Source organism: Quercus suber, unplaced genomic scaffold (genome assembly GCF_002906115.3).
Source record: "Quercus suber isolate HL8 unplaced genomic scaffold, Cork oak 2.0 scaffold_695, whole genome shotgun sequence".
Classification (NCBI taxonomy): domain Eukaryota; kingdom Viridiplantae; phylum Streptophyta; class Magnoliopsida; order Fagales; family Fagaceae; genus Quercus; species Quercus suber.
The window spans coordinates 137850-198797 of NW_027070136.1; the positions used below are offsets into that span (position 1 = coordinate 137850).

The 60948-nt window shown below is 35.1% G+C and overlaps 1 pseudogene; it reads left to right on the forward strand.

Moving 5' to 3' along the window:
• The first annotated feature begins 32705 nt into the window (after positions 1 to 32705).
• LOC112008937 (pleiotropic drug resistance protein 1-like) lies at positions 32706 to 48798 on the forward strand (annotated as a pseudogene).
• The last annotated feature ends 12150 nt before the right edge of the window (positions 48799 to 60948 follow it).

Consider the following 60948-nt stretch of genomic DNA (forward strand, 5'->3'; position numbering starts at 1 on the left):
TAGAAACGTCAAAAAGCACTAGTTAAATTACAAAGCTCTTGACCATATTAAACTCTTTTAATATAAATAACTTATATTTTACTGCAGAAAATGAAGCCGCTTCATCTAGCCTGCACCAAATACTACAAACCCCCAAAAGTTATCTAAATTTATATTTTCACTAGTTGCAAGCCAGCGCATTGCGCGTGATAATTTTTTAGATAAAATACTATTTTAGTTCCTAAATTTTAAAAAGAGGTTTTTCAAAAAAAAAAAATAATAATAATTTTACCATATTTTTCATAATTTTGTCTATAACATCTTTTACCATTATCATATATTAGATGATGTCCCGCGCGATGCNAATTTTTTTTATGTAAACTATCAGAAAATTTTGATTAACACCTTTAAATGTATTCTACAGTGTGAAACTCAAAGAATAGGACGTGTCCTCCAACCAAATATGGTCTACTAAATGAATTACATGCAAAACTTGCCAACTTAATAGCAACCCCACTCATTGTTTTGATAATTCACACACCAGCAACAGTAAAGCTACAACAACAAAGTACACTGTTTGCAATTGTCTACCATTAAAACAAAAGTTTAAAGTACCTAACCTAATAAAATAAAACAAAAAATACCATACAATAACTTGCAGATCACTTATAACAAAACTTAACTACATTGACTTGCTAAACAAAATTACAAAAACCCATACAACTCTAATTTTCTTTTGGTCTTCATATAATAACTTTGGAATATTGTTTGTCATACATTACAACAGAAAAAGGCATTGAATGAGGTAAGTAACATAATGAAATAGATATATAGTATCTAAAAGATGCACTAAAGAAGAATAAATTACTTTATAATTGTGCGCTATGTGATCTCTTCAACAGTTCCATCTCCTCATTGGAAACTTCAGGATCAATATAGCACAGCTGGAAGTATGAAACAAAAACAAAATATCATGCCCACCATCAAATTGTAGTAAGACCAAGTACCAAAGTTACTATAGACCGCTCTATTTATGATAATTTTCAATACATAAGAACGAGCAAGTAGCAACAAAGTAAAAAATATCCTTTCCCCCTAACCTGATTCTTGATATTAGCTTTCAATTTATTACATTGTATTGTGAATGAGAAATCACTGAATATTTAAGAAAGATTTTGGTTACATATCATTTAAATAAAAAATAAATAAAAAAGGAAAAGAAAAAACCGTGTTGCAAGCACAGTATTGACATCAAATGCTAAACGACAAAGTCTTATGATAAGTAATTAATCCAACAATTGACTTGGAGAAGGATTAATTCCAAAAATACAAATAAGGGAGTGTTGTAAAATGGTAACAGACCTCAAACATATATGAGTGAAAGTTAAAGCCACCTTCAATAATTTGTAATGTATTGTATTATAATCTTTGATCATTTAAGCATTAACAAAATTAATGAATGCAGCAGCAAACTATAATGGCCATTTATAACTGGCATATATTATAATCTTTAGGTAATTTAACAATTTCAGCCAAAGAAAATTTGGTTTAACTTAACAATGTAATAGCTGTAGTAATTTGCAGCTAATAAGGTAGTCATCGGAAAGAACATTACCTCATGCAATATAGACTTCCTTACTGTGGTTATTCATACAATTTAACATTTATTTTGTACTGGATCAAATATCATTAGCTAATTCTAGAAAGTATGACATGAAGGAATCTAGAAATAAAGGAATTAACTGCATGCTATAGAGAACAAATTAAAGAACAATACCAATTTGTAGCGGGTCCTAATCAAGTGAATGTTAAGATGCATGAACTTCTACCAATAAGCTAATATCTATATTTGCATGATCAATATTCACCACCAACACCACTGCATCACTGTATTGTAATAAATCTGACAAAAGAGATGCTCTAAACTCTATATACACATGCCACAAAGTTAACATGCTCTACTATGTATTCTACAAAGTTATCATTACTTTCCTATGGCCAAACCATAGAGCTACATGGTTTCATGCTGGATTTTTCTAAAAAATTATAATGATTCCTAAATGCCACCAAAAAAAGTAAATATTAGTCCGTGAGGTCATATTGGATATGACCAACAGGTCCTACCAAACCCTCTTAAATCAACAAAATGTGACAGTAACATATTAGTCTCTGAAGTCATATTGAAATGACTAACAGGTAGCAGTGTTTCTATCACACACAATTCAATTTCTCCTTATCTTACAGCTCTAGCCAAACTCTCTTAAACCAGCAAATTGTGTCTACTAAAAATTTCAGCACTATTTAGACCCATACAGTTTTGTAGTCTAGGCCTTGATCCTCCTCCGAAGAGTAATCATCAAAACTTATATCAAAAAACTTAACCGTACCATAGTGAATGAACCAATATGTTACATACACACTGAAACGAAATGCATCATTTCAAAATTAATGCTTATTAAAGAAAAGTGTTAAAATAATAATTATATGATCAACTTCTTCATTTTATAATACCTTGAACTTTTAGAATACACATAGTTTAACTTCTTCATTTTCTAATAATAATTCAATTTCTTACCTTGAAAATTCTACTCCTTTAATTTTTTTTAAAAAGATTCTGTTTCAATACTGAATGAAAAAATCCACCACTGTCAGTATAGCATGCCAACCAAAAAGTGTAAAGTTTTATCATCTAGGAGAAACTGGTGATATTATGAAACTAATCTTGCTTGATATTTTACTGTTTCTACACATGTTCACAAACACTTTTACCCTAGGTCTTAAACTTCCATTTGAAGTTTTATCCTGAGAATCAATATAGGCAGCATTAAAGCTTCTAATATAAGAGTGGTGAACACTTAGAACATAACAGTCTATGCAAAGTGATTCATTGACTTGATATGGGTAATTAGCAAGAGGGAGGGAAAAAGAGAGCTATAAATTTAAGTCTTCTACAATATAGAATTTTCCTCATAAAACACATGTAACTCTAAATTTTGTTTCCAATATATTAAATTATAAGTTATAACACTATTTTCTCAGACAAAATAAAGCAGTACAAATTCTGTTTGGTTCAAAGTTTTGGTCAAAATCAAATATTTTTTTTAAAATGGAAAACTCATTACTTGTATTCAAAACTTAATCTTTCAAAACTAATAAATCGCATAAAGAAGTTTTAAAGAAAAAAAAAGGAACTGAAATTTCCCAAGAAAGAAAGACTTACACAGTACATAACCCACATAGAAATCCCATCCACATAATCATATGTAGAACAATCTCTCAAAAATAATTAAAAAATACCCAAAAAAATCAAAGAAAAATTTACCTCCTTACATAGATAAGCAGAATGTTCATGACATTGTCTCTGTAATTGCGTCATAACTAATAAATTCAAAAAGAATTTCATATAGTCAAGAGAAGTAGCGTTAGTGACAAAATTTGGTAGTAATTTTTTCAAACATATTCAAAGAACGTCATATTCTAAGTTGCAATTTCTAATTTGAACTGATTCAAAGTCTAGAACTAAAATAATAATAATAAAAATTAAAGAATCAGTAGTTGCACTAATTTTTTAGGTTGCTTGACTAAACTTAAGAGGATAAAAAAACACGAACGTAGTAACCTTCAGTGGATAGGCATGCCAACCCTCCCATCTTGAGCAACAATTGATGCACAATTGAGATAGGTGCAACTACAAATAATGCAATTATTGGAAATTTGTTAAGTCTTTGGGGACCATGATCCAACCAAAATTTATTATGAAAAAAAAGTTCAAAGATTGGAAGGATAAGACCTAATATTAACAATTTTCAAGTTTATAGAATCTTTATGGAGCGCAAGTATTAACAACCAAATTGATAATGTGCATTTGGCAAGCTGTAATATACCTAGAACAGATCCATCAAATATATATATATATATACCTAGAACAGAAAATTACTAAAATTTCTAAGACAACCATAAAACACATGAAAATTTTGAGTGGGAAGACAGGGAGTGGAGTATATACATCATGAATAACAAAGTTAATTTTGGACTTTGCAAATGTTAAGCCCTGGATGGGAATGTTACTTGTATCTATTATCTACACATAAAATCTTGTGGCTTCTTCAACATCCAGAAAAAGTCGTGAACACATATACCTCTGCACATGTTGTATTGCACACACAACCTTAAGAGTCTTAAATTTCTAGTTATGTCCCTACACTTATTTTACGTGACTAATGTTACCTGGACGCAAGATCACTGGCAATTACTTGGAGCCTTGGACAACTACCCGCACCAAAAGAAACTCAACTCAAGCCTTTACATTCTGCTTGATACTTTCAAGTATTTGTTCCTCAGTTTTTATATTTCATGAGCAAATTATGTTTTTGGCTTCAATCCTAAATATATGGGATCCATTTCTATTTACATAAATTTGGATATTGATGGATATGGATTAACAAATTAACAGAATTTTTTTTAAAGAAGTTAACTACACCATGCAAAAAGAAAAATTATAAAATAAAAAACTCAAAAGTAGTTTTTTTTTTTTTTTACCTTGACGGGTAGACTGTTTGGCTTGAGGTTGATCTTTTGGGTCGGTCCTCAATTCTTGGAATCATCATTTAGAATGTTAAAAGACTACATAGAAACTCAAAGTTCAAATTCCATTTAGTCTTGGCGAAAAAATTTTCTGAAAAATTTTTTGAAGTGCTACTTTCTATGGAAACAAAAGGGACATTTTATTTTTAAGAGAAACAGAGTTAGAGAGATTTGCGGACCTGGCGAAATCGATGCTAAAAATAGAGAACATCTCGGTCATGTATTTGAGGCCCTTTGAAGTCATTGCTTTAAAATTGAGATTGAAAAGGAAAAGTGAAAGGTCAAACTCAGAATAGGTAGAGGTAGAAAGTGATGAGTTGGTGCAATTAAGGAGAACGTTTGGGATTTTGTAAGGAGCATGAAGAGGAGAGGGTTGTGTTATAAGAGAGAACTTCAAAGCTACTATGTTAATTGTACCTGGCGTTAATTGTAGTTATTATTACTTATTAGAGTTTGGCTGGGGTTGAAAATGGGCTTGGGCTTGCTATGAACTCTAATTTTGGACAAAACCTACTGTTAATTTTAAATGCCAGCCCATGTTTTTACAAAACTCTTCTATTAGAGCGCCACATGGCAGAACCTCATGCATTCTCGTATGTGGTCTCTGCTTTTATATATATATTGATTTATTGGTTGATGATTTGCATAACATAGATATTAAATAAGAGGTAGAACTATTCATTAAAAAATTTTAAGTCATAATGTATGAAGATTATGATTTTATATATACCAAATACTACAAACCCCCAAAAGTTATCTAAATTTATATTTTTCACTAATCGCAGGCCAGTGCATTGCGCATGATAATGTTTTAGATAAAATACTATTTTAGTCCCTAAATTTTAAAAAGAGTTTTTTTTTTTTTTTTAATTTATCATATTTTTAATAATTTTGTCTATAACATCTTTTACCATTATCATATATTTATTGGTTGATGATTTGCATAACATAGACATTAAATAGGAGGTAGAACTATTCATTAAAAAATTTTAAGTCATAATTTATGAAGATTATGATTATATGTATATATATATATAATTTCCCTAGTTAGAGTTTGATTAGTTTTAAGATTAAATTTTGTATTATTATATTTAGTTGTTGATTTTATTGCATTATAAAGTTTTCAATGCCCTCTATATAGCCATCTCTATTTTATTTCTTACTCCTCTTAACCACCTTTTTATTTTCCAAATAACAGTTATTAATTGATGTTTGATTTCATTTATTTTTTTCTTCCTTCATTTATTCTTTATTACTTTGTATTTTCCCTTGCTAGTTGTAAATTTTATGGTTATCAATAAGAAATAGATATCATGGATGATTTAAATAGTTATTGTATGTTTTTAAACCCCTTAAAACACAAGTTGTTTAACCTAGTTATTTAGCCAAGTGATTACTTAAGTAAATTATTCAAATCTAGGTTATAACAAAACAATCATATCATGTAAACAATGTGAAAAATAAAGAACACAATGATATGATAATCCAGGAAAACTAAACCGGTAAAAAACCTGAGGAGGATTTAATCTAACTATCTTCAAGGTAAAACAGATTCACTATGAAAGAATTGAAGTTTTACAATAGTGACTTAGACCACTAACATCCTATTGCTACCTCATTTAAAAAATTTACTACCACGACTACGTGACAACTTCGAGTCCACGGACTATTTCTTTCCTTGATCCAAAGCAATCACAAGTACTCCTACTTGTGTTTTCTTTAAGCTATTGAAACAACAACCGAAGTGATCATCAAGTTCTTGACATCAATCTTGATCTTGATAACCCTAAGTATGTATGATGGTAAATACCTCTAAATCTCACAAGAGATTCACACACACAGCATATCAACAACCTTTAAAACGTGGCTAGGATTTTTCCTTTTATACTTGAAGCAAAACATAAAACCCTACACGTCATATGGGCTTAGGCTGAGTTGGAAAATTCTGCAAAAAAACAATCTGCATGAGCTTCAATCGATCGAGTCTAATTTTCGATCGATCGAGCCTTGCAAAAATTGAATAGTAATTTCCTACAATTACTCAATTCCAACTTTACACATAACCACACTTTGAGCAACCTTAAACTAGACTAAAATGTTTTGATCATGATTTGCCAATATTATACATTGAAGTTCTAATATATTGAGATCCTAAAGTCGTAGAACCTAACAATTATAGATATAGTTACGTTTGTGGTATGTCAAAGGGATTTTGTTTTTCTTCTTCTTCTTCTTCTTCTTTTTTTTTTTTTTTTTTTCCTTCTGAATTTTCAAGGAAATATGAAAGTCATTTCTCTATTTTTGTCTCAATCAATTAAGTTATCCATAATTTATTAATTGAAGTAATAATGAGCCTTAATTTTTTTTAATGTATGAAGTGGTTAGGTTAGTGGTATGTCAAAGGTTTTATAAAAAAAAATTTAAAAATAATTCCAAGGAAATGTAAAAGGCCTTTTTTTGAGAAAGGAAATTGTGACTTTTTGAATTGTAGAAATATGATTGTTTTAATTACCTTGCTTATAGATTTCATTATTAAGTTATAAAGATCTATATTAAAGTAGATGAATATATAAATGCAAAATTATATGTAAAGTTACAACCACACAAGATAAATATGTATATATATATTTATTTATTTATTATTCATGAATCATTATTTCGTTGTTTACTTATAAATATCTAAATTAATTTTTTTTTTGATAAAAAAAATCTAAATTAAAATAGATGAATATGTAAAGGTAAAATTATATGAAAAGTTAAAATTACCCAAGATGAACGTTTAACCACTTGTAGATATGTGTTTTTCGAAGACTAAAAGTATACACAATTGCTTTAACTGGAACTATATAACTATACAAATGTTGTTCTGAGTGGTTCCATCATTTGTAAATTATCAAGTTTGGTGGCTTTACAAAAAAAATATTTTATTTTGCAAAAAACTTTACATGAACTCCTCTTTTGTGATAACCTTTTTTTTTTTTTTTTTTTTTACCAAAACAACTTAAGAATATTTAGACTTAAGTTAACACATGTGGTAGTTGTTAAACACGTCAATAATATAAAAAAATAGAAAGGTTTAAATATTTAAAAACATTTTTAGTAGATTGTAATATAAAACTTTTTTTTTTTCTCAATATTTTATGTAACTTTTCCCATAAGATCAATATTGTTGGCATCCTTTAAAGAATATACATAATATTTTTGAGAAGAAGAAGAAGAAGAGGCAGAGATGATACTAACACATAATATAAAATTATTAAGTTTCCATGATTTAAATTTGTGGCAAAAAAATATTAATGCATCTATGATAAAAGTTTTTATCTAAATGATATATAGTAGTTTATTTTTTTTTAGACTTGATTCAAAAATTTTATTCTCAGTAGCCTTTTAAGTCTACAAATTGCTCAATCTATCTAAATTATAAATTATATGAGCCTTTATCACACAAATATATTGATTCCCCCAATGTATGATAAAGGAAGGCAAGTTTGTGCCTAGCCATTTTTTGTTATTTGTGCTGCATAATTTAATAGTATAGAGAATGTGACTGGATTTAAATATTGAATAAAATAAGATGAGAGGAAAAAAGAGTAAAAATAAAATATATGGCAATAAACATCAAATTATCCAATTCATTCTATGTAATATAATAACATTATATTATTATATACTATATGTATAATGCAGTAGGATAATATTTAATCAAAGAGAATATAACACAAAAAATCATCAACCTAAAGAATTGATGCAATAAAAAAAATCAAACAAAAAATGGAAAACAAATTGAGAGAGAGAGAGAGAGAAGTAACCTTTTTTGTGTGAGAAAACTATGCATAGAATGAAAAAGAAAATGTCAAATTTATAGTAAAATGTTGAGAATAAGACGAGTCAAAATAAATGAAGATAAAAAGGTAGAGAAAGAATGATATTTAATCAAAGACAATATAAAAGATAACAACTAAAAACACAAAACTAAATTGCATCAACCCAATGTAGAATTCTAGTTAACAAAAAAAAAAAGAGAGAGAGAGAGAGAGAGAGAGAGAGAGAGAGAGAAGTAACCTTTTTTTGTGTGAAAAAACTATGCATAGAATGAAAAAGAAAATGTCAAATTTATAGTAAGATGTTGAGAATAAGGAGAGTCAAAATAAATGAAGATAAAAAGGAAGAGAAAGAATGATATTAAGGTAGAAAGTAGTGGGGAGATGAAGAGGTAAAAGGGAGGGAGAGTTTTGGAAAATTAATAATAAAAATAATGGTTAAAAGATATTCTAATTTTTAAATAACGGAGTTTTTAAGTCACCTTAAATGAAAAAATGTTTTAAAAATATATATAAGAAAAATTGGAAACAAAAAATGATGACGTGACTGCTAATGTGGCTCAACGTGAGTGTAACAATATTAAATGTTATGCTTCAGTTTTTAGTAATATATAGATATAGATGACTGACAAGTAGCATCTTTTTCTTTTTTTTTTTGACTAGTGATATATAACGATTAATCCATTGGAGCTATTTATCCATGTTTTGTGAAGCCATTTGATAGACAAGCTACAAAGGTGCTTGCAAGCTGTAAATGACTAAATGGTAGGATTTTTTTTTTAATTATTTATTAAGAAAGAGAATTTCAACTTATGAAATCCAATAAATGTTATTCGATACAACTAATAATGGGCATCGCACGAATAATCTTGTAAGCTTCTTGTGCGAAAGTTATATAGAATATTCAAAATATTTTAAAGTAACAATATCAAGTAATGTTACGATAACATGAAAGATATTTTTGTTAAATTAATGATGTAATACAAAATTAAGGGGGTCAGGAATTTAGACTATAGAGTAAATTGGAAATTAGTTATTATGTGGTGTAATAAGTTGATTGTTCGTTTAATCATAATTTTTGTTACTTTTTTCTAGAGAGTTTCAACTTATGATGTCCACTCCTAATGATAGCTATTTATCATCAGACCAAAAAACCGATAAGTTTTTTTGTGTAGACAAGGATTGAACCCCGGATCTCTTATTCAACCATCATAAACTTTACCAGTTGAGCTTAATATCATATTAATTTATTTTATATCATATTAATGTTTAGTTGTGTTAGGACATATGTGGTTTCACTTGTTAAAGAATATATGTCATTCTTTTATGTAATTAGCTAATCCTTTGACAAAATGCAGTTAACTTGTAATTGGGTAGTTCTAGATGTTTTTAATACTTCAAGAAAACAATGTTTCAAGATCAAGTGTTGAAGTCATCAAGTCTGTCCAAAAAACAAGCTGAAGAAGTGCTGAATCATTAAAGCTCGACACCTGCTCGATAGCTGCTCGATAGCTTTTATATGTCGAGATTTATAAAATTAGATTTTCTGATTTGATTTCTTGGAATCCATGGATGTGTCTTTGGGCCTTCTTTTCTTCTAACCCTAGGCATATAAAAGGATTGTTTTAAGGGCCGTCAAAGTGTTCACAGGTTGTACAAGCATTGAGCAAACTTTGTTCAAGCAAATTGTGACCGGAGACAAAGTTTTACCTTAGTTCATCTCTTCTAAAGAAGTTGCTGTGTATGTGCACCTTTGGGTTTTGTAACCATGCATCTTCTTGATCTTCATCGTGGATGAACTGAAGAATTTTGCAGCCAACAACTCTTTCTAGTTGGTGATTAAAGTCGCATACTAGGATCCGCGCAATTGGTTAGTCACGTACTTAGAAGCCGTGCATTGAAAAGGGGAACTGTCACTACAGAACAAGTCCAATTGGGTATTGGGGTAAGGGTTTAACTGTAGGTTGGTAAGGTACTTGAGATTCATTTACTTGTAACCGCTTGTTGTGATAATAATGGAGTTTCGGAAGTGGTGACCTGAAAATCATTTGATGGGGTTTTTGCTGTCAAGTTTTTCCCCATTTGTAAACAAAACACCGTGTTATTTATTTTCCGTTGCATAATTAGTTTATTGGTGATTTGTTTGTGATATCACGCGTTTGCATGTTAAATTGATTAATTAATAACTTGGCTAATTAATTAATTGGTTTAATCACAAGGGGTCAACACACTTGTGGCCTATCAAGTGGTATCAGAGCAGGCACACTCTAATTAGGTTTAATCTTTGCTATGTTGATCCATTGACCCCTATTGTCATGGCTGTAACCAGCTTGAAGAGATCTTTGTTGTCAAATACATCTTGTTTTTCTAATCACTATTTGTTTGAGTGTCTCAAAAAATACAATTCTATAAGTTATTTGAATTTCTTATGATAACAATTGGAAAAGATCTCAGCTTGGCTAAGAAAAAACTAGACTGTCTCAGAATGAAAATGTGCAAAGGAGTTCGTCTGAGGAGAGTGAAAGTTCAAGGCTTAGCTCATAGAAGGCAGTTCAGAGAATGTACCATTCCCACTGATTTGTCATCTAAGCACAAAGTGTGTTTCATGATGAATTCTACATTCAAAGTGATGGATACATGTTTGTGGTATCTTGACAGTGGTTGCTCAAGACACATGACTAAAGACCGATCTCTCTTCAAGGTTTTTGAGTCTAAGAAAGGTGACAATGTCACTTTTGGTGATAAGAGCAAGTCATAGATTAAAGGGAAAAGAATCATATCTCTACCTAGACTGCCGGACATTGCAAATGTTCTTTATGTAGAAGGTCTAAGGGTGAACCTGTTAAGCATAAGTCAGATATATGATCAAGACTTCATAGTTCTATTCTCAAAAGGAAAGTGTCTTGTCATGGATGAGTCTGAAAAGAAGCTCATTAGTGGTGTTCGCACTTTGGACAACTGTTATGGGGATACCAAAGCTTGTCATGTCTTGTCATGCTTTCTATTGTATCTAAGCATGAATTAGTCTTGAGGATACCAAAGCTGTTAGGACATATATGTTTTAACTTGATTAAGAACATATGTCACTTATTTATGTAAATTGGCTAATCCTTTGACAAAACGCACTCTACTTGTAATTGGGTAGTTCTAGGTGTTTTTAATACTTCAAGAAACAATGTTTCAAGGTCAAGTGTTGAAGTCATCAAGTCTGTCCAAGAAAAAGCAAGCTGAAGTGCAAAGTTTTTAAAGCTCAACACCTTCTCGATAGCTACCTCGACACCTGGCTATCTGTCGAGCTCTTCAGCTGATTCTTATCACAATCTCGATAGCTTCTCGATAGCTGGTCGATCGATCGAGAAAGTTTCTGTCCCCTCGACACCTTCTCGACACCTCCTCGATAGCTGCTATCTGTCGAGATTCATTAAACCTCGACACCTCCTCAACACCTCTCGATCGATCGAGGTTACGAGAAATCAAAATTTTCAGCTTTTTGATTTTTTGGGCCAGGCTTATTATTTGAGTAGGGTTTCTTTTCTCATAACCCTAGACTTATATAAGACTTATTTTAAAGGCCGTTACAAAGAGAATACAAGGAGAACATATGCAAAAAGGTGATTGATGCCTTATTCTCTCTGAAAGAAGCTACTGCGTTTTTGCGCCTTAGGGTTTTGTAACCAAGTGCTTCTTGATCTTCATTGTTGATGAAGTGAAGAACTTTGCAGCCAACATTCTTCTTTCTCAAGTTGGTGAGTGAGTCACGTATTGGACTGTGAGTTCATCTACGGGGATTGTAGAGTCTAGGGACAAAGGTTTTGTACTAGATCTGAAACTTCTCTTTTCTATAGTGGATTGCTTTTCGAGAAGGTTTCCCCCCAGGTTTTTTACTGTGAAACTGGTTGGTTTCATTGGTTTTCCTGGGTCATCATATCTTGTCTTATTTATTTTTTTTCCGCTGCATGATTTTGACATGATATTGATGTTTTTTTGTTTTAACAGGTTTGATTCATAATAAATCTAATTAACAACTTGGGTTTAAAACTTGTTAATTCTATCAACCGGGGTCTATATTTCCCAACAAAAGCTTAGTGGAATGAGCAATGTAGTGTGTGGACCATGTCAGCTTGGAAAATCGAAGAAAGCTAAACATCCAAGTACTCAGACATCAGCTACGTCTACGCCATTGGAGCTTCTACATTTAGATCTTATGGGTCCAACCAGAATCGAGTCTCTTGGTGGTAAGAGATACATCATGGTTGTAGACTTCACTAAATACACTTGGGTCATTCTCTTACGATCCAAGTCTGATGCTCCTGAGCACATTGAGGCGTTGTGAACAAGACTGCAAAATGAAAAGAGCCTAAAGATTGACCGAATTCAAAGCAACCATGGTAAAGAATTTGAGAACTCATGTATGGACTCCTTTTGCACAAGATCAGGTATATCTTAAGAATTCTCTGCTCCTATTACGCCTCTGCAGAATGGTGTGGTAGAAAGGAAGAATATGGTTATTCAAGAGATGGCCAAAGCCATGTTGCATAACAAAGATGTGGCTAGAAACTTGTGGGGAGAAACCGTAAACACTGCATGTCATATGGTTAATAGGGTGTACTTTAGACCCAGTACCAAAAAGACTCGTTATGAGTTATGGAAAGGAAGGAAGCCAAATGTGAAGTATTTCAGAATCTTTGGAAGTACTTATTTAATTCTTAAGGATAGAGAAAATGTGGGAAAGTTTGACTTTCAGAGCGATGAAGGTATATTTCTAGGTTACTCTTCTACAAGCAAGGCTTATCGGGTACACAACAAAAGAACTATGAAGGTAATAGAGACAGTAAATGTTTTCATTGATGAGTCTCCAGATTCTAGTCTTGAGAAAAGCATTGAGGAACTCCCCAAAGAAATTCTTCCTCATGAGCCTAAGGAAGTTCAAGACATCGTTAAACAAGAATTTGCATCTCCAAGTACTCCCGATACTCCTAGTGTTGTGGAAGACTCCGCAGACATACCCACTTCACCAAATTCTGAATCTCATGAAGAGAAAGGACCTTCCTCTAGGATTAAATTGAATCATCCTCCAGAAGTTATTATGGGAAACATGAATGAACTCATATTAAGGAAACGTACAGTTGATAAATGTGTTGCTAACTTTGTATCTTATTCCTGTTATTTGTCACAGGTTGAACCCATAAAAATTGAGTAAGCTCTTCAGGCTAAAAGTTAGGTAAAAGCAATGCATGATGAACTGTTTCAGTTTCAGAGGAATGAGGTTTGGACTTTAGTACCTAGACTTGAGTGAGCACATCATCGGTACAAAGTGGATATTCTACAATAAAACTGATGAAGAAGGCAATGTGATCCGCAACAAGGCTTGGCTTGTAGCTCAAGGATACTCACAAATGGAAGGAATAGACTATGATGAAACATTTGCCCCAGTTGCCCGAATGGAGTCAATCAAAATTCTCCTTGCCCTAGCATGTCAGCTGAAGTTCAAACTTTATCAGATGGATGTGAAGATTTCTTTCTTGAATAGGTTACTTAAAGAGGATGTCTATATGGCTCAACCAAAAGGATTCATTGATCCACACTTTTCGGATCATGTGCTGTACCTCAAAAATGCACTTTATGAGTTGAAGCAAGCCCCTAAAGCTTGGTATGATAGACTCATACAATATCTGGTGTCATATGGGTTCACAAGAGGAAAGACGAATCAAACTTTCTTCATCAAAAGGGAAGATGGTGAGTTGATAGTTGCTCAAGTCTATGTTGATGATATCATCTTTGGGTTGACTAAGGATGAACTTGCTCAAGGCTTCTCAAAACTCAAGAAAGTTGAGTTCGAGATGAGCATAATTGGAGAGCTGACTCACTTTCTTGGATTCCAGATTCGCCAACAAGATTCAGGTATATTCCTATCTTAATCTAAATATGCTAAGAATCTTGTAAAAAAGTTTGGTTTGAAATCTGCTAGTTCTATTAGAACCCCTATGAGCCCAAATGTTAAACTTACTGTAGACTTGTTAGGCAAGAGTGTTGACCCTTCTCTCTATAGAAGCATGATAGGTAGTCTTCTTTACCTTATTGCTAGTAGACCTAACATTAGTTACAATGTTGGTATGTGTGCCAGATATCAGGCTAACCCCTAAGAATCTCATATGATTGCTTTAAAAAGAATTATAAAGTATGTCAAAACCACTGCTGAGTTCAGTGTGTGGTATAGCAAGGACACAAATGGTGTCTTAACTGGGTACTTTAATGCTGATTGGGCTGGCGATGCTAATGATAAAAAGAGTACTTCGGGGGGTTATTTTTATGTGGGTAACAATCTTGTCTCCTAGATGAGCAAAAAGAAAAACTCTATCTCTTTATCCACTGTAGAAGATGAGTATATCGCTGCCAATAACTGTTACACCCAACTCCTCTAGATGCAAAAACTCCTTCATGATTATGGTATTTGTCAAAAGCATCTCAGTATTTACTGTGACAATACCAGTGCCATCAATATCTTTAAGAACCCGGTTCAACATTCTCGAACCAAACACATAGAGATTCGACATCACTTCATTAGGAAGCTTGTCGAAGATGGTATTCTCACTCTTGAGTTTATCCACACTGATGATCAAAAGGCTAACTTATTCACCAAACCTCTTGACAGCAAACATTTTAAGTTCTTTCGTCAAAACATTGGTGTCATCTCCATGGATTGATATCCTTCTCTTGTCCTTCTTCCTCATGTATTTGCATCTAGTTTTATACTTTCCTTTGTTTAACATGTTTTTGTTTGTTTGTTTTCAGTTTTGACTATTTTTTTTAAATTAAAAAAAAATTGAAAAATCAAAAAAATACATAAACAGTGTGTGTTTTGTGTACTTTGGTACTTGTGTACCTTGGATGGCCATTGAAACAAAGTTTCTAAACTTTGTATCTCTTGTAACTTAGATGAGCATTCCTATATACAACTAAGCAAGTGAGCTTTGTGGCTCTTATTTATGATGAGTAAGATTAAGTCATCTCTTGAACTTAACACTCGTATCACTCTTTTTGACGGGAAGGACTAGAAAATCCTAAAAGAAAAGCATAAATAACCATCTTACCATATGTTGTCTATCAATCATAATATGACACATGTATGCTTCGGTATAGCAAAAGTGTAGTGTTAAAGACACCCGTATGCTTCGACATAGCAAAAGTGCAATGTCAAGTGCTTAACATCTTGAGTATTTCTTTTCTCTCTTTCATATGCCTATGCATGATATGCTAAAATAAAAGAAAATATGCAAGGAAAATAAAAAGCAAAAAGATCAAAAATGCTTTAAATATGGTTGCAAGCATGTATTCTAGGAGATGTGGGAGTTATAGGATGTATCTTGAAGGTGATAGTCCCCATCAAACAGTTATGATTGTGTGTGAGTTAAAGTTATTTGCTCATATCTCAGATCATCATAACTTGTATACACTTATGCAATCTTGTGATATTTTTCACACACAACACGCAATATTCTTTGCTACTCTTGATACATGTGCAAGTACAATGTGATTTGGCCATCACAAAGGTTTTACATGTGTTAATGTATACTCACTAAACTGTCTTGACTTGTTTTTGAAATATAAAATTGGTCAGACTTGTTTAGTGTGTGTGTGTGTGTGTGTGTTTTTGAGGATCCATGTGCTTAAATTTTTTGTTGAGAGATAATTTTAAGAGCTTAACATGTTGATTAGATCATTGGTTGAGTTGTATGTTGGATTGCATTCATGTCTGTGTTTTTCTCCTCTCAAAAAACTGTTTTGAAAAGCTGGCTCGACACCTCCTCGACACCTTCTCGATACCTAGCTATCTGTCGAGCTTTCAAGCTTTTCTTATCACAATTTCGACACCTCCTCGACACCTAGTGGATCGATCGAGCTTCTGTTCCTTGAAGGTGATTCTTGTTCCTCGATACCTCTTAACACCTGCAGCTGTCGAAGGCCATTTTTCTTGACACCTACCTCGGTAGATGTCTCAACGCCTCTCGACACATTATCTGTCGAGATTTACTGAGGTTTCTATTTAAACCCCTTGCGCGATTCGGTTCTCATTTCTATCAATCTCTTTCCCGATAGCTCTTTGTTCTCTCTCCCAAACTCTCTCATCTCACTCCAAACTTGCTCCTCAAGGTTTCTTCAAGCTTTTTCAAGTTTTTCTACACTTGGTAAGCTTCTAATCTCTCATTCTTCATGCATTTCATGATTTGAAACCTAGGTTTTGTGGATTTTGAAAATTTTGGGGTTTTTCAAAATTGATGAGTGTTTCTCAAAATTTTGGGTTGGGTTTTCATTTAAATGTGGTTAAAACCTCATACATTGCAACACATGTGCATTATAATTGTATTTTCATGCATTTAGATGTATGCAATATGCTTATGTGCTGGTAGGATTGGATTGGACTAAGCCCATGATAAATTTTCTTTTGCATGTCACATGTTTATGCATTCCCCATGCATACGTACTATCTTTTCAATATATTTGATATATTTGAATTGCTTGGGACTTTTCTGAGTGTTTCTCTCTCTCTCTCTCTCTCTCTCTTTGTTTACATTAGTCGCGTCTATGGCACTTAAACGTAAGTCTGCTTTGTCCCAGAACCATCTGCGTTCTAGGACATCTTCATCTTTGAATCCTACTCCTTCTAACATTCAGTTTCGTGATGAGGATGCTCGTAAGGCTTTCTCGGAGAACTTCTCTAGAGGAGATGTTCATTCGGAATGCCAAGTCATTTTGGCGGGCTTCGCCAACACTAACCTTCCCCTCTGTCATTCACAGTCGAGGATGGGAGTCACTGTGTGACGTCTCGGTCACTTATCCTCTCGTGCTTATTTAGGAGTTTTACTCCAACATGCACGGTATTGATCATTTAATACCTCTCTTTTTCACTCGCGTTCGAGGTACGCGCATTCTTGTCACACTGCAGCTTGTTGCGGATGTGCTTCGGGTTCTTAGGATAGAGCATCATGGTTATCCTAGTTGTAAGCGTCTGCACACTGTGTCCAAAGATAAGCTCATGGCTGCTTTTTGTGATCACCCTATTGATTGGGGTGAGCGTCAGTATACACCATGTAAGCCTTTTGCTAAAGGCCCTCGCTTCATGAACATGGTGATGACTTTTGTACTCCATCTACTCTTTCACTACAACTCCATCACAGAGCCTCGTGCTCGATTTTTTTTTTTTTTTATCTCTTCTTGAGCATCTTACCATAGATTTTCCTTCTCATTTCATTCTTTCTATCATAGATGTTCATTTAGATTCAGTGTCCTGTGATAAGCTCATCTTTCCTTCTGCTATCACAAGGATCTTAAGCCATTTTTCTATCCCTTTTCCTGTGTCCGACCACTTCACACACATCTGTGCTATAGACGCCACTACTGTAAAATGTAGTGTAGCGCAATTTAGATCGCGACAACTGGATTCTACTCCTCCCTCTCGTCCAGCTCCAACTCGTTTAGCTCCATCCACATCCACTCCCTCCACTTACGTGGGTGATGTATCACTTGGAGACATCATGGCGCAGCTGCAGCGCATGGATGCTCGCCTTGATACACTCTCTACTAAGTTGTATTAGGTGAACGTTCGTGTCGATCGTATTGCACGATGGCAGGCGACTATAGGTAGTTTTACTCCCGAGGCTACTCCTTCATCACCTCTTCCAATGGCTTCTGATTCTAAAGCTTCGGATGATGATGGAGATGCTAGCTCTACCGATGAGATGTCTACTTGACACTCTTACCCTTTGTCACTAGTGACAAAAAGGTGGAGTAGTTTTAGATATTGAGAGTAGTCATTCTTAGAGGGAAAGTTAGAGTAGGACATTTTTGTTAGAGGGAGAGTGCTGATATAAGGAATGTAGTGAGGATATGATGTATCTTTTTCTTTTCTACCTTATTTGATACATTGTTCTTGTACATTGGGTCTTGTGACCAGTTTTTACATGTATTGTACTTATTTTTCTCTATCTATATGTGGATGTATGTTTCTTTCACCTTCCTCTACATGTGTTGTTTCTTTTCTATCTTTATACACATGCTTTTTATTATTGTATGCAATCTATTATTTCTGTTTTACACAAAGATACCTTGATGAGTTTTGTTTAAAGTGTTTCAGAGATACAAGTTGTCAAAGTCTACTTGCCATAAACTCTCTTCTTGCAAAGTTTTTCAAGAGTTTGTGTTAGGATAGATTTTATTGTATTCAACAAGTAAATATGAGTTGAGTGATTTATGACTTCTCTCATATGTTCATTTGTTTGTTGTGGTTTTGTCATGGATTGCCAAAGGGGGGAGATTGTTAGGACATATGTGGTTTCACTTGTTAAAAAACATATGTCATTCTTTTATGTAATTGGCTAATCCTTTGACAAAATGCACTCAACTTGTAATTGGGTAATTCTAGATGTTCTTAATACTTCAAGAAAACAAGGTTTCAAGATCAAGTGTTAAAGTCATTAAGTCTGTCTAAGAAACAAGCTGAAGAAGTGCTGAATCATTAAAGCTCGACACCTGCTCGATAGCTGCTCGACAGCTTCTATTTGTCGAGATTTATAAAATCAGATTTTCTAATCTGATTTCTTGGGATCCGTGGATGTGTCTTTGGGCCTACTTTTCTTCTAACCCTAGGCATATAAAAGGATTGTTTTATGTGTACCTTTGGGTTTTGTGACCAAGCATCTTCTTGATCTTCATTGTGGATGAACTGAAGAACTTTGCAGCTAACAACTCTTTCTAGTTGGTGATTGAAGTCGCGTATTGGGATCTGCGCAATTGGTTAGTCACGTACTTGAGAGCTGTGCAATGAAAAGGGGAACTGTCACTACAGAACAAGTCCAATTGGGTATTGGGGTAAGGGTTCAACTATAGGTTGGTAAGATACTTGGGATTCCATTACTTGTAATTGCTTGTTGTGATAATGATGGAGTTTAAGGAGTGGTGACCTGAAAATCACCCTGTGGGATTTTTGCCGTTAGGTTTTTCCCTATTTGTAAACAAATCACCGTTTTATTTATTTTCCGCTGCATAATTAGTTTATTGGTGATTTTTGTGATATCACGCGTTTGCACGTTAAATTGATTAATTAATAACTTGGCTAATTAATTAATTGGTTTAATCACAAGGGGTTAATACGCTTGTGGCCTATCAAGTTGTATTATGGAAATATCATAGAATTTTATAATAAAATTCTATTAGTATGATATAACTATTTTCACGAAGTGTTTAACCTACAATAATCATACTTCAATAACATAAATATGACAGATTCTACCGCCCTAAACTATATTTTCAATTACACTTTGCACCCTAAACTTTGGATTTCCATTGAAGTTAATAGCAAACTTAACATCGGTGTGCAAAATGTAACAAGGGTCATTGTTTAGGGTGCAAAATGTGCATTCAAAAAGTTTAGAGTACAACGTATAATTTGGAGTATAGTTTAGGGTGATAAAGTGTAATATCCCCTATAAAAGAGAAATATTTTTAATTATAAAGTGGTATATGTATTAACTTTATGTATAACTAGTATTATTTTCGTGCGATGTATGGCTTGATGAAGATTCATATATAAGCTAAATTTATTTTAAAATAATTAAAACAAATTATTAAATAAATAGTAATAAAAAAATTATATATAAAAAAAGTAAATAGTTTTAAGGTTTGATTGTTTAAAGTTTGGATGAAAAAAATAAGTAAGATGAATTTATTAGATGAAAACATAAGCGTAAGTTGCATCTTGAGGAAAAAAAAAAAAAGTGAAAAAAAAAAATTCAACAACATGGGGGTGTATTGTTGTTGACATCCCATTTTGCAACTTGCATATAACCTCACATGGAAGGTAAAAGAGTAATTTCACCTTGGAAATAGGCATTTTAATTGTGGCCACTAGATCCTCAATTTCATTTCATCAAAATGATATTGATGTTGTAACGGTCAAACTGACTGGCCAGAAGCCTTAAACGGACCATTAGATTAAAAGTTATCATCAAATCAAGTTTTAAAAACCGAGATGCACTATCACAAATTAAGTCCGGCTATATGTAATTATGAAAAATTGATTCCAATTAGTTATAATTATAATCAACTTGAAATTAATGATGTGTCATAAATTGATTGGTTAGTACTACATGTTAGGTTCTAAAGACTTAGGATTTCATGTATTTAGAACTCTAATGTGTATTGTTAGCAAACCATGATCAAAACAAGTTGGTTAGTCTTGTATAAACTTGCTCAAAGTTGGTTCTTTTATGTAAAGTTGGAATCAAGCTGATGCAGTAGTTATTGTGTATCTCGGCCTGACTCGATTGATTAAAGCTTAGGCTCGATCGATCGAATCTCGGGCAAAATGCATTTTTACTGCATAATTCCAACTCAGCCCTAACTCCTAAAATGTTTAGGGTTTTATGTTTTTGCCCTAGGTATATAAGGCAAACCCTAGCTACATTTTAGAGGTTGCTCATATTACTGTACGTGTGAATCTCTTGTGAGATCTGTGAGGAGCTTTCCTTCACACAAGCTTAGGATTATCAAGAGGAGATTTCTTCAAGAACTTGATGATCATTCAATTGCTGCCATAAGAGCTTAAAGATACACAAGCGAGAGTGCTTATACTTGCTAGAGAATCCAAGAAAAAAGGAGTCCGTGGTCTCGGAGCTTGCACGTGGTCGTGTCAGTAAGTTTCTACTAGTGGGTAGCAATAAGATGTTAGTGGTCTAAGTCTTATTGTAAAATTTCAATTCTTTCTATAGTAGATTCAAGTTTACCTTAAGGATAGCTAGGTTAAATCCTCCCCAGGTTTTTTACCGGTTTGGTTTTCCTAGGTGATCATATCTTTGTGTTATTTATATTTCCGCTGCTATACATGATATGATTGTTTAATTGTGATAACCTAGATTTGAAATTTGGATTAATTAATAACTTGGCTTATTAACTAGGTTAATCCAGTTGTGTTTTAAGGGGTCTAAAAACATACCCTACATTTTATGGTATGGTTGCACATATTTGATTAATTAGATAATCAAATATTAATTATTCAATGAGTAATTTGTGTAATTATATTTTTAATTGGGGTAGATTTGGAACTTATTAAGCCTGAAATGGAAGTGATTGAAGCCTATTAATGTTAATTGGAAACTAATTTGGGGTATCTTAATGTTAATTATGCTGAAACTATTTTATGACAAATGGCCTCTGCTCACATTTTAGTTGATATCTCTCAGAATATTTTGAATTTGTAAGTGAGATTTTTTTTTTTTTTTTCAGAAACTAGACATATGGGGCTTCAATTTGAGTATAAGAACAAGACAATTTCGGTCAAAATTAAGTAAGATATGATTTTTTGAATTTGGCTTCGCTAGTTGTTACAGGAGCTACGAGAAAAACTGAATTCTTAGTCATTTTGCTTGCTCATCACTCCCACCAACCTCCACATTTAATGTACCAACTTTCCCCAAATACTGAAATAAAGTTTAGGTTCATGATTCTTTTAGATCCTTTATCAACCCTCATTAAAAATGTCATTTCATTCATATTTTCTCCACCACTACTATATAAACACCCCCTCCTTCATTCCAAAGTACACAGAAACACCCTCTCTTCTCCCTTCTTGAGTTTTAGCTTAGTAGAGTAGTCTTGTGATATCTTGGTCTTTCTGAGACTCAAGGTTTCGAGTGAGACTCACTCTCCCTCTCCTAGTTCTTCTTCTCTACTCCACCCTTAGGACCTCCACCGAAAGCCTCCTCCTCCGTTGTGTGAATCATATATATAAGTATAATCTATTTCCCTAAATCATTTTTCATGTTTCTATAATGTTAATTTAAGATTAAATCACGCTAGTAATTATTTGAACTCCTTGAATATGTTTAAATGTTCTTAAATGTTCATATGTGTTCTTCACTCTTCACATGTTCTTGGTTGTTCATCACATGTTCATGCATGACACTAGTTTTGATCTTAAATCCACATCCAAAATATGAAAAGCATGTTAGTTTCATAATTCTCTCAAATCCTTGAATCTAGGATATCACCATCCACACACATTTACTAAAATTTATTTTTCAATCGAAATGCAATGATTATAAATGGAATTAGGGTTTATCACATGCACACACATTAAATTCAACATGCAAATTGATTTATGATATATCAAATGATATGATATGAATGTTGGCCACTATAGTCTAGAAGACCAGCTTCACCAAGCAAGGTGGGTGCCTAACACCATCCCATCTTATAACATAGCCTTCGAATTTTGATCAAGGATTGATAGATCAATGCTTATCCATGCAATATTCAATTTCTAGATTATAATTAGGAAACAAAGCCATGTACTTTATCAAATAATGTATCTAGGACCAAAGACATGTAATTTCTTATGATCAATGTAAATTCAATTTCTAATTAATAAAATGATGAATTTTTCAATGATGAATTTTTCATTTTTCTCAGTAATTAAATAAGTGGTGACTCCATTGTGTACGTGCAAGTTATATTTGAGCTTATTTATAGGAGTGAAATAAGTTATCTAACAGTATGTCTACATAAGAAAGCTTGAAAAGATGCAGCTTTGACATGACACTCAAACAAGAAATAAAGAAAGTGATGGTAGGATATGAAAAAGACGCACATTTAGAAAAGAAAAAGAAGTTGATTATCAAAACAACACAGGATGTACATGGGAAACCCTAGAGAAGGGATAAAAACCACGATTTAAGCAAGAACATAACATTCTTGCTCAGCTTAGCTTGTATTATGTATGAGAAAGAGATCAATTTACAATGAAGTTGTCTTTCTTTCCTACCAACACTCCACTTTAATCTCAAAATATCTACTTGGGGTTCTTGCCCTAATAGCACAACTACATGTTCCTCTTATACTCTAAGGAATATGGCTAAGTACAAAGGATAGGTGTCAAGTCATCATATTCTCTTTTTCGGATCTTTTCACAGCTGTGATATTATCTATTGACTAAGGGATAAGAACTGCACCAACGTGGCACTAGAACCCGTAGGTAGGTAGCTTTGCTACTATTTGGGAGACAAGTCTTGATCATCAAGAAGGACATCAGGAATACTATGATTGGTACATGTGTCTCCAAGGTGACTCATTGTGCATTCAACAAATAAGGGGTGTCCTCATAGCCTTCAACCCTGAAAAATCACTATGTCCCTTTTTGGTGATTGCTTAAGTACCGTGTCAGATGTAAATCTCACTTTCTTCCCAAGGTAATCACACCTTTAGTACTGGCCATGACAAAATCTCTTAGCCAACACCTACTCTCCCTTCCCTCATAGCTGCTTCACGTGTAAAGTCCATATTCAACCACTTACGCATTCTTCCATGCCTTAGTGGTGTTATGTACATTAGCCTCCTGATTGTCAATGGCGTTTAATGGCAATGGCCTTTGACAGTCACATTGGTTCAAACATTAACACTCCAAGAATCATGCCCTGTGACGTTCAAAACGGGCATGTGGCTCAAAAGGGTGCTCCTAGCTGTTTTGGTGCCTCTTTGTTTCGTACATTTTGGCAGATAGACATTACTCCTTATAAATGTCATGTCTCTTCACTTAACTGCAGTTAGGGATTTAAATAGGGAATGTTTCTTCTTCAACCTTCATTCCTTTTGTATCTTTCTTCCAAAAAAAAACTTTAACCTCCACGAAAATAAACTCTTCTTTTGATGGTTCCAACTCCCCACAACACTCCTCGAGCTCTTTTTGAGAGTGCTTCCAATGATCATACTCCTTCCCCACCACCAAGCCTCATGCACCCTCCTCTCCCTTTTCCCATTCACCCTTTACCTCCTCATGTCTTCATGCCCGATGAGGTTGTTCCTTTTAACTGGAGTGACAAGGTGGAGGAGAACTCCGAGGAACTTTGGTTGAGGGCTGAAGAGGAAGCTAAGGAGGCAGCGACTACTACATTCTTGGATGCTCCCACTTGCCGTAGGAGAAGGCAAAGGCTTGGTCATTCAAGCTCGGAGTCTAGTGCTTCAGGGCTTTCTGACTCCAATGAGGTAAATTCCTCTAACAGCTCTTCTAAGGGCTCTTCTAATGGCTCCGACTTGAGGGATGATGAAGGCAAAAAGGAGGACGAAATAGAGAATGATGATAATGATGAAGAGGAGATGAAGTATCTGGCTTCAGATTATCCCTAAGAGGACTCTAGGGATGACACAGATGCCTATGCACCAAGGCCTCCTTAAGTTGCTCATCGTTGAACCTACTGCTATTTTTTTTTTATTGTTTTATTGTTTATTTCTTTTTTATTAGGTTTTTTTTTTTTTTGGTTTAGCCAATCTTTTGGCTTAAGTTGTAAAAAAAAAAAATTATCTTTCTTATTTTGTGTATAAATTTTTGTGTTCTTTGTTGTAGTTAGAAAAAAAGTGATAGGCCATAAGGGCCAAATCATGTATATCCCTTTTTTCTGTTTTGTAGAAAAAATTTTAAACACGAAAATATATGAAAGAAAGAAAGTTATTTATTATATGTTTACTATTTTTCTTTCATGTTATATTATATGTTTATTTTATCATATATCAAATTCCTACACAACACATAAGGATAAACATGTCAGTTAATAAAATGTGAAATGCAATGAATTAAACCATACTTGTTAGTGAAGGGTTTCGTCTTTGTCCTTGGACTATAAAGGCAGTTTTCTTGATTTTAGCACCATTAACTGCCATTCTTTGTTAGAGATTCAGTTTCTTCCTTATGCTGACACGTATCAATTTTGAAAAGATTTCTCCCTTTTGAACCACACTCTTTCGGAGGGAAAATACTAACTTCTCAAAGTATAAAATGAAAAGAAAAAAAATATATATTTCTTTCCTTATTTTTCTCCTTTTTCCCTTATCTTCTTCTTCTCCTTCTTTAACTCGAAACCCAGAATTCTTCTCACAGACCAAATCATGGGTGTGAAACGTGGTCTACAATCTAACTCTACTAAATTTGTAGAATCTTTTGCCTCAAAAGGTAACAAACCCCTTGTAGGAGGAGATGCAAATCCTTCCATAGAAGAACAATGGATCATCTTTCCCTTCTTTGAAGATTACCTATTTGATAAAAGTCTCGACTGGGACTTAATCCCTTGCTCTGAAGGCCCTTCCTACGCAGCATGTGGGGGACCTGATGATCTTCTGACTATGGATCTAGAATTGAAGCACATTCCAAGGCTTGGCACTTGCAAGGGAGATTTTACTCCCACCATATATGTGGTTTTAAAATCTCACACTTAAGTTTCCAGAGGTTAGAGAAGCTGGTGTCGAAGGGTGTTAGCTCATCCTCCCTTCGTGGATATCCTGTAGAGGGTAAAGCTTATGGAGAACATCCTTGTCTTTTTCTAATTTAGAGATTAGCAAGGATAGTGAAAGTTTGCTTTCTCTTCTGTACTATTGGAACTCCGTTACTCATACATTCTTCACCGGATGTCAAGAAATCTCTATATCTCTAGAAGATGTCTATGAGATATTGAGACTTCCCATATTCAGAGATGATGAGGTAGTCAACATCTCTTTATCTCCTGATGAGTTTAAAGCTGTGAAGTTCCTTAAGGATGTAGTGAAGAAAACTTTGAAGAAGCTAGTTCTGAAAGCAACAAAGGAAAGGAAAGCCCCCAACGAGGAAATACCCGAAAATGCAAGTGTTGGCGAAGACAAGGGTTCCAAGGCCAACTTCTAGGGATGGATCAGATATTTTTGGAGGGAATATGCTGATGGCATGGATGAGGGGCATGGATGAGGAAGCCAACAAAGACTCCCTGAAGGAAGGCACTGACTTTGTTGTTGGAGAAAGTAACTCTAGTTCTTATGAACTTAAAGCCTTTATTGCCTTTCTACTTTCCTTCCATCTGTTTGAGGGATATACTCATGAAAAGATTCTAAGTAGACATTTCCCTTTAGCTGTTAAACTGGCTAGAGGATAATCTTTCCCCGTTGCCTTATATTTTCCAGGAACTTTATATTGTCACCTAGATCATTTTACTCTTGACTTGTAACACTCCTGGGATAGATTTCAATTTGAAACTTTCATACTCGTTGCTTTTTTACAAACATGGTTTTGTAAACACTTTAGGAATTATGCTCCTGTTCCTAGAGTCTTAAACTTTTACAAGACTAGTCTGTCATCACCCCAAGGTTTGCCGCGCTCTTGCCGTTGGAACAAAGTGGCAGTATCTTCAAAACAGTTTCCTTAGCAAAGTGTTAGATGACCCTATTGATTGGACAACTAGATCATACTCTGCTTTGGAGGGTGGACTTCCTCCACTATTCACTTCCCTAAAAAGAATCTCTGTTACTCATTATAGAGATACCCTCAGTCTAAGGAAGAACTTTCTTTTGTGGCTTGTGCTTTTCCTTCTCACTTTCAGGCACGTTTTCAAGATGAATAAGAAACTCAAACCTACAACCCCCAAAGGTTTGCCCGTCAACTTGGTTTTGACCAAGGCATATTGGGACATCTTTCTACTTCATCTTTTCCTCTCTTGGTAGCTTCTTTAGCCTTTAAAAAGGAAAATATCATCAAGATTTTAGTATCAAGCCCCGAGATCCCCTTCACTTCTCCCACCAAAATTGGACTGCCTTCACCCAAGTTCAAGTCAAGGTAGTCCGACATCAAAGAGCGTGTTAGGAATTTTGGGGACAGTGGTGTCCAATGAGTGGACGTTCCACCTATTTTTCAAGGAGATTTGACTTTGAAGCCCCTTCCAAATGCCAAACCTTTAAGCACCAAGAGAAAGAAGAATGCAAAAACCCCTTCTAGTAAGAAGCCCAAGGTACACTCTTTTCTCTATAATGACTGTTTCTTGTAACCTCTTCTTTTATTTTTGAACTCAAGTAACTTTTCTTCTTTTCTCCATTTTTTACCTTTGACAAGTTACAAGCTGTACTCCTCAAGCTCGACCTAAAGCTAAAGTCACTTCTTCAACCCAAGAGGTTTCTGTACAAGAAATGACTTCCAATGAAGAAACAAGGTCTAACACTAAAATGGAGGACTTAAATCGAGTGTATACCGAAAATCCTCAAGAGAAAGAAACTTAACAGAATCTACTTCCAAGGGACAAGAGGGTGAAAGTGCCTAGACAGAACTTGATCCATTGCTCTCAATGGTTTCTCCCATTCTAAGAGCAACTTGTTCTCTATTGCTCTCTAAAAATCCCAAAACCATGAGGGATACTAGCAAGTAGACCCTGTCACTTGGGGGCTTTCTCTTACAGCAAATTAAAGGACTTAAAGAAGGTAAGATCCTCTGTTCATGCTCCCTTGTCCTCACTTCGTGAACTAAAAGTTAAGAAGAACTCGTGTATCAACAAAGCAAAGGAAGCAGAATCAGCGTTACAGGTGCATGTCACTTCAATCACTCAGCTCAAAAAATCAATCAAAAGACTTCGAGTGGAATTAACATCCTAGCAAGAAGCAAGTTTTACCCTTCAAACTTAACTAGAAGGTGTCATCGCAGAACGTAACTCTTTGAGGAAAGAGATTGAGAATTTAGAAGGTAAGCTAGGAGATCTGAGCAATCTAGACTTCTATCTTGAAAATTTTAGTTTTCTCACAATCATTCTCTAATTTTCAAGTTGTAATATTTTTTTGTGGTCTTGAAAGGCCATGGGGTTGTACTATAACTTTACCATGCCTTATTTTGCCAAACTATTTAGACTTTGCTTGCATATTATGAACAACATCATAAGTCTTTGTTTATAATAGTATGAGTTTTGCAAAACATAAAATCATTTTGACATGATGGCCACCAAAAAAAGAAAAAAATGTTTTTACAAGGTTAAGCATGATATTTCTTAAGGTGGGCTCCACTAGTGGGGCTATACACCTTTATACCTACTTGATCCTTCAGCCAATAATGTCCTGTTGCATGTGCTTCCTCTACTATGTATGCTCCTTCCCATTTTGGAGAAAACTTATGTTTAATAGGTCCAGCAACTCCTCGTACATGCGGGGTAGCTTTCCAAACAAATTCTCCCACTTGAAACTTTCTTTCTTTAACTTGGCCTTCATGTCTAGCCTTCGTGTTAGCCTGGTAAAGGTGGTTATGAGAGGCAGCATTGTCATGCATTTTCTCTATAATTTCCAAAGTGTCTTCCTTGGTTATTCCTGCAATCTCTACTAGTTTCACCGTTGGCCTTACTAAATCTATTAGGATAACAGCTTTTATGCCATAGACTAGAGAAAAGGGTGAAGCTCCTGTAACTTGTGATTTGTCTGTTCTATGAGCCCACAAAGCTGTAGAAAGCTCCTCCTTCCACCCCTTTCCATTCTCCTTAGTCATTTTTCCCAATATCTTTAGTAATCTTCTGTTAAAAGCCTCAACTTGACTATTTCCTTTGGGATAATAAGGTGTAGATGTCGTGTGAGAAATGAGAACCAGTCTGTTAAACGGCGCACATCCTTATTCCAGAATGGCATGCCATTGTCAGAAATAATTCTGTTGGGTACCCCAAAATGACATATTGTATTCTCCCTTAAGAAATTAGCCATTGAGCTACCTGTTGCCCTCTTTATAGCCACAACTTCTACCCACTTGGTAAATAGCTCAGTGGCTACCAATATCCATATACATCCTTCATAGAGGGGGTTTATAGGTCCTATAAAATCTAGCCCCCAGTTGTGGAATGGCTATGGAGCCACAATTGGATGAAGATTCTGATGGTTGTTATGTATTTCGTCTCCCCACCATTGGCATTCTTGACACTTCTTTGCAAAGTCTTGAGTGTCCCTTTGCATTGTGGGATAGTAATATCCCTGGTGCAAAGCCATTTGCCACAACTTTCTCCCACCCGAGTGTCTTGCTGGTTCTTCTTCTTGCAAGTCTAAAAGAACGCCATTAACTTCCTTAGTAGGAATACATACCATCAATCTCCCTTGGAAACTTCTCTCGAACAATTTCTCATCTACTACTTTAAACCTGGTCACATATTTTTTTAACTTTTCTCTTTGTACAAGATCAGCAAGAAATATACCTTGCAAGAGGTATCTCAAATATGGATCCTGCCAATCTTCTTCCAGTAATTCGCCATTAAGCACTTCTACTTGATCTGGAGGAATAATAGGACAAGTCTTACAACTCTATTGTTCTTTCTTAGCATCATTGGCCATTTCTGGCCAGAAGATCCCCAACCTTTGCAATCTTTCGTAAAGGCTAACATCGAGATTTACACCACAAATATCATAGTGCAATTTGTGAAACAATGTCAGTCCCTCCTGCCTTGAAACACGCTTCATTAGCAAACCTTCTACTCCCCTGAGAAACAAATCCTTGTTGATCCTAAGGAAGCCTTTCATATTTGCTGGTAACTCTGACCCAACCTACTTCCTTTGAGTCATTGCTTTTAACAAAGGTTTTCACCAATCTTGAGGGAAACATATCTCATCTTGAACTAAACTAGGCTGCTTCTCAACTCGAAGTGTCATCTTTTCTTTCTTCAATACAAACCTAGTGGCTAGAGTAGCTAGTAAGTCAACAAGCTTGTTTTCACCTTTGTTAACCACCTTGTACTCTATGAAAGTAAAGTGTTCCATGATTCTCTGCACTGTAGCTCTGTAAGCAGCCAAACTAGGATTCTTTACTTCGTAAATTCCTCGACCTGTCTTATTACCAACTCAGAGTTACTAAATACCTTCAATCGTTTTATGCCTAACCTTCTAGCAGCCTTCAGCCCTACCAATAAGGCTTCATATTCTGCTTCATTGTTAGAGCAAGGGAAGTGTAGTTTATAGGCAAATGTATGCTCTTCCCTTGATGACTTTAAGAGTACTCCCATCCCTCCTCCTTGAATTGTAGATGACCTATCAAAATACATCGACCACTCTTGCTCCTCTATCACCATAATTTCCCGTTGAGGGGGTAAAAAATCACTTGTCCTAGGAAAATTAGCCAGCAGATCAACTACTGCCTAGCCTTTGATGGCAGTTAGTCGTATGCACTCGATATCAAGGCACGATGTCAGGAGTGCCCATTATGCCATTCTTCCTAATAACTGAGGGCATGTCAAAAGATACTTCACAGGATTACCCTAGTCGCAAGTTGCACACAATGTCCTAGAAAGTAATGATTGAATTTCGTCACAGCGAAGGCTAAAGACAAACATACTTTCTCAGCTGTTGAGTATCTTAACTCTGATCCCTTCATAAGCCTACTTATATGGAACACTCGCTTCTCTACCCCTTCCTGCTCCTAAGCTAACAATGCTCCCAAGTATTGCTTGATATTAGCTATGTACACTAGCAAGGGTTTCCTAGGTACAGGGGCCATCATGGTGTGGGGATCCCCCAATATCATCTAAATCTTCTTAAATGTTTTTTGGCATTGATCGCACCATACAAAAGTTACCCCTTTCTTTGTCTGCTCCATGAGAGGCTTTAAGATCTCAACTAGCCCTAGAATGAACTTCTTAAGTAAGAAATCTTTCCCACAAAGCTTCTTAACTCCTTCAGAGTCATAGGAAGGCTGAGAGTAGTTATTGCTTCAGCCTTTGTAGGGTCCAAATCAATCCCTTATGATGAACAAGAAATCTCAAGAATTTCCCTGAAGATACCCTAAAGGCACACTTGGAAGGATTCATCCTCAAGTTATGCTCTTTGCATCTTTCAAAAACTTGTCTCAGGTGCACTAAGTGCTTAAAAGGATTCTTCGCTTTTACCACAAGATCATCAACGTAATCTTTTACCTACTTATGCTGCATGTCTCCAAAGATTATGGTCATGGTTCTTTGGTACGTTGCACCTGCATTCTTCAATCCAAAAGGCATCACCCTATAGAAATAATTCCCAAAAGATGTCTTGAAAGCAGTTTTTGGGGCATTTGTTGGGTCCATAAGGATCTAATTATACCCATTATAACCATCCATAAATGAGAAACGCTTGTGACCAGCCACTGCATCTACTAGGATATCAACATTAAGAAGTGGGAATTAATCCTTTGAACAGGTGTTATTGGGATCCTAAAAATCTACACAGATTCTTATCTGACCATTTTTCTTCTTTATAGGGACTATGTTAGCTAACCAGCTTGGTCATTCAATCCCCGCAATGAATCTTACCTTTAAAAGCTTTTGTACTTCAAGCTTTATCTTTTCCTCCATGTCCAAATGATATTTCCTTGTCAGTTGTTTAACAGGTTTAGCATTAGGATCCATCTTTAGCTTGTGCACTACCAAGTTCAAGCTTAGACCTGGAATTTCTTGATAACTCCAAGCAAAAACATTCCTGTATTCCTTCAACAAAGCTACCAACTTTCCTCTTTCTTTTTTGGACATATTCTTGCTTATCTTTACCATTTTTTCACCTTCTTCTCTATCACCTAGGTTGACTTCAATAAGTTCTTCTTGTACATTCTTAACACCATCATTCATACAATCAGGAGCTTCTTTCACAAACTCCTCAGCTGTATGAACTTCCTCTGGTTGTTGTGTCGAATTAAGGGAGTTAGACTCGCCATCCTCCTCATCCCCTTTCTTTAACCGTCAAAATTCATATACCACCCGGCCATCAGGCCTAGTAACCCTTCTTATCTTGGAAGGCCTTTTTGGTTCTACCACTTCGCCATCATCTTCTTCTTCTGCTTACAAAGCAATTGGATTGAAAGGAAAAATTCTATTCTCGCCTTCAAGTTCGTACTCTTAATATAAAGCTACCTTCGTGAAGTGAAGTTCTGCTCTATCAAAAGGCATCTTGGTGGCCTCAATGACTAACAACTTGTTCCTCCAAATGGCTTTCACACATTGATGATATGTTGAAGCCATTGCTTTATACGCCTTTAGCCATAGACGGCCTAAGGTGATGTGGTAGGATGTATTCCCTTCCATCACATACATGAGAGTAGGTGCCCGAATCGGCCCAACCCTAAGGTCCAAAGATACATGCCTAAGAGTAGGGGTGTCAATGTTCGACCCAACCCGCGAACACGACACGAACCTGACATGGGTTTTTTCAGGTTAGGGTTGGGTCTTAATGGGTTTGGGTCATAAACGGGTTGACTCGAAAGCGACACGACAGGAAATGTGTCATAAGCGGGTCAACTCACGTAACTCGCAATAGACACGTTTGACACGCCAATTTATTTGTGTCAACCCAAAATGACCCACTTAACACAATCCGTTTAACTTGTATAACAAATAAATATTTATTTTATTTTAGATTTGTCAAATATCTTTTATATTCAATATATATTTTAAATTTAAAAAGAAAAGTGAGTAATTATAAAAATTTACAAGGGATATAATTGAAAATTAAAACTTTACAGACCTTAGAACTACTAATACTTTTTTTTTTTGGGGCATAGAACTTACACAAATGAAATTGGATGAGCTTGTGGAAGATGTTATGAATTTGGACATCAACAAAGAATCTATGAATGATAATCGTGATCATTGTCAGGATTAGTCTACTATTTGCTCAAATTTTTTCAATATTAATACTTAGCATTTGGCGAGTTCCAAGAATATTATATTTTTGCTGAACTATGCTATTTTATTTTTGTTAAACTTTGTTATTTTGAATTTGGGTTAAAGTGTATGCACTTCTTTTGGAGTGTAAATAACTTATTTCTAGATGAATGTTATATTTTTGTTGAACTATATTATTTTGAATGTGGGTTGAAGACTTGAAGTGTATGCATTGCTTTTTGGAATGTAAAAAAAATTATTTCTAGATAGATGTTATATTTAATATTATGCAGGTTGAAATAGGTTGTGTTACATTCTTGTCAACCTAACATGACTCGTTTATTAAGTGTGTCAAATGGGTTGGGTCAGGTCAACCCGCCTTATTAACAGATCAGGTTAGGGTTGAAGGATCATGACACGATTATTAAATGGGTCGAGTTAGGTTGAGCCATTTAGTCGAATACCCCTACTTCGACACGACACGAACCAAACACGCTAACCCGAATTGCCACCCCTACCTAAGAGTATTCTGCTGTAAGGCACCTATTCCTGCTACCTGCATTGGCTTTGGAATAATTCATTCCTTCGAAATTCCCAAGGCATTAAAAGTTGGGAGAGGTAAAATAATAGTGGATGCACCAGTGTCTACCAATGCCCTTTTGATTCGAGATGCTCCCAAAAAGGTTGTGACATATAAAGGTCTATTGCCATCAACAGCTAGATTAACTAGATCTTTTGTTAGAAAAGGTGACTAAATCTCTTACTTCCTGGTATGCCACTTGCATCAAACTTCCTTCAACATCAGCCACTTCATGATTCATTTCCATCACCCTAGTTAAGGCTTGGGCTACTTCTCTTCTAGCCATGGGTCTAAGACCTATTCCTTCAAGAAAGGATTGTATTTTATCCTCCTACTAGATTCTCGTTACCATTTCTTCATCTACCAGTGGTGACGGTATTAAGCTACTGCTAGCCATGTTCTCTGCTTCTTCTTCCATAGGATCCTCATGACCTATGAAGAAAGTCATTGCCACCTTTGGTCTATGCATCCTTGGGTTAGCTCTCTTCCTAGCTTTGATAATCAAATCTCCCTTGGCTACCCTATCATGGAAGATATTCCTCAAAGCTACAATAAAATGGATTTTGTTTTTCCTCTTCTATAGGTTAATGCTTACATTCAGGCAACGTCACTAGACCATCTTTCACCCAAGCTTCTAGGATGCTATACAACTCTTCAGTGGACACAGTAAAAGGAGGGGGAGTGCCACCTTTGTCCCTCTTCTTTCCTTTGGCCACCTTCTTAGGTTCTTCTGTCATAGCAACCTCCACCTTCTTGTTTTCTCTCCTCCACGGTTGTCTAGGAGCACTCACAATTTGTGAATTTGAACCTTTTGAAGGCTTCCTTACAGATATACTTGTTCTCCTTGTAGCTTCCACAAGCCTTGTAAAACTAGAGATCTAAAGATTCTCTAAGTAAGACCAATATTCATACAACATACCCGCGATACAAACATCCAACAGCCTTTCTTCCTCCATAAAATCATAACACAGTAAAGAGAGATCTCGAAACCTACGAATATACTCTAGCAATCCCTCAGACACCCTTTGCTTCTCATGATGTAGATCTGACAACGTGAGCTTTTTCTCCAAAGTAAAGAACTTTTTCATGAACTGCATTGCCAAATCATTCCAAATTAGAACTGACCCTGGTTCAAGATTGGTATACCTCTTTAAGCCTCAACTCATGGTCGTGAGAGTGAGTTGTTAGCTACATACCACCTGATATGCTCTCTAGTGTTCCCTGTTATGCCATCATACTTAAGGAATATAGGAGGTGTGTAGTTAGCACGGTAAGGTTTCCAACTATTTCTTTAGAATAAAGAGCCTGGTACCAACATAAACAACACTTTCCATCTTCTTGGCTTCAAATAGAATAGCATGTATGTCATCCCTAGTCAGATAAGGAAACCCCCGAGGACCTTGAGGAGCCTGAGGTATAGTTGTCTCCTAACGTAAGGACTGAAGCTCTGCCCACATAGCAGCTTAAGAACGTTGAAGGTCTTCAATGGTAGCCATCATCTCCCTACTCTCACAATGAGTAGTCCCACCCAAAGATTCTGCGCCTTCATAATGCATGGATATATGATTTGTACTTGGTTCTCACCCACACCAATTAGTATCCTAGTAACCACCTTCTTCCTACAACCATTGTCCAGTTAAGTGTTAGATTCATATTTTCTTTAGGATTTCATATAACACTTCAACGCCAACATGAAATACTCTATGAGATCCAAATATATATATATATATATATAGCATCCATAGAAATCTCTACTCGTAGGACATAGCAACCTATAGCATGTACTCACTATTAGAAATTTAATCTAATATTTATTTAATATCCAAGGATTTTCCTACCTGTAAGCCATAGAAAGAATACAATAGGTTTGCCAAGTAATTCCTACCCGTAGGACCTAGTGACCTGAAGCATGTATTGATAAAAGTTTAGAAACTTGACCATGATATAGATTACAAGATTCAAAAGACCAGCCCCACTACCATGCGTAAACTCTAGCAACTAATCACTCAAGAGCTTATCGCCTAATTCAAGAGTTCATATGGAATATTAAAGCAAATCTATTAAACTACTCTAGCAATGTAGGTTATTTCCATGAAGGTTTGAGAGAGAAATATACCTGACCACACGGATGTAGAATTTGTTTCTTGTAATTTTGCACTCTCTCTCTCTCTCTCTCTCTCTCTCTCTCTCTCTCTCTTCACAAATTACACTATTTTACCTTTCAGCTTTACACATTAAAACTGTTTTCACCTGGGCTGAAATTTAAAACCCACTAAAACTTATCTCTTTAGCATTTAAGATACCTATAAAACTTAAATAAGCTTCCAATACTTTAATTCCCACTAAAACTCATATTGAGGTTGTTTAGAAAGGCTAAAACTCTAAAGAAATCCAATAACACTTAAACTCCTAATCCAAATAGGTTTTAATCTCTCATCATTTTCCTTAACTAGTAAGGAGACTAAAAGTTTAATATGAATAATTTACAAAAAATAACTCTCACGTTACATCTTCTTTTATTTAGTTTCTTTGCAGATATCATAATATAAAATAATATCATCTTCAAAATAAATTAAATAATTCATCAATTTCACTCTAAAAGCAACTAAATTAAATTTAAGAATGAGAAAGCTCGAAAAGATGCAAGCTTTGACATGACACTCAAACAAGAAATAAAGAAAGTGATGGTAGGACATGAAAAAGACGCACATTTAGAAAAGAAGAAGAAGCTGATTATCAAAACAACACAGGATATACGTGGAAAACCCTAGAGAAAGGATAAAAACCACGATTTGAGCAAGAACATAACATTCTTGCTCGGCTTAGCTTGTATTATGTATGATAAAGAGATTAGTTTACAATGAAGTTTCCTTTCTTTCCTACCAACTCTCCACTTTCATCTCAAAATATCTACTTGGGTTCTTGCCCTAATAGCACAGCTACATGTTGCTCTTATACTCTGAGGAATATGGCTAAGTACAAAGGACAAGTGTCACGTCATCATATTCTCTCTTTTGGATTTTTTCACAGCTATGATATTATCTGTTGACTAAGAGATAAGAACTGTACCAATGTGGCACTGGGACTCGTAGGTAGGTAGCTTTGCCACTATTTGGGAGACAAGTCTTGGTCATCAAGAGGGACATTAGGAATATTGTGATTGGTACACGTGTCTCCAAGGTGACTCATTGTGCATTCAACCAATAAGGAGTGTCCTCATAGCCTTTAGCCTTGAAAAGTCACTATTTCCCTTTTTGGTGATTGCTTGAGTACTGTGTCAAATGTAAATCTCACTATCTTCCCAAGGTAGTCACGCCTTTAGCATTGACCAAGACAAAATCTCTTAGCCAACACCTACTCTCCCTTCCCTCAATTGCTCACGTGTAGAGTCCAAATTCAACCACTTACGCATTCTCCCATGCCTTAGTGGTGTTATGTACAACGGTTTTGGAAAATATTATACATATATTATAAGAAAAAGTAAACTAAATTAGAGTAAAGAAGCATATATATTTTGAGATATTAAAAATTAGTTTAGTAGTTTCATTGCATATTTGTAGCCTTCTTAGGGTAAGATTAATTTTATTTTATTTTAAATCATGAAACCAAAGATAAATGCAAAAGAATAACAAGACCATGAAAATCAACTTTTTTTTTTTTTTTTTTTTTTTTTTTTTTATGCAAAAGAATAACAAGACCATGAAAATCAATTTTTTTTTTTTTTTTTTTTTTTTTGTATTCAAATATTTCATACCATGAAATGAAAGTATACTCATCTCTCTTACCATCTTTTACTTATCGATAGTGTGACATTAAGACATGATATGGTCAAGTGTGTATGCATGCATCTTATAGATTATTTAAAATTAAATCATGGTAAAATATGGCTTTACATTGCACACTAAATATTCTTTCTATTTATATACCCAAAACAAAAACTATCCAACCAAATTGCCCAAACCTAAATTATATTTAAGCCCCTGATTTTAAAAAGAAAAAAGAAAACAAAATTACTCATAGGGGTTTCAGCGTCCTGATGGTAGTGGGAGGCCTGTATAACAGAGTTGGTGGCCCCTTAAATTCCTCTTTCTCTATCTTTCAAATGTTTTGCCAGCTTCAAGACTTTTATTTTGGTAATATATAGTGAAACAGTGCATTTTATTTAACAATCTACAATTTTTTTTTGTCTCTCTATCTCTCTTCAGGGCTTTATCTAGTTAGCTATTACTATTAGTCCTTACTTATTATTTTTTTACTTTTTTAAAATACTAAAACGGTGGGTATGTTAAAAGACATGAAAAATAGAGAAATGTGTAATGTAAACTTAGTCAATTAAAGAGACTTTAATGAGATAGCCATAAAATAAGTTAATGTGAACTTTTGGCTAATAGTTCACAAAAAATAATAATAATAATGAAAGAAGTAAAAAAAATGCTAAATGCAAAATTAGAGCACCACGTGGCAGGACCTTATATACTCCCGCATGAGGTTTTCTGGCTCTCTACTTATATATATATATATATATATATTGATGATTAAAAGAAACACGTTAGTGTGCATTCAATATAAAGGGAACTGAAGAGTTAAGAGAGAGAAAGTGGTGAACTGGTTTTTGTTGAAACAATTAACCTACATCTTTTCAAATTATTTTATTTTTTTGAGAGAAATCTTTCCAATTTCTAAATGGCTGTTGGAATTCATTTTTTAAGAAGAGGTGAGGTGGAAGGTCAAAGGCAATAATTACTCTAATAAAGCTCTATTAGAGTGCCACATGACAGAACCTCATACTCTCCTGCATAAGGTCTTTGTTTATATATATATATATATATATGGATTGGGTTCAAGTTACACCTGGTGTAACTCCAAACAATATTACACCACTCAATTTTTTTAATTGGATGCAAATTTTGAAAAATCTACCGTTAGATTATATTATCTTGGTATATTCTCTATGCTTACAAATCTTCATGGTGACCGAAGATTAATAGTCATGTCATCAATCAATTGTTTAAATTCAAATTTTTGTAGTTTAAAATAATGCATAAAAATGAGTTTATGGATTAAATAGTAAATAACATCTAATTGACATGAAAATTGGCAAGAATTAATGTTAAAAACATATAAAACATATAATTCAATAGTGAAATTTTCAAAATAAGAATTCTATAACAAGTTATTGAGTGGTGTAACTTTACTTAGACTTACATCATGTGCAATTTGAACCCAATCCTAATCAAGCATGGTGCTAAACCTGTTGATGAGAAGTTGAAGTGGAAGTTTAGACTCTATCTTATCCCATATCATAGAATTTATCATAGATGTGGAAAAAAGCTTGATCTAATTACTCCTAACAAAATTATAATCATAGATGTGGAAAAAAGCTTGATCTAATTACTCCTAACAAAATTATAATAAACTTGGTCTCTCAAATAAACATAAAGTAGCTCATATATGTGGGCAGAACTGCCAAAATTTTTGTCATATTATAGTACTTCTACCTATATATGCCATGTGCATAACTGTTTCATCGTATCATTCTTGGGAATAGAAAACAAAGTTGTAGAAATTCAAAAAAAATAAAAAATAAAAACTTTACATTTCTATTTTTCAGTCTGTTCATCAATAGAGCTTAAGATCTTTGGTTTAGCAAACACTTTGAAACTTTAAGTATATATATATATATATATGTATGTATGTATGTATAAAATATTTCATACATGTGAACATTATTGAGGTAACCATATGCTATTACACAAATATTTTATTGTACATATTCTTTTTAATAAAAAAAATTTATTCACCCATCAACTTCTCAGGGACTCTTGAATTATCTCCACATTCTTCCATGTAGAAAGAAACGTTTTTCAATCCTTAAAAGATGTTAATGGAATCATAAAGCCTAACAGGTAAAAAGCACACTTGGTAATATTCATCAACTGAATTCTAGGAAGACCACACTGTTGTTGGCATTGGCTGGAAAGCTTGGGCCTGACCTAAAGGTGAATTAGTGTTTGTTACAGCTTAAAGTCTTATTTGAATTACGTTTTTTTTATCTTAATTGAAGCTCTATAGTCTCGTCTTTGATTTGGAAATGAATACTTTCCTCCAGCTTTCTCGCAGGGTGACTTATAATGGCCATGACATGAATGAGTTTGACAGAGAACTGCTGCCTATATTAGCCAACATGATCTCCATATTGGTGAAATGACTGTAAGGGAGACCTTGGCCTTCTCTGCAAGGTGCCAAGGGGTTGGATCACACTATGGTTAGTAATTTTATGGAATTACTTCTTCAATAACTGTCTCTAATTATTAATCAGTAACCATTTTTTAAATTTGCAGATATGCTTGCAGAGTTGTCTAGAAGAGAAAAGGAAGCAAACATCAAGCCTGATCCAAACATCCATATCTACATGAAGGTGAAACAGAAGCTATTATCAGTAATTTACTTTATTTGAAGCATTAAACTTAGGTTGAGAAATTTGTAGATTGAGGAAAATAATCCTTGGAGATACTAAGGATTTGTTTAGGATCTGCTTATTTTACTGAAACTAAAAACTTTTTGCTGAAAGTACTGTAAATAAAGGTAAATGTTAGTTAAAATAGTATAATGGGACTCATGAATAGTACTAAAAATAAACTAAATAGTAAAATAAGTTGGCAAAAAATAAGCTAGTCAAACAAACACTAAGTATCTGTTTGGATCCATGTTTCTGCGTCCACGTTTGCACGTTTTTTCCTTTTTTTTTTTTTTCCAAGCCACATTTGTTGACTTTTCTCCCGTGAATAGTGCACTCGTATACTATTTACGGGACCCACAAACTTCACTTTTTAGCAACTTTTTCATTAAAAATGAGTCCCACGACGGGCAGCTTTATCTGATCAAGGGCCGGTGCACAAGGTTCCTGGTACTATCCAGGTGCGAAGAACCCCGGAGGTGACTGCAATGAGCAGAAATCTCACTCACCAGCCTAAACGACGAGCAAACACTCAAACATGAGAGCAAGGGATCACCCAACGAATGGACAAGCTCCAAGGAGGGAGGAGAAAGGAAGGCAAGAACCATGCTTTCAGAAAAGTGGTGGTCCAAATCTTATCTGAACTGTGAGAATAACTGACTAAGCCATGCCATAAGACTCATTCTCCAAACAGGACGGGGCCAAGCCTTTAGGTTGTTCACACATTTAAAAATTATCTTACAATAGTGTTTTCAGTTTTCAGCAAAAATAAGTTATATCCAAACAGACCCTAAGTGTGTATTCAGTTTCAGCAAGATAAGCGAATCCCAAACAAAGCCTAAGTGTCTGTTTGGATAGCTTTTTTTTGTTAGCTTATTTTTGCTACTATTCATAGCCCCACTGCACTTTTTGGTACTATTCATAGGTCTCATTGTACTATTTCAGCTAACTTTTACTTTTATCTACAATACTTTCAACAAAAAAATTCAGTTTCAGCAAAATAAGCGGATTCCAAACAAACTCTAAGTTCACAAATTTGTGGTAGTAACTAGTAATGATGATAGAAATTGTAATCTTTAGTGTATCCTACTTATTATGTGTATTTTAATTTTAGACTGATTACAATGATTTCATTTTAACATATATAATTTACTTTTGCATCAACTGACAATGTTTTACTTCTCTTTATTGGCTTCTGAAATATCAGGCAGAGGCCAATGAAGGCCAGGAGGCAAGTGTGGTGACTGATTATATACTGAAGGTAATATTACCAAGGATTTTTGAACCTATAAAATGANGGAGGCCAATGAAGGCCAGGAGGCAAGTGTGGTGACTGATTATATACTGAAGGTAATATTTCCAAGGATTTTTGAACCTATAAAATGACTCCAGGTCCATCATATAGTACTCTTTGGTTTATAAGTTTCTTCACTCTTAAATTTACAGGTTTTAGAATTGGAAGCGTGTGCAGATACTATGCTTGGGGATGAAAAGCTGAGGGTATCTCTGGTGGACAAAAGAAGCGTGTCACGACAGGTTAACCAACGGACAAAATTGCTTTTTGCCCCTTTCTGAAAAAAAAAATCCAACATTTTGCCCTCTTTCTCAAACTAATTAGGGAAATGCCCCTCTTTTGAAAATCGAGTTTCTGAAAATCGATTTAGGCCCTATAGCGGCGTTTTTAAGGACCTTATAGTGACGTTTTAAGGACCTATAGTGACGTTTTGTAAATCGATTTTCATAAAGTCGAGTTATAGGTAAAAAAAAAAAAAAATTGCATGTAACTCGACTTTATGAAATCGAGTTATAAAACGTCACTATAGGTCCTTAAAACGTCACTATAGGGTCCTTAAAAACGCCGCTATAAGGCCTAAATCGATTTTCAGAAACTCGATTTTCAAAAGAGGGGCATTTCCCTAATTAGTTTGAGAAAGAGGGCAAAATGCTGGATTTTTTTTTTTTTTTTTTCAGAAAGGGGCAAAAAGCAATTTTCTCCGTTAACCAACAAAACAGCAAATAAGATTTTCATATTTTTTTTTTTTTTTTTTTTTTTGCTGTTTAAGTGAATAGGTTGTATAATAATCTATGCAAATTAAAATCAGGGGAGATGCTGGTTGGACCAGCAAAGGTGTTGTTCATGGATGAAAAATCAACTGGATTGGATAGTTCTACAACTTTTCAAATTGTGAATACACTAAAGCAATACATTCACATTCTTGATGGAACAACTGTCATCTCACTGCTCCAGCCAGCACCAAAAACATATGATCTTTTTGATGACATTATTCTCCTCTCTAATGGCCAAATTGTGTACCAAGGACCCAGTGACCTAGTTCTTGAGTTTTTTGAATCCATGGGCTTTAAATTCTAGGTTGCACGGACACGCCATTTTTGGCGTCGTCTCGATGTCAGACACCGGAACAGGTATGACTCGCTGGATTCTGGTGTCCGGCGAGTGTCTTCTTCTTTTTTTTTTTTTTTTTTGCTTCTTTGACACGGTGTCAACGCAACACCGACACACTAGCAGTGAAAAAAAAAATCACAAATTTTGACAGATGGACTTACCAATACCATTGATTTTGTGATATACCCAAGAACAAAAAAGCAAGTTTAGAGTCTGAGAAAAACCCACATCTCAAGTTCTCAACCCACCCTCCCTCTGACCTTTACTCGCTGTCGCTACCCTCTGTCCCTCGTTGCAACTAGATCAGGCCGATTGGCGAGCTCCATAGATGTCGACGCCGTGCCCTGTCCCTTCCGATCTTTCTCTCTCTCGACACGGACAACAAGTCGGACCTCCTCTTTAGTTCTCTTCTCTCTCTGTTTTTTTTTTCTTTCTTTATTTCTTTCTTTCAGATATTAATTTTGGTGAATGGGTCGTGGGTGTACTGTTACTCACTTATTTATATAAGTTATAACACGTTTTTTTTTTTTTTTTTAATCCCACTCTCACAGTCTCATTGTCCCAGTGTCACTGTTACTGTGTTTCTTTATTTAGCCTTTTGTTTTGCCTTATAAATTATAATGTTTATTATGAATTTAGTGATTGTATATTTTTAGTTTGATGTTGAACTTGTTAACCTATTATGGTTTGTACTCTAAACATTTTATGTGTATTATTGTACTACTTTGGGTGTTAGTTTACTTATTTGTAGTTGTTACATAATTTAAATTCTAGACATAAACATATTTTATGTCTAAAAATATTAAAAAATATGCCTAAATATAAAATTTAATTAATTATTTAACAGCCGTGTCTCTGCCATGTTGTATCCTTATTTTTCAAAAATTGCTGTATCCCCGTGTATGTGTCCGTGCCCGTGCAACATAGTTTAAATGTCTGGAGAGGAAAGGTGTGGCTGATTTCCTGCAAGAGGCAAGTGTAAATCTAGCATTAGTTAGTCTCCTCCACATAATAAAACCTCATTGACCATCTAAAAGATGAGAATTCCAAGTGGAGTCTCATGTTATTTGTTTATGATTGATTGGTAACAGGTGATATCAAAGGAAAGATCAAGAGCAGTATTGGGCACACAAAGATGAGCCCTATAGTTTTGTCACAGCTCAGGACTTCACAAAGGCATTCCAATCGTTCCATGTGGGAAGGAGACCAGGAGATGAAAATGCAGCACCATATAACAAAAGAAAAAGCCACAAAGCTGCTCTAACAACCAAGAGTATGGTGTTAGCAAATAGGAGCTGTTAAAAATCTTGCTTCTCAAGAGAATACTTGCTAATGAAGAGGAATTCGTTTGTCTACCTTTTCAAACTGATGCAAGTGGGTTTACACATTTTTTAAAGTTATATATATATTTATTTATTTATTTATTGTATAAGAAAGTTTATTCAACCAAACCAAAAATAAAATAGATTTTTCATATCAGCAACACAAGCAGCTGAAAACCTTCCAACAAAACCCAACTATCAAATAAAAATGCACAAAATCTGACTATAAAAATAGAAAAAGGATCTCTGCAAAGACAACATATAGCATTATTCTGAACAGTTCTTTTTAATCCTTGACATCACGTTCCGCAATGCTTAGCAGCCAGCAGAATTTTCTCTTCATTTTCTGATTTTCCCATGGACATTCTAGCATTTCAATCAAGCTATGTCTTATATATAGGATCTGTTTAGATACCGCTTATTTTGCTGAAACTGAAAACTTATTGTTGAAAATACTGTAGATAAATGTATAAGTTAGTTGAAATGCAGTGGGGCCTATGAATAGTACCAAAAAGTGCAGTGAGACCCATGGATACTACCAAAAATAAGGTGAATAGTGAAATCATTTATAATTTTCATTGCTTTCCAAATGCACACATAGTAATAGTAGTTGCCAAGCAAGCTCGCAAACTATTGGAATTTTAGCCCTTTGCCTATCAATCTAGTGACTCCCAGTCTAACTCATCATCCCTATCAGTAACATCTCCGTTTTTTTTCAAGCGCCTTTTCAGCACTTCTTGCCATAACCTTTTGGTGAAAGAGAACTGAAAAAAGAGATGGTCTCTGCTTTCATGTTCACTTGTAAAAAAGTACATAGCATATCTCCAGCATAACCCTTTGTAAAATTTGTCTACAATCAACAGCCGATTTTTTTATGGTAAGTCAGCATATAAAGGAACACTTCGTAATTTCTTTATCAATCCATACACTTCGTTTTAATCTTCTTTAAACATTATTCTGATCGATATTTTATTTCACTGCTTTTAGCTTTCAACAATGGCACTAGTTGCAAAGACAGTTTTCCTAAGAACAAAGATGCATCGTCATTCCGTAGATGATGGAGTTGTGTTTCTGGGTGCTTTGTTCTTTACTTTGTTTACGAATATGTTTAATGGAATGTCAGAGATAGCTGTGATCATTGTAAAGCTTCCTGTTTTCTACAAGCAAAGGGACCTCCTCTTCTACCCTTTTTGGGTGTATTCTCTCTCTTTATGGATCCTCAAAATCCCCATAACATTCATATAAGTTGGGGTTTGGGTCTTTATGACCTATTATGTCATTGGATTTGATCCAAATGCTGGAAGGTATATGTTAAATTATAATGAAGTTGACATGCATTCGGAAATTTGTTTAGCATGTGTTCTATTCTCTACAAAAACATCTGCAAATGTACATATGCAGGTTGTTTAGGCAATACCTTCTGCTATTTGTTCTAACTCAAATGGCTTCTGCACTATTCCGATTTTTTGCCGGAGTGGATAGGAACATGACCGTTGCTAACACCTTCGGGAATTATATACTGCTCTTGCTATTTGCACTGAGTGGCTTTGTCTTGTCAAGAGGTACACCATGTTGAGTTGATAAATTTAGTTAACCTTTTTCCAGTAGATTAGAAGTGTATTTTTCTTCTCTTCACTTCTACAGAGGATATAAAAAAAAAATGGGGGATATGGGGTTACTGGATTTCACCTATAATGTATGGACAGAATGCAATAGCAGCTAATGAGTTCCTTGCAAAGAGTTGGAGCCATGTATTTCTTGAACAATAACTTTCAAAATTAAATTATTGGTGCTTTCTGCATCTTAAAAGCTAATGTTGGTACTGGATAGGTGTTGGGGCATTGATTGGATTCATATTACTTTTCAACATCTATTTCACTCTAGCTCTCACTTTTCTCAACCATGCGTATCTGCTCCTATTCTCCCTTTAATCCATTTAATAATTGGAGCTATGTATTAATGACATACATTTGATGCAGCATTTGGGAATCCACAGAATGTGAAATCAAAAGAACCAGAAAGCACTGAACAAGGAGAGCAGATAGGAGAAGGAATGCACTTAACATGCAGAAGAAGAAAGAGTTCAACTCATCGTATCAACATAGGTAACGAAATCGTTCAAGTCATCATACCAACATAGGTAAATGTGTGTGTTAGCACACAAAAAAAAAAAAAAAAAAGGATAAATTTGTCACATATGCAGAGTGTTTTGACTGGTAGATCACTCACAATTTGTAGTGTGCCATTTAAATTCCAACTGAATTTGATCAAAATGCAGAGAGTAGACGAATGATACTTCCATTTGAACCACATGCGATCACCTTTGATGAAATTACTTATTCTGTTGACATGCCACTGGTAACTTATACTTGTAAATGTATGGAACTAAAACTTCTTGTTTGAACAGTCGAAGAGTATATTCCAGAAACTTGACACCAATTTCTTTCAAATGAACTTGTAGGAAATGAAGGATCAGGGCATCCTTGACAACAAATTGATGCTTCTGAAGGGTGTGAGTGGTGCTTTCAGGCCTGGTGTTCTCACAGCTCTGATGGGTGTTAGTGGTGCTGGTAAAACAACTCTCATGGATGTGCTAGCTGGTAGGAAAACAGGAGGATATATTGAGGGAAACATCACAATTTCAGGATACCTGAGGAAGCAAGAAACATTTGCTTGAATTTCTAGGTACTGTGAGCAAAATGATATCCTCTCCTCATGTTACTGTCTATGAGTCCTTGCTCTACTCATCATGGCTTCGTTTATCCTCTGAAGTCAATTATGATAACAGAAAGGTTAGTATTTTTTTTTTTTTTGGGTACTGGTGCATTAGTACTGACAATAAGTTATAACAAAAAGCTTGATATCCGAAAGACAAATCTGTTTCAGTCTTTCTTGTAGCCCTTTTATCCACAACTTGTAATTCAATTGACAACTAATTTTCATTGGCCTTAGAACTAAGTTTTCAAACTCAATTTTTATAAGAAAATTGGTCAGGCTAAAATTAGCCTGTTTTCTTTTGGCACAGATGCAGACAGCAAACCAGGACAATATGAAGAGGTTTGTAAGCTATATTAAGCTTAATAGACAGGCTTGTACTATTAAATTAACAAATCTGTTTATTAAGTCAACAAAATATTTTTCACAGTAGATAGGCAAGGTGCTGCTAAAGCTAATCATTGTTATACCAAAGTTTCTAGAGAAAAAGCTTAAAATAAATGAAGTTTCAAACTGCTTAAGGAGCCTGACTATTATACCAGTGTCATTAGGCTTCATTTTTATTCTCATACATGGCTGTAGATGTTCATTGAGGAAGTCATGGAGCTTGTGGAGCTGAACCCCTTGAGGCGGGCATTAGTCAGGTTGCCAGGCGTGAATGATCTCTCTACTGAGCAGCACAAATGGCTCACCATTGCAGTTGAGCATGTAGCAAACCCCTCCATAATATTCATGGATAAGCCAACTTCAGGTATAGATGCAAGAGCTGCTGCAATTGTTACGAGGACAGTTAGGAACACAGTAGACACAGGAAGAACAGTGATTTGAACGATTCATCGGCCAAGCATTGACATATTTGAAACTTTTGATGAGGTGAGGAATGTTAAAAAGCAAGACTTGGTGCATTTATGTAGATTCTCTTCAGGATTCAAGTATAATATTAAATAATGGGTTGCAGCTTTTCCTAATGAAGCGCGGAGGGCAAGAGATATATGTGGGGCCATTAGACCGCTATTCTTTCCATCTTAACAAGTATTTTGAGGTAGGTTGATTTTAAAACCAGAAAATAAGTAAACCATAGAACTTTTATCTGTGTTATCACTTAAATAGCTTTGGGTGTTGATTTTGCTAGTCTATACAAACATTTAGAGCTATACAGGTAGGTCTGATGCTTTATTATTCGACTACATTATACGTTTACAACAGAGAAAAGAAGTCTACCTTCTTGATAATGTGCATAAAAGATTCTTGGCACAGTTAATGTACCTCCCTTGAATTTGAGCTGAAATTTCTATGATTGTGTTGCAAATGCACCAGGAAAAACAAAGAGCTTATTAAAGAACTGAGCAAGCCTGCTCCTGGTTCAGAGGACCTCTATTTCCCAATTCAATACTCGCAATCAATTTTCATACAATGCATGGCTTGCTTATGGAAACAATACTGGTCCTACTAGCACAACCCACCGTACACTGCTACAAGAATGTTCTTCACAATTGCCACAGCCTTGACATTTGGGACAATGTTCTGGGACCTTGCCTCTAAAACGTAAGTTACCATATATTGGAGGAGAACTTTTAAACTATTACGGTCTACTGTTACATATACGTTTACCTTGTAATTTCAAAATTGCAGCAAGAAGCAGCAAAATATCTTTAATGCAATGGGTTCTATGTATGCTGCAACCATGTTCCTCGGTGTCCAAAATGCTTCATCTGTTCAACCGATTGTCGATGTTGAACGAACAGTCTTCTATAGGGAAAGAGCTGCTGGAATGTATTCAGCCTTATCATATGCATTTGCACAAGTAATTATAATCAAATATTTTACCAACTTAGTCAGCATTATCAAGGATGATTTTGAGTGTCAACACCATTTCCACATTTTTGGTACAGGTTATGGTTGAGCTACCTTATGGTTTTTTACAAGCTGCATAATATGGTGTCATAGTTTTCTCCATGATGGGATTTGAATGGACTACTGCCAAATTCTTTTGGTATCTATTTTTCATGTACTTCACATTTTATGGCATGATGTGTGTAGCTGTGACACCAAACCATCACATTGCTACAATAGTTTCCACCGCATTTTATGGAATATGGAACCTCTTTTCAGGATTCCTGATCCCACGAACTGTGAGTATTTACCACATCTTATTTTAATTATTTATTTTTGTCTAAGTGTTTTCCAATTACACGCATACACACCAATCACTAAATTATTTTCATTTTTCCTTTTCATCTCATTTGTCTTCATGATCAAAAACAGAGGATTCCTATATGGTGGAGATGGTACTATTGGGCATGTCCAGTGGCTTGGACCTTGTACGGATTGGTAGTTTCACAATTTGGAGACGTAAAGGACATGCTTGACAATGGTAAAACAGTGGAGGATTTTGCCCGAAGTTACTTCAGATTCAAACAAGATTTTCTTGGAGTGGTGGCTGTTGTGGTTGCAGGGTTTGCAGTGCTCTTTTCATTTATCTTTGCCTTTTCTATAATGGTGTTTAATTTTCAAAGGCGATAGGAAAATTACTTTGGGTATCTGTTGGTGTCTTAGAGCTAATGCTAATAACAACTATGTTTATTTTCTCTATACTTTCTCCAACTATATGTATTATATAACACCCTGTTGGCAACGATTAATGAGATCAGTTGAGTTCAAACAGTGCTTGAACTTCTGATAGTCATCAAAGTATCACACAAAGGAAAAAGCAAGGTTAAAAGCAATAGGGTTGATTCCTCCAACTAGATCTTGATCACCATGCTCAAAAATTTAGTCAATATATTAAAAGCATTCAGATGATCCTAAATATCAATTGCCCAAACGTGCCTCTTCCCCACATGTACATGCACCCATCCCCTACAATATCAACCAAAACAGAACAACCAAACAGAATGTTTATGTGGGAAAGTACCAGATATTACAATTTAGTATCCTATACATATACATAACTGTTTGCTAAGCAATCAAATAAATGATAGCAGAAAATCAAGCAAAGTTAAAAGTAAGTGTGAGTTTCTCTCTGACATTGAGTCTCTCACCTGTGACTGTGAGAGCGAGAGTGTGAGCTTCACCGGCAGAATCCATTGTTGGTTGCTGAATAATAATGAAAACGAATGACTGAGAGCTGAAAATGTATCTGAAAACTCCTGATTACTGCTGTGGAGAGACATAGAAAGGTGAAGATGTATTATGCTACTCTTGGAGTAACAACAACAACCAAGAGTAGCATAATAGATCTTTACCTCTCTACAAGAGTTGCATATGGTACCACATGCTCACCTTGACAATATTGTGGCCATGGAAATCCCAGATGGAGTTGGAATGGAAATATTTATAAGAAAAAACCCGCCTTTATTATTATTGCTGCTTGTATGTTGTAGGCAATTGCCCCACATCCAGAGGGCCCCCAAAAGTATCAATTGCCAGTGGCATCATTCCTTAATTTTGGCTTTGACAAAACCAAACCCGAAGTAGACAAAATGATACTAAGCACACTACATAAGGTGCACTTAACTCTTTGTTTTGACTAATCTATTAGAGAATCAGGAGTGGCCAACTTAGAACTGCTTCAACAAGCATAGTATTACAATTACAGAATTCTCTCCACTAACACCAAGTTGACCACCCATCCATATAACAGAACAGTCAAGTATGTACAGAAGATACACAAAAGAGTTACTTAAAAGCATGGCAAAATTATCAATGCAATTTGGAAAACTATTTTCTGTAAAGGAACCAAAGGCAATGAAAGAATATTTTACCCCCTCAGAATGAAGGATGCATTATCTTATGCCCCCAGAACCAAAGGGATCCAACATCTTCCATTACACAGAAAGCAAGAGAAATCAGAGCTGGGGCAAATTTGCTTCCTAGGCCCAATAATTTCATTGTTTTCTGAGTTGAAAGTTAGTTTTAGGTTAAACATGTTTTACAGATTTCTATCACTACTTACTATGATAGGAGCACAATGCTCACAAATTCTATAGATTTTTTGGGAAGTTGTAGTCTCACCACAAAACCAAACATTGCAGTAACAGAGTGGAAAGCATACACATATCCTTTTACATGACTATCTTTGCACTGTATTTTCCTTATAATAAAACTAGTGTAATGCATAGTTACATTTAAAAACAATCACAATTACACACATATACTAGTCGCTTACCTGCGCGATGCATGGAATAGTTGAACAAATTTTTAAAAAATTTCTCGTTGCTTAAAGTTATAATCACTTGGAAAAAAGAAAAAGAAAATATACATAAGAGATTACTACTACTAACAAAGCAGACCTATTTTTTCCTTTTATCTTATGCTTGCTAATAAAGAACATATATACAGTGAGACCATGGACCTTATCCACCCACCTTAAAAGTTCTTATATAAAAATCTCACAAAACTAAATAGAATGTAGGGAACACTCAAAATTTATAAAGCAATAAATGAACTACATCAATGGATATACCAACATAGTACCGCATTACACATCCCATGTTTTAAGCAAAGCCAGCTCATCATTTGTATCTTGGTTGGGATTTCAAACGGTGTTATTTGTTACGTTTCAATTTTAAGTGGTAAGATTCAATTTTGAGTGAGACTTTTTGTCAAACACGTGGTGTACATGTTCTAAATGGGGAATGAAAAGAATGATTTACAGCATGAATACACCTAAAAAAAAAAAAAAAAAAGCACCTAAACTAAGCAAACTATAATTGAACATTGACAAAAGTGAAAAAAAAACTTCTAAATGACCCATAAAACGAAAATTGAACTTGTCATGCCCCGAACCCAAGCAAAAGCTAGTCACGTGACAACGGCTGCACACTTATAAAGTAAGCACCCTACAAGTATACAAGACCTTCATAGCAACTAAAATTTATCCTCAAAAATTACATCAAATAAATCCAAAATATCTCAACAATTTCTTTATGAATAGATCTCCAATAATTCAAAATGAACAAAATCCAAACCTTAGGTAGTGCATAATGCCATTTGGCCAATAGATATAAGACTATTACAAGACCATCTAATCCTAAAATCACTAAGCTTCTTTCCTGCTCACAACACAATAGCAAAACTCTCAAATTTTGCTATTCTTCACAATCTGAAACTAGAGGGAAAAAGGGGGGTGAGTTGACAACTCAGTAAGTAACCAAAGTCCTAATAAGTTCTATCAAGCAAATAAATATGTAAAATAATAAGTTGTACATAGATCAAATATTTTAATCTTACAAATATATTTTAATCTTACAAATATATCATAGATGAATTAGGAAAAATTCAATTTTCCATATATCAAAAGTTGTACTTTACAATAGGTCCCAAAAACACATAAGCAGTTTCAAGGACTTAAACCAGTTCGAATAATCAAACATAATTCATATTCTTAACAATCTTTATGACTATGGTCATGCTATATCCCATGACTAGGTATCAGATTCAGATTAAACTAATTCCTTGCTAATGTATATCCCCATTAGCCGAGTCTAGAAACACAATAGACTCGTGATGCCCTACATAGAACTAGTTTCGGTACCAATGAATAAACCCCATTGGCTGGTATCAGGGTCAAAATATAATCAGATTGTCCAAAATCATATATATCAAATCAAAGTTCAAACAAAAACATATGTCAACCAAATACATATATAAAATCATATATTCAGTAATCTAATATATTTGTAATAATTATTTATTCTTTATTTTAATTTTGTAATACAATTGAAATAAAATTGTAACAATTATAAAAAAATTTCAGTAGTTAAAATACAGTAGTAGAAGCAAAATAAAATCAATTAGAATAAGGTTACTTACCTCCAAAAGACATACCAAAAGAAACTTCTCCTCTATTACTTCTTCTAAAATCCGAAGATATCACCTAAAACAATTTTTCAAGTACCATTTACTTAATAATCAAATAATTTAAGAAGCCTTATAACGGTACTCAGCCAAAAGAGAAATTGCTAAAAATATCCAATAACTTTCCACTATTATCTCATAGTTAAAATCCACATATTCATAATATATATTTCCTTTACTTTCTGCCACTAATAGTTCCGTATGGATAAGACCTATAGATTACATATAGGGTCAAAAGTCACACTGTAAAAGAAGAGCACCACTTGGACTCATCTTCATGTATACGAATTCAACTTCTTTTTTTTTTTTTTTTTTTTCTTTTCCTTTTAATCTCCTACCACCTGCCACCCATAGTTCACTTTTGAGATGAGGAAAAAACTGGACACATGACTATATCATCCAATTCAAAGCACCCGGACACTAGCTTTTTCGGATACACCATTCACTTTTTTTTTTTTTTTTTTTTTTTTTTTTTTCATATGATAGCTTGCCAGAACTCAAAGCCTTGACTACTAGACCTTTTGTTTTCATCAAGTCCAAAACTTCGGGCACTATTCCTTAAAAAAAATCTGTGTAGAAACTTGACACCTAGCAGAACAAAGCTTGACACAACGTAAAAATCTGTAGTTTCTAATTTTTATATTCAGTTAATGCAACGAAGGGCGTAGAAGAAGCTTAGATTTCCGAGAGAGAAAAAAAGCAACTTAACATCCCATACCAAAAATATAATTTAATCCCTTCTTCTTTCACATCATAAATTCATTAGATATTTAGATAATCTCACTACTAGCCAAAAATACCCACAAAAAAATATTCTAATTTCATATAAAGCTTACTTAGATTTGACAAATGATGAGATTTCTTAGGCTCTTCCCTCAAGTGTGCTGTCAATCCTTTTCTTTAGCATCACAAAAGAAATGTAATTCTCATTGTTATGAGTAATAGGGGCAAAATAGTAATATCATGTACTTTATATATAAATAATATTTTGAGTTAGGGTTGACTTATCAAACCCTAAAACACTTTTACAGTTAACAATATGGTATCAAAGCCACCAACTTGCCACTGCCGTTAACCCTCCGACCACCACCCACCGATATTGTTGTCGCCAGCAACCATAACCTTACTCGCCAGCTCTGACGACCCTAATAGAGACCTCCGATGATCTCAATTTAGTGGCTGAAGGAGTTGTCCAGCGCCGGTGACCCTCTCTTCGATCTCGCGACACTAGATCGTCATCACCTGACTACGAGAGAGGCAGGGTTTTAATCACCCTCCTTCGGCGACCCAGCCTAGCTTACTCACCGGTCCTCGCACCGCTACTCCTACACCCTAGTGCCACCGCCAGAGTTTTTCAATTGAGGGTTTCAACTATGGTTTGATTTTTCTTCTCTTTTCCAATACGTTCTCTAATTATCTATTCAGGTAGTCTTAGGTTGATGTTTAGTGGTGGATTGGGCATTTCTTTTTGGCATTGGTATGGATTTGTTGCTACCTTGTTTTTGGAATAGTTTGGTGTTGATTATTTGATAGATGAGTTGCTATTGGCGTGGTTGATTGGTTGAAGTACATTGGTTGTTGGTTGGAGTTTGTTTTAATTCAGCTCAACATATTTCTTTAGTGTTAGTTTGCTCTTCATATTGTCATTATGGAGTCCAAAGACAGTGCTCAGCCCCCTAATTATTTTTTCTCTCCTGATATGTTATCAATTACCTCCATTTGTCTAAATGGTAGTAATTATGCTCAGTGGGCATAGGCAGTCGAAGTCTTTCTTCTTGGTAGAAAGAAGTGTGATTACGTGATTAAGGAACCTCCTGTACCTACAGACTCTAAATTTGCTGATTAGAGAGCCGAAGATGCACAAATTAGGAGTTGTTTGTGGAATAGCATGGAGTCTATGACCAATTATAGTTAGGTTTTCTTACCAACTACTAAACTTGTTTGGGAACAAGCCAAGGAACTTTACTCAGGTGTTAACAATTTGAAGCGGATTTATGATCTTCATCAAAATTATTTCTCCTTGAGTTTGAGTGATATGTCTTTGGAAGACTATTATAACAAGTTTAAGGGTGTATATGAAGAACTCAATATTTATCAGCCTATCTCCTCTAATGTTAAAATTATGAAGAAACAATGAGATTCTATGCATGTTGCTCGCTTCCTCTTTGGATTGCCTAAAAGTTTAAATCCAATAAAATCACAAATTTTAGCTAGTCCAGACCTCCCTTCATTGAGTGAAGTTTTGGTAGACTTCGACAAGCCACATTATTTGATTCGAGTTCTAACCCTTTCTCTTCCTCCAATACTAATACATTACCTTCTGGTGATAAATTTTCCTTTACCACTTATATGGGGAGTAATAGAGGTGGTCATGGAGGTCGAGGTCGTGGGGACCATGACCAAGGGGGCCGTGGTAGTGAACAATGGGGTTGTGGTAAATGACGTGGTCTTAGTAAGTGCACTTATTGTCATGGTGAGAATCATACAATAGACTTTTGTTGGGAGTTCTTTGGTAAACCCTCGACTCGCCAAGCTAGTTTTCAAGTTCAAGAACCGCCTTCACAGTCACTTCCACCAACATCCAGAGTAGTCTCTATTCCTGAGGAAAAGTACAATTGCCTATTATCTCTGCATTCCAACTTTGTTGGGTCTGATTCTACTGCTACTTTGGCTCAACAAGGTACTTTGCTACTTGTCTTGCCACTATCATGGTTCACTTACACGATGGGCCTGATCATCCTATTTTAACACTTAATTTTGATTGGTTCTCACAAGAATTAATTTAAAAATCATTAAGTGTAATTTTTTTGATTTCGTTTTATTTCATTTTAAAAAAATATATATGTTTTACGGCATCTTATCTGCTCTTTTAAAAAAAGAATTGAGAAAGGATCCATGAAAAAATTCAAAAAAAAAAAAAAGGAAAAATGCTCAAAAACCGTCATTATCTTCAGCAGCAAATTGAATCGCATTTTTGGCCCAGAAAAAGTTGAAATTCGGTTCTCTATTTCTATAAAGTTGTAGAGAATTAAATTTCCTTTCCAAAAACATTAATTCCGAATCAATTGGAATTTTGAGCATAAATTTATGGCCAAAATACGAAACAGGTGCAGAAGATAATATAAATTCAATATCATCTTCAATCATCTTTCGAAATTTCAAATGGGATCAAACTCAAATCTTTTCAGACTCATCTAATAGGCTTATCCCTTCCCTTAGTTCCAGAAGAAAGTTTTTTGAAAAATAAAGTGGATAGAAACAGATATCCTGTGAATTTTCAAAAACGCTCAAAAGACGTTACTTTTTTTAGCAGCAATTTTAAATGCATTTTTGGTCGAAAACGTTGGAATTTGTTTATCTATCTCTGAAAAAGTTGTAGATAATTGAATTTCCTTTCAAAAAACACCAATCTTAAATCGATTGGAATTTTGAGCGGAAAGTTAGAGCCAAATACGAGCGGGTGCAGCATCATTTAACTTCCTTTTCAAAATTCAAAAGGATCAACACCAGCTCCGTCCCAGCTCATTTAAACAGGCTATCTCCCTCCTTAGCTTCAGAAGAAAGATAAAAACTTAGCTTTAAACCTAAGCCATCCCTTCCCCTATAAATAGAGAAGACCTCTGTCATTCTGGACCCCGAAATTCCTCTAGAGAGCTAGTGAGAGAGCAGAAAGAAAAAAACTGTTGTGCAGCCATTTCCTACTTTGTTATAGTTTAGTAATTCCTTGCTTTCTCCCTAGCCCTTTAAGTGATCACTCCCCCTCTTTTTTATTTATGCTGGTAAGTATTTAATATATTCTTAACTTCTACACATGCTTGAATAAGTGTTTAACGAGTCATTATTTGTTTCTTTTATGTAAGCTTGGATGAATATGCCTATATGTCTCATTGTTATTCTTTTTACATGCTAGATGACACTTCTAGGCTAGCACACAATTTTTCTCTTGAATGCTTAGATGAGCACTTCTAGGCTAAAAACACAACTTTCTCTTCAACACTTAAATGAACATGTCTAGGTAATTGTTTACCTTTTAAAAAATGCATTGAACGAACATGTCTAAGTATTTTGAGCTCTCTAGATAAACATGTCTAGGCGATTTTCCTTTACTCTTCATAATTGTTTGGACGATCAAAATATGCTCAAAAGTTTTATTTTTATTTGTTCTCTCTGCAATTATGTTGATTACAAATAACATGATAAAATTGTTTTCTTTTTCTCACATGCTTAGATGAACATGTCTAGGCTAGGGATTCTTTGCTTACATTGATTTCTTGGATGAACATGCCATTACTTTAATGTTTTCTTTACATTAAAATTGTTATCTAACAATTCATTTTTGTGTTTTTTTATGTTTGATTCTCTTAGCACATATTTGTTTACAATTTCTACAAATTACCATGTTTATATGACATATTGTTTGTATTTGTTTACATGACATGACATTGGCCACCTTAACCTAGGAGACCGGTTTACCGGGCGAGATGGTGCTTAATCCCTTCCCATCTCGTAATTAGCCTCCGAACCAAGATCAAGGTTATAGACTATGCTCTTGTAATTTACATTTTTTAGATTGTAACTAGGAATAAAGCAATGTAATTTACTTTTTTAGATTGTATCTAGGACAAAAAAGCATTGTAAATTTTTGTTACAAATTTGATGTAAATTGCAATATTACATTAATACAAAAGAAGTATTATTTTTTATTAGAGGTTTTCTATTTTCCCTTTTAAATTAAATAAGTGGCGACTCCATGTAAAACCCTCGATCTAGGGGAGACATTTTACAANAATGGCTAACCCAAGTTTGGGGCAAGGTGTGATTGGTCAAAAGCGAAGAAGATTGAATTGATTAAGAATGTCAAAAATTATATAATCAAGGTTGTTGAATACACTATTCAAGCTTTAATTGAAGTTAAATATAATGGTGACTCCATAAACTACAATTCCAAGATTTAATTGATTTATTCAAAACCATATTGTTTTGAGGTAATGTGACATTTAACGGTTGCCTCATTCATGAATAGGGGTGGAAGGGCCTTTTTGCAAACACTATGCAATGTTAGGGGTGTAAATCCAAAATTTTGAAAAACGTAAAAAAAAAAAAAAAAAATTCAAATTTCACGAATTTAAGAGAGTAAATTGCAATTTAGCCTGGCCATATTGACAAATCAACTTAAAAGTGTAACTTTTTATTTAGTTTGACCAAATTCACAAATCATATAATCTAAAGAAGTCCTTCAAAAGCTAAAATAAACAAAATTTCATAAAAAATAAACAAACTAAAGTTAATGTTTAACCATGAGTCACAGGCAACCTGTGCAAGTATTGAACTCATTACTACCACCCTCCATCTTATTTTTACAAGGACTTTGTAATAAAGTCTCTTGATTGCTTATATAGTTATATGTTCATTCAAGAATAGAATTCACTTAGTTATTGTTTAACTATTTCAGCAATGTCAAAGAGGTTGAGTATCCCAAGTGATAAGAGTTTATTAATCTTTTCCATCCATGAAAGAGCAAAAGACACATTTTAAGTTCAAATGCATATGTATGGATGATACTTGATTATTAAGTAGGGTAAATTACAAATTACATCCCTAAATTTTGGGGGTGTTTAGATTTTACCACTTGAAATTTCAGAATTTGGATTTTACCTTCTAAAGTTTTGGGGTGTTTGGATTTTACAACCTAATATTTTAGAATTTGGATTTTACTTCTTAAATTTTACGGGTGTTTGGATTTCACTCACTAAAGTTTTGGAGTGTTTGGATTTTACACCCTGAAGTTTCAAAATTTGGAGTGTAAAATCCAAACACTTCTAAATTTTAAGGGGTAAAATCCAAATTAAGAAAAGTCAGGTGTAAAATTCAAACACCCCAAACTTCAAGGGGTAAAATCTAAATTTTGAAATTTCAGGGTGTAATTTGACAAATTCTTCAACCATTTAATTCAACTTAATTTAAATGCATTGAAATCATCCATTCATATTCTTAACTAAACCATATTAGGCATTGTTGAGGGTCATTTTTGTAAAACACAAATAGAAGGAAGGAAGCCCAACCCAGCAACGCAGGTAGCAAATAGAAGTGGCAAGCATAGAATAAACGGGAAATGGTTGAAACGCTACTACGCCTAAAGAGAAAAGTTATGTGATTATCCCTTTCTTTTGTTTTGTTGAAAAAACTCTTACGTTTCCTTTTACCTTTTTTTATCTTTCAAGTGACTATGTCACAAAATGAAATTTTTTGTAACTTGCTTTCATGAGGATGCAATGAAAGCACGAAGTATTATCATCAAATGTCATAGCAAAAGCAAAAATAGTAGCAAAGTGTAGCATCATAAGTTACAAACCCAAATTGTGGCAAACTAGCCCAAATAAGTACTATAGGAAATATAATATACTAAATAGAGTAATAAGGTGAAGGAAACAACAAAACAAAGACGAAATTGCATCATCATCATTGAAGTCCAGAAATGAGTGGCTGATCTCCAAAACGACTGGACCCGCTTATGCTAGAAAGAAGGTGCTCGCGATGGCCCTCCAAGTCTGCCACTTCCTTTCTCAGAATCTCAAGGCATGAGTCAATAGCATTAACAGTAGGTTGGACCCTCCTTATGAAAATGGCTCGGGCAATCTCTCGAAGGTGGTCCAAGATAAACTCCACGGCAAAACCAACACTAACAAGCTCCTACACCATAGCCCTCCACTGCAGGATCCTCTCGGTGGAGACAGTGTCAACAAAATTGTGCTCAATATCGTTCAGCACACTCCCCAACATCCTCAAGAAATGCTATCTAGCGGAGTGACCAAGTCGGAATCCCTACATGAAGTCCCTATAGTTACTGTAGATCATCACCAATCGAGAAGTGCAGTCCTCAGGGATTTTGAAGCCATGGAAATCTATATAAGGAGGTTCAGAGCCCCAGAAATCCACAGGTCCAAGATCATTGACTTCAGGTTGGTCAAAGCATGCAAAAAAGGCTACAGCCTCGCTCACAGGATCTGGAATGGTGGCGGAACTACTGCCCACTTCAAATTGAGAAGGCACCATAGGAGTTGGACCTGTCAAAAGGGCACAAGGCTTGAAATGAGAAACCTTGATTAAAAAAAAAGGGAGATAGACCCATAGGGAAGAAGTGAAAGAAAAAAAAAAAGGGAAGAAGGGAAAAGAAAGGATACCAGAGGCAGCAGTAATGGGAGCTGTGGGGAAGACAGAGGTAGGAACAGAAGGGATGGCAGAAACATATGCTGTGAATATGGTAGAAACTGGTACAGAAGATGCAACAGGAATGGATGGTGGGGGTGTGGCAGGAGTAGTTGCTACAAACACCTCTACGTCTACTACAATTCCTAGCCCCTCAAAGGTCTCTGAAAATAGAGAAATAGATATGCAAATAAAAGAAGGGAAGAATGTACTTAGTAAAAAGAAGAAGAAAGGAAGGAAGCAAGCATTTACCCATGAATTCAGTCTTAGGTGGAGCACGCTCCTCTTCCTCGGATTCAAAAATCCTCCTTCCCAGGATAGGCTCATCCTCAGGATCCTTGAGGATTTCCTCAGACTCCTCTGAGTACAAATCAGCATCAGGCCCACAGGTGGCAGAAACGAGAATGGTGGAAGGAGTAATTACCAGAGAAGAACCGTCCTTCACAGCCTGAGAAAGAGCGGTGAAGGGTCACCGGTGGAAATGACAAGAGGTGTAACAGAAGTAGACTCGATCTAAGTAGCAGCAGAAGGGGTGGCTCCCTTTGAACAGAGGGTGTCACGGTAGGAGTAGGGGTGACCTCACTAACCTTCCCAATATGAGTACTCTCATCTATGGGTACTGGTCTAGTGGGAGAGGTAGTTGCCTTAGTTGGAACTCCACGTGTAGTTGCAGAAGGGGCAGGTGTTGCAAACTTAACCCCACCAAAAAGGCCCTCAATAGGTGTGCCTACGGGGGTAGAAAGCTCTTCGACAGTAGGGCGATATATAGAAAGAGGCTCAGACTCATCCTAAAAGACAAAAAGAAGGAGGTATGAAGATCAAAGTAACTTTTTGGGTGAATGAGGTAACCAAAAACATGTAGTAGACGGAACACATACAAATACGTAAAAAAGAAAAAGAAGAGAGAATGAGAAAGAGTAGATGTACCTCCGATTCAGGTTCCTCGAGCATAATGGGACGGGCGGCTGATGTATCCTCCTTGTGCTTAGACTGCAAAGAAAAAGAGGGATAAGAGACAGAGTCGAAGAAAGAAGTCAGCAAGCATGTCAGAATTCAGAAAAAGTCGAAAAAAAGAAGTACATATGTGTACTTGAAAGACAAAGCAAAGAAAAAAGATTTTAAAGTGACGTACTCTTCGCTGAATGGCAGGCGCAGGATGGCGAGTTGTCTTCCTCTTACTGCCTCGTGTTCTGCTGGCAAGAGTAGCACCTATAGGAGGCTGAGGAGTGGCAGACTTGGGCTTATTGGTAGATTTAAGTTTGGCAGGAACTTTCTTGGCTAGTGCAGGAATATTTATCACTTTAACCTTTTTTTCCCAACCTGGGGGGTAGTCACCTGTGTGCCAATACCATCCCTTCTTCTCCACATCCCATTCAAAGATGGCAGATCGGCTCTATTTCCTAGCATATGCCAATATGGACTTGGAAGGAAGGAGCAACCGAGGATTGGGAGAGACAACCATGCTAAGTCCCTCAGAAGGTATGAGAGAGAAACCGCGACTACTAGCCAACTCTTGCTTAAACGAGGTCATTACAGCCTGCCAGTATCTATGCATAGTAGGGGTGCAAAGGCCCTCTTTCAGCAAGCCAGGAACTGTGACTGTACTGA